The sequence below is a fragment of the Capra hircus genome, chromosome 21 (genome assembly GCF_001704415.2).
Source record: "Capra hircus breed San Clemente chromosome 21, ASM170441v1, whole genome shotgun sequence".
Lineage (NCBI taxonomy): Eukaryota > Metazoa > Chordata > Mammalia > Artiodactyla > Bovidae > Capra > Capra hircus.
Window position 1 is genome coordinate 19,222,234 of NC_030828.1, and position 70,441 is coordinate 19,292,674.

Genomic DNA, 70,441 nt, shown 5'->3' on the forward strand with positions numbered 1-70,441 from the left:
AAACTCAGGCAAACCTGCTGCTTCCCAGTTGGGCAACTGAGGCCCAGATTGGGCACATGCCTTACCTAGGGTCGCACAGCAAGAACACCCATGCCTCTCCTTCCCCAAGCCCTCCTTCTGTCCCATTGTGCACAGCTGCTCAGTCGTGCCCAGCACTTTGCAACCCCATGGACTATAGTCCGCCAGACTCCTCTGTCCATGGGGATTCTCCAGGCAAGAACACTGGAGTGGGTTGCCATGCCCTCCTCCAGGAGATCTTCCCAACCCAGGGATCAAACCCAGGTCTCCCACATTGTAGGTGGATTCTTAAAACGTCAGAGCCACCAGGGTAGCCCAAGAATACTGGAAAGGGTAGCCTATGCCTTCTCTAGGGGATCTTTCTGATCCAGGGATGAACCAGGGTCTTCTGCATTCCAGGTAGATTCTTCACTAGGTGAGCTACAAGGGAACCACCTCTGTCCCTGGATGCAAAGCTGTCATTTCTCCTGGGAAGGAAATTCCAGATGAGTTCTGGGAGGTTGGTGGGAATAGACTGGCAAACAGCAAGCAGGACACCCCAGCCTCCCTCACCCCAGTGCCCTCCCCACCCTGGCAGTGCCCAATGGGAGGCCCGCAGGCTCCAGGGCTCCACTGGCAATCGGGGCTCAAGGAGCTTTGCGAGTCCAGGGAGGTTCTCAGGTTTGCTCTGTGTTTCTCTTTCCAGCCTCAGCTTGTCCCAGGGTTTATTATCAGCAAAGGTGATATAATAATCCCCTGATGGCAGGAAGCTGGATGGGGCTCAGGCTGCTGGCCCTTCCGCCCTGGGGGCCTCTCAGCAAATAGTCCCTTGGAAACAGGGCAGCTGTCCCTGAGGAGGGGGCAGGCGGAGAGGGGCCTCACTCCCCCACACACTGGACCCTGGAGGAGCCACTGTCCCTGTGAGCAGTCCCTATGAGCAGGACTGCAGCCCTGGCTGGCGGGACTGTCTTGGGCAGGTGACCTGGGCAATTCCATGGTCTCCAGGGTCCCTGCCACTCTGGCCACGTGTCCCTGTCACAGCCCTGAAGCCCCTTCAGGCCCCTGTTCTCTTGCCTCAGTTTCAGTCCAGGCCCCTCCTCCATGGGAAGGTTGTCTCCATGCCTGCATCCCTTCTGGGTTAGAGGACCCCTATTGGGCTGCCTCAGGGCCCCTGGGACCCTGGAATCCCCCCCACCCAGTCATCTCCACTCTGCCACTCCTACCCTCGTCCCAGTCCCGGGTGCCTTCTCAGGCTGTCTCCTCCCAGGAGTCCTGCAGGGGCCTCCTGTTTCAGCTCTTGCCGTTAAAAGGGGGCCGATCATCTGTCCATCCCCACCCCCTCCCTGGATGCCCTGAAAGGCTCCCCATCAGCATCAGACACAGCATCCTTGTTCATTTCCAATCCCTTCTTCCCAGCTTGGAAGCTGCTAAGCAGTCCCCCAGGCCAGGAGAATCCTCACAGGTAGGACTAGCCCTAAATCTTTCCAGACTCCCACCTGGATGGCAGTTTTGGAACTTAAGGGCTCAACATTATGTTAATTTATTCTGTGATTCTTCCATGATGTTCCTTGATGCTTGGAGTCATGCTGAGTTGGGGTCTCCCTTCCCCAATGCAGAAGAGTCACATGTGAAGGCAAAATCGGGGGAGGGGATTCACAACAGCCCCTACTTCCCATGTCATCTTGTCCCCACGGCCTTGCTCTCACCCCATGGGCTCCTCCCTGTTCAGACCTGAAGCTGCCCTCCTCCAGGTGGGGCTGTGTCCTCTCAGATGGCAGCTCCTTCTAGTGATGGCTGCAGGGAGGACAGGCCGGGACACGTGTCTCCAGGTTACTGTGGAAGGAGGCCGTGGGCCTGAAGGTGGGTCCTGGGTCCCAGAACTCCCACACTCAAGGGACCTGCTGACATGTGGGCTGTAGAGCAAAGTGCTCAAACCCACAGCTTTGCTATTTTTATCTGGGGTTTACGCTTTCTAGCCTTTTCACCGTGGTCCCCCAGCCTTAGTTTTCTCATCCATGAATGGATTATCAGACTTTCCTTGTGGTCCAGTAGCTGTTTCACTGAAGGGGGCACAGGTTCAAACACAGGTTGGGGAATTTCCATACACCATGCAGCGCAGCTGAAAATAATTGCATTAACAATGCAATCCACTACTTCTTTCCTGAACTCATGGGCTCAGATGTGCTCGTTATTCAGAATTTTTAAGTCAGACGGGTACATGGTGAATCTTCTCTATATATGCCAGAACACCCAGCCTTGTGTCTGAAAGCACCTTGAAATAAACACATAAGTGTTTTGGCAACTGAATTATAATCAAACATGTTAGTGTTTCAGCAACATGAATTGTCTCAACTTTGTTCAAGTCAAGTTTGTTACTAAACAATTAAACTTTTTCTTTCAATTTGGAGAGAGTTGAAATTTGGGATTGTAGAAAACTATCGCTGTAACCAGAGCTTCCCAGATAGCAGTAGTGGTAAAGAATCCACCTGCCAGTGTCGGAGACACAAGAGACAGGGGTTTGATCTCTGGGTTGGAGAAGATATCCTGGAATAGGAGACAGCTATCCTCTCCATTATTCTTGCCTGGGAAATCCCAAGGACAGAGAAAGCTGGTGGGCCACAGCCTATGGAGTCAGAAAGAATCAGACACGACTGCGTCCTTGCACCCTGTGTGGCTGTGGATAGTGGCGCAGAGCAAGGAGCTCAAGAACGTGCATGGCTTTGTGGCTGGACTCGGCTCACCTTTGAGATAAGACAAGTTCCCTGACAAAGCCAAGGGTGACGGGTGGGCAGAACAACTGTAGAGCAGCTGTGCTGTTACCAGGTGTCTGGTTCTAACTCCGTAGATTCTGAGCCTCAGCCATCACAAGGCCCTGTGCCATTTCCAGACGTCTGACTTAATCCACCTCCAGAGCTGGGTCTTTCTCTGGTGGGTCCTCAGTGAAGACCACTGCCGTCCTGGTGTCGGTGACATGCCTGACCATCACAGCACCATGTCCACCAACAGGACATTCACTTTGTCCATTTCAGCCTCTTTGGACACCATATGGTTCTACCTGCGCCTGCCACAGCTCTTCTCCACTTGTGTGGCCTTCTCGCTGGTGGCCAGCATGGGCACTGGAAGAGAGGATGTAGGCAACTCATCCATGGCCATCTGGTGCTTCTGTTTCGCTGTGACCCTCATCATCTTCATTGCTGAGTTATGTAAGCTCCAGTCCCCCTTCGTTTCTTCTGGTACCACCTCGACACCTACACCTGCTATGCCGCCCTCCTCTGCCTCTCGGCCTCTGTCATCTACTCCATCACCTTTGTCCAGTTGCTGTTCAGTCACCAAGTCATGTCCGACTCTTTGTGACCCTGTGGACTGCAGCACGCCAGGCCTCTATGTCCCTCACTGTCTCCAGAGTCTGCCCAAGTTCACGTCCAGCTGTGCAACATGGAATACAAGCTGCCCGTCAAGGTTGTGCACACCCTGCTCATCGTGCTCCTCTACACCAGTGCTCTGGTCCTCTGGCCACTCTACCAGTTCTATGAGAGGTTGGGTGGAAAGCCCCAGCGGTCCAGTGATGAGGACTGCATTGATGGGTTCACTGCCTACTTGTGCACCTGGGACCAGCGCCTGGTTGTGGCCGTCCTGACAGCCTCCAACCTGCTGGTTTATGTGGCCGGCCTGGTGTACTGGGCCCGCCAGCTCTCTGTAGGAACTAAGGGCCTGCACAGCACTCCTGATTCCCTCCGCTCATGGGAGGTATCCTCACCAAGCTCTGACATCCTCTGACATCCTTAGTGGACGTGAACTTGGGCAAACTCTGAAGACAGTGAGGGACGTAGAGGCCTGGCGTGCTGCAGTCCACAGGGTCACAAAGAGTCGGACATGACTTGATGACTGAACATCAACAACAGCTGATCTTCTCTTCCTGGCTCCCTGTTGCCTTAATGGTCCAGGAGCGAGTGACGAGAATGAAGACAGAACACGAAATCTGGTGCAATGGGTCAGGGGACCTGCAGCCTCTGTTGGACTGAGGTGCAGAGTCCACTCTGAGTCCAGTTTTTATTCCTAATTGCAGACTACAAGACTTTCTTTGATCTTATCTTTCTCAAGACAGTGCTGGTTTAAACACTTACTCCTAAATGTCATGGACTTCATTGACAGAGTCCAGATCTCCTTGTTTTTACTCCAGGCCATTGCCTTCCAGGCTAGCCTCAGGAACAATCAGCAAGTACTAGGCAGTATTCATGCCTGGTGCTTACGCGTGTTTCAAAGTCTGTGCTTTCGTGATCCTGGTCATACTCCCTTCTGGGTCTGGCCTTGGGGTTTGTAACAAGGCTATTATTCTAAGAAAAACATGACAGATAATCATTAACTTAGTTTCTTAATATATGCTGTTTTTCCAGCTTCTATTTCTGTGGAATCTCTCAAGGCTGGGTAAGTACATTATTAGGAAGTCCCAGCAAATCTCCCCATTTTTATTTTTGCAGGCATAGATACACCAATCGAACAACTTCTTTCTTCATCAGTTCTTGGATGGTTTCTTTTGGTTTCTCTCATTCATCTGAGGATTAGACAAAAAACAGTCAAAAACATATATCCTGATATTATAGTACTAAGCAATCCTCCTTCTAGAGGGGTTTAGTTTATGTAAACCTTCCTCAATTTCTCCAAATAAGTTTCTGGGAGTAGTTGTAAATGACCATTCTGCATATTAGAAATAGTAGCCTGTAACAGAGAAATATCTAAGGATAGATTATTACAAACATGTCCTCTCAGATGTTTAGATAATTGATCCCAAGTATATCCCAAGCACTTCGATTACATTTATGAAGTGTGACACAAAATGAAGAGATATTCCAATCACACTTCAGATGATTTTGTAATTGTAAAATTTTGTACTCTGTCCCCTCGTAGGAGAACTGCGTTTTCTAAATCAACCAATTGTTCATTAATTTCTTGGTCTATGTGAGTTTGACTTCCCCAGGCAGGACCTGCATTTTGGTGCCACTGCTGTGCAGATGTTGTCCTGTGGATAGTCTGATGCAGTGCCACCCCGGCTACTGCCATGGCTGTGGCTATAGCAATGATTCTCATAATAGCTACGGAGTCCAGTAAACCTTGTGGAATGTTGCAGTACTTCTTAATAACCTTTAAAAGAGCTTGTGCTTCAAGGGAACCTTCCCAAGGTCTGATTTGATTTACTGGAAGCCATATCCCCAATCTCCTTCTTAATATAACAAATGAGTGATTAGAATTATAAAGTGAAGAATTTAAGCAGGTGTATAATTTTCAATCCTGGCAAGAAAATTCCTGTACATTTTCATTGATAAAAATTGTTCCTTTCAAGAGCACATAAGGATCTCTCATGCAAGCCTGAATATAAAATGTCCAATTTGTACTGGTATTAAATGTCAATGAATAATTAGTTTTATCGGAATAATACCCATCCCAAATTTGGAATCTTTTAAGACTTAAAGCTAGTGTCCAAATCCCTCCTTGCCCTCTCCCTTGATCTAACTGTGGGAAGGGGGTGACAATGCCACTTCCACACCATATAATTGGATGATCTGAAGAGTGGTGATAGTAGCATGGTTAAAGACTTTATGCACCTGCCAACGCAGCCTTTTGTGAGGATAGCAGAACTGCTTTTGATGAGAGCAATTAGACACTGCATACCCCTTAGGGGACCAGTTCCATCCAATTCCATAGGAACCAGTAATCAAAATTATTCCCTCAGTCCCGCTGCAATTATCCCACTAAATACGATCTTGCTTTTCAGTCCATAGCTTGTGATGCTCGCATAAAGGTCTGTCCAATTTGGTGTCGTTATGGGGTTCCCTGGTGGCTCAGATGGTAAAGCGTCTGCCTGCAATGCGGAAGACCCGGGTTCGATCCCTGGGTCAGGGAAGATCCCTGGAGAAGGAAATGGCAACCCACTCCAATATCCTTGCCTGGAGAATCCCATGGACGAGGAGCCTGGTAGGCTACAGTCCACAGGGGTCACAAAAATTCGGACACGACTGAGCGATTTCACATTGGGTTCTGAGTTGTTATAAGCAAAACTCAGACCAGAGAGAAGATGTAGCTGAACCTTAGTATAGTTACTATCTAAAGAATTAGTGGACAGCCAGGCTTGCATAGACAATGTAAAACATCTTGTAGCTGGTCCTATACAAGTTGGCCAGAATTCATACCCATAAGTAACATTGAAGGGAGTCCCTTCCTCTTGTTTAAAAAGAGAAAGGTGTGTATCTTTAGGTCCTGGTATCCAGGAAGAATAACAAACATAAATGGGGATCATAGAATCCCCCCAGTCAACAGGTTTTAGTAATGGGAGGCTAGGTATATATGCCCAATAAGTTTACATTTTAGATTCAGCTGTTGCTAAGGGTATACTCACTGTGGTGGTGATAAGAGCAAACATGGCAACAGGCAGATTGTTAGGAGTGACAGCACTCCCTTTATTTTCTAAGAGCTCTTCTGATTTCTGTGTTAATCTTTTAATTTTTTATCCCCAAGTGGGGATCTTATTCCGATAAGTCAACGGGAGAGGAATCATTATCTTTGTCTGTTTCAGACTCAGGCCTTTGAAACTCATTACTGGAGGTGCCAAGTTCCACGCAAAGCGTCTTTTCTGTGGGAGTTCACTCATGATATGGTTTCACATGACGTGAAGGGGTGTTTCTGAATCACCTGGTGAAACACAAGTGAAACCCCTTCCCCAGGTTGTCAGAGTCCCCCTCTGCCGTGAACGTGTTACTGGATCACACCACCAAACTGGTGGTTTGGGGTGAATTTCTTTTTGTTCCTTTTTAAAATGTCATTCTACTGCAGTGAAATCATTATCTTGATGCAAAAATTTAAAATAAATAATGCTTTATATAATTTTTGCTGTGGAGGAAGTGACATTCCATTTCCCACCTTTTTGTTTTTGTGGCATTTCTTTATGAGATCTGTTAGCTCCTTTTACAATATCTTGTCCTTGGGGATTACAGGGAGTTCATGTATGATGTTTTATAGACCAAGCCTTTTTTAAAAATCCCTAAAAGTAGAACTACTGTAAGCCAGGCCATTGTCTGCTTTTATATTTTGTGGGAGGCCCATTGTAGTAAAGCAACTACGCAAATGTGAAATAACATGTTTTGTAGATTCCCCAGAGCAAGCAGTTGCCCAGATAAACTTAGAGTTAGTATCAACCATGTACATAAGCAAGCTTTCCAAAGGATGGAATGTGAGTTACGTCCATCTGCCAGATCTGATTTGGCTTCAGGCCACGAGGATTAACTCCCAAGGCTTCTGTTGGAGATGTGATTATCACAACCATCTGGCACGTAGGATAAGTCCATACAATCTGTTTAGCTTGAGCCCAAGGGATATGAAACTTGGTTTTTAAATATTTGAATTACCGTGTGTCAGATCATGAAGGGCTGATGCCTCTGTAAATACTGGAAATAAAAGGGCATTGGCTTGATCATTTCTGAGATGGTTGGATGGCATCTCTGACTCAATGGACGTGAGTTTGAGTAAACTCCAGAAGTTGGTGATGGATAGGGAGGCCTTGGACAGGAAGGCCTGGCATGCTGCAGTCCACGGGGTCGCAAAGAGTCAGAGACACCTGAGCGACTGAACTGAACTGTTAAAGGCCCTGGTAAGTCAGTATGAGCTGGAGTATGAGTAATGTAGGAGGGAAACTGTTGATGTCTAATCACTTTTTGTAAATTTATAAAAAGTGTATATAATGTGGATAGGATAGTATCCTTAATAGTTGCTGTTTCTATATGTTTAGTTACATGTACAGAATATTGAGAATCAGATAAGATGTTAATTGTTTGGGCAATATTTTGTAATGTGTGTTTAATAGCCAGAATTTCTGCTTGTCGTGTAGAATATCCAGGTGTTTAAATAACTAGCATAAATATGCCTGTATATCCTGTTTTACCTCAGCTAGTGCCGTCTGTCGGAGAAGGCAATGCACCCCACTCCAGTACTCTTGCCTGGAAAATCCCATGGATGGAGGAGCCTGGAAGGCTGCAGTCCATGGGGTCGCTAAGAGTCAGACACGACTGAGCGACTTCACTTTCACTTTTTACTTTCATGCTTTAGAGAAAGAAATAGCAACCCACTCCAGTGTTCTTGCTTGGAGAATCCCAGGGATGGGGGAACCTGGTGGGCTGCCATCCATGGGGTCGCACAGAGTTGGACACAACTGAAGCGACTCAGCAGCAGCAGCAGCAGCAGCAGCTCTATCCACACAGGCTGATCAGTTTTCCAATTAAGAGGTATGGGTATGGGTGGAGGAAGATTAATATGAGCAGTGGACACTAATGAAAAGGGGGCGGTTTGAAATCTTGAGTAGTCAAAGGATAAATCTTCCTTGTTGATTTGTGCCCAGTCCCAATCCTGGTATATAACCCTGACTGAACATAATTCAGCGACTGGCCTCGCTATATTGATTTGGAGGAATATGTATGTCAGCATGTCATTGTTCCAAGAGATCGCGACCCCGTAGATTGACAGGTATATCAGCAACATAAAGTTGGATAGTGGCTAGTTGTTTATCAGGCCCTGAACAAGACGATACCACAGCGCTCTGCTTTAGTCCTTGTGCCTGTCCTGGACCTACAATAGATATTGGAGCAGGCCTGGTCAGCAACACTTTAGGCCGATGTTGAGAACTGATGATAGAAACATCGGCTCCAGTATCTATTAAACCTTGAAAGTTTTTGCCACTTACATTGACTTGTTAGGTGGGTCTGGATTCTAAAATTTTTTCAGTGAGAAAAATACCAGCCTTTCCTGTGCTTCCAAATCCCCCAGAGCTCTGCTTTTTGTCCGAATGTCCTATACCCACATAAGGTAGAATTAAACGCTGAGCAATTCTATCCCCTTTGGAAACCTTCCAGGGAAGAGCAGTAGAGGCCATAACCTCCAATTCTCCTTCATAATCACTGGCTATTACTCCGGTATGAATTTGAACTCCCCAGGAAGTCAGCCCTGATCTTCCTAACAATAAATCAACTGTCCCCTGTGGAAGGGGTCCCAATATTCCTGTTGAAATAACAGTTGGTGTCTCTCCAGGAGTAACAATAGTATCCTGACTACTACTTATATTGAGGGTTGTGTTTCCTTGGGTTGCTGGGGATAATTCCATGACACGGCATGGTAATTCTTGTCGTGGTCTATGTGCGGGTGGGAAAAGAATTTCCAGACATAAGACAGAATGAGAGGGAAATAAAGTTTATTAGAGTGGGAGACACTGTTAGAACAGCGGGCCAGCTCAAGGGAGAACCAGCGTTGAACAGGGGTCCTTAGTCCACTTCTATACCCAGGGTACAGGAGCAGGACAGGGGTCTTGTGGGCCGTTTGCTGATTGGATGAGGCACGTATACTGGGTGGGGGAAGAGTAAGGCAAATACCTTCTCCCTATAGGGTAAGAGGGGAGACAGATCATACTGCTCAGGAGGACCCGAAATCTGTTAATAGTTACAAGAAGCGGGAGGGAAAGACGACAAGGGTCTGGTTTTTCCATGCCTGCATTGCAAGACCCTCCTTGGTTTTATCTGCTCGTTTGTCCTTGGGTCACCATATCCCTCCCTCTCTTTATTTTTAGGGCTAATTCTTTGGCCGCTTTTGATACCCTGCTCATGTCTAACTGTCTACCTATTTCCCTTCTCAGGCATTTGGGAACCCAGTCTCAGGGGAAAATGGGCGATGACCACTCTGGCTTCTTCAGGCTGTACAGGGGCGTCGCGGGGCTCTGGGTTCCCTTTGCCTGCTCTCTGTCAGGGTGCATTTACAGAGGGAGATGAGAGTCCATGGAACGACAAGGTGACTTGTTTCAGCATTGTCTAGGTGTTGGTCAGGGAATATTCTTGTCATCCTACCACTTGGAGATTTGTTGTATTCTGGAAGAAACAAACTTAACAAGAAAGTTAAAGGTATGTGGCCCAAAGATTAATAGAAGTAGAAAAGCAGCTCAGGGGCTACCAGGGGAACCAGGACCAGACATTGGTTTATGATGTTAGTGTTTCTCTAGGTATGAGAAGATGCAAGAATTTGGGCCCATAAAATCTTTACCTGAAAACATCTGACTATCTGAAGGCCAGTTCTTCTGGGTTTTTCCCAGAGCACAGAGTGCCTTATTTCTGATCTCCACCCTGAACTCCTTTCAAGGGGTGTCGAAGGTCAGCAGCTTGCAGTGGTCATGATGTAATCTTTGTAGAAGCAGCTGGCAAGTACCAACTTCCAGTCAGCTGGGCCCCTTCATAGCCACATATGTGACCATGTTTGGGGGGCATTTCATGGCCATTGTGTCCCACGGTGCTGGGAAGGCTCATTCCCAGGTCTAGGGAAGATTCCACTGATAGGCCACTCCAGGTGCTGTTACTGGACTAGGCCTTGCAAGTAGCAAAAGTCTCTGGACCACTGTCTTACTAGCCTCTTGGTCCAGGAAAATATTCCCTCTTGTTGCTTCTTCCCATATCTAGAGTTACATTATTACAATCACTGATCTCATATGGAACTGCATATCAGCATTATATCACAGGCTCAGTCACACATTTGTTAGCATAAGAAATAATCTTCTGAAACAAGTGACATAGAAAATAATATAGCTATAGCTTGCAGTTATTAGTAAAGTCATAAGCAAGAATTATAAGTCAAATGCTTTCATTAGGTAGAGCCTGGCATACCCCAGGTCATCTGACTTCAGTTGTTAAATGACTATAGCCTGGTGTTAATCTCCTGATTGTACATTGTGGAGCATCTGATCTTTATCTGAAGATTGGTTACTGAGATAAGCCTTAGAAACAAACTTAGAGTGTCCTTTTTAATAACTTAATTAACTCTTTTAGCAATATAACATAACAAGGAACTATCTCAGAAGTGAGTCTTAGTAAACACTAGACCTTAATTAACAAAACTAGAAACTTAGTTTAACAATTTACAAAACTTAATATTCAGTGATTTTTTTCATGATGGAGGCATTAACCCTGTAACCAGGGAAGGCTTTAACCCATCAAATAAAAATAAGGTTTGTCAGGAACCTGGGAAAAGCCAAGCAGCCGTCTTGGATTTCCATAGCCCTGACTCTTTGATTTTCAGCTATTATTCACCCATTTTTAACTCCCCAATTTAGGAGTAGACTGTTGCCATGTTTTAAGGACATTAGGATGGCACAAGTCTAACAGTGAGGGGTTATTTTTTATAGAAGCAGAATGAGCTTTTACATGTACCATAATCTTAAATAACACTTATTTACTTTACCAAAGTAACAAAAGATTTTAAAAACAAATATAAATCACTTAAGGGCAAAGAAATTCATAATCTGTTATTGAAAGATTCATTCTAAGAAAACTTTGTTCTCTTAACATAGAGAGTAGACTAAATTCCAGTCTGTTACCAATTTATCAGATAGCAAGCAAACAAAACTTATCAGTTAATCTTAGAAAAGTCTTTTCCGTACACCTTGAAGAACTAGCAGTATTTTTCTAAAGGCGTGAGAGTGAAACCATACAAGGCGTGTTTAAAGTCTAATTAAGCTGTAAATGACAAAGTAGCCTGGTCATTGCTGTGACTTGTAACACTTTACCATGATAACTAGAATTATAACCGACAACATTTTACCAGGACATATCAGATTTTCATGAATTTCACATAATTTCTAGGATATCTATATAAGTAACATCAACCATACAATTTAACCTGAGAAGATTCAACACTTCTCCAACAATATTTTCCCATGCAATTTGACATGTCAAATGAACTCAGGTAGTTTAATAGCTCTTTGGGATGTCTCAGGGGCCCTCTGAAGCATCCCAAAGTCAGCTAGAAGTCAAGCTATTTAGGCAGTTTTGTCAATAAATAGCAGAAGGGTTTATAACAGTCAGATAGAATCGTAAATATCATTGTGAAATAATATATTCACTTAGCCAAAGTAACAAAGATTTCAAAGGTAAACATAGAGCAGATCACTTCAGAGGTAAAGAAACTTAAAATCCATTATCAAAGGCAGTTCAACATCTCAAGAAAACTTTTATTTATACACAAAACTCTTCCCTTGGGGTCCACTTTCCATAAAGCCTTCTTATCGCTCTCATTGGTTCTCTCACCCTGGAACAGCCAACTGTAAGTCAGACCTACCTCCTTCCCCTTCATAAAATGTAACTTCATTCCTCATACCTTCTCTACTGAACACACACATCCTACTTTCCTTAAGCAACCAAGAATTGACCTTTATATTAGCATTCTATAGATTGGTGAACATAAATACCAGTGATAATTTCTCAAAAAAATTCTAGCAAACATCTCAGGATGGCATCAAACATTATTTATTAATAGTCCAAAATCTTTAGTTTCTCTGTAAGTTAGTATTCAGTAACGAATGTTTCAGAATCTTATTTTGTTTGGAAATGACCTAGCTATTCAATAAACTTCTGTTACTTAGTTTAGCACAACCCTAGAAATTCAGGTTACCAAAATCTAAAGAAATTGTTTTAGACAGACATTTTATCTTAATAGAGTTTATCTTAAAGCTCATATCTCATTTACATTTTTTTGAAGTTTTTTCACTCAAGGTACCTTCCTTGCCAGCAAACCTGTGACAGATATAACATAACAATATTTAACCTATAATAAACCTAGGTACAATGAAAATATACTTAATCTTAATGACTCTTAGACATGTCTATATTAGATTAGCAAACAAACATTAATATTGGATATTTAATATTGAATATTTCCCAGTTCACGTGAATCTGAAATTCAGTTAGGTTAATTTCTCTTGTATTTAGAATTGTCTCATTTGTAAGCACTTACTTTTCTTTAGGCCAATTAAATTAGAACTCACAACTTCAGCAATATTATTTTAAAAAAACCAAAAGACACACATTGAGACATACATGAACCCAGACAGACAGACAGAGATCTCATAGTTTTCTGCCTGAGATTTAAAATGTCTCTTTGAACCACCCTCCCCCCACTTTTTTTTTTTTGCTTGAAATTTTAATTTGCCCAAGACTGATGTCTCAGGCAAAGTGGGCTGTGTATTTCAGGGACATAGAAAGAGTTAACTTCAAGCTTTTCCCTAGGCAGACTTTTATTTATTTATTTATTTTAGGGATGAATAAATTTTATTTTTTATTTATTTTTTAATTTAAATTTATTTTAATTGGAGGCTAATTACTTTACAATATTGTATTGTTTTTGCCATACATCATCATGAATCCACTACGGGTGTACACGTGTTCCCCATCCTGGACCCCCATCCTACCTCCCTCCCCACACCATCCCTCTGGGTCATCCCAGTGCACCAGCCCCGAGCATCCTGTACCATGCATCAAACCTGGACTGGTGATTCGTTTCACATATGATATTATACATGTTTCAATGCCATTTTCCCAAATCATCCCACACTTGCCCTCTCCCACAGAGTCCAAAAGACTATTCTATACATCTGTGTCTCTTTTGCTGTCTCGCATACCGGGTTATCGTTACCATCTTTCTAAAGTCCATATATGTGCGTTAGTATACGCTAGTAAAGTAATGCTCAAAATTCTCCAAGCCAGGTTTCAGCAATACGTGAACCGTGAACTTCCAGATATTCAAGCTGGTTTTATAAAAGGCAGAGGAACCAGAGATCAAATTGCCAACATCTGCTGGATCATGGAAAAAGCAAGAGAGTTCCAGAAAAACATCTCTTTCTGCTTTATTGACTATGCCAAAGCCTTTGACTGTGTGGATCACAATAAACTGGGGAAAATTCTGAAACAGATGGGAATACCAGACCACCTGATCTGCCTCTTGAGAAACCTATATGCAGGTCAGGAAGCAACAGTTAGAACTGGACATGGAACCACAGACTGGTTCCAAATAGGAAAAGGAGTAGGTCAAGTCTGTATATTGTCACCCTGCTTATTTAACTTCTATGCAGAGTACATCATGAGAAACACTGAGCTGGAAGAAGGACAAGCTGGAATCAAGATTGCCCGGGAGAAATATCAATAACCTCAGATATGCAGATGACACCACCCTGATGGCAGAAAGTGAAAAGGAACTAAAAAGCCTCTTGATGTAAGAGGGCAGCAAAAAAGTTGGCTTAAAGCTCAACATTCAGAAAACGAAGATCATGGCATCCAGTCCCATCACTTCATGGCATATAGATGGGGAAACAGTGGAAACAGTGTCAGACTTTATTTTGGGGGGCTCCAAAATCACTGCAGATGGTGACTGCAGCCATGAAATTAAAAGACGCTTACTCCTTGGAAGAAAAGTTATGACCAACCTAGATAGCATGTTGAAAAGCAGAGACATTACTTTGCCAACTAAGGTCCATCTAGTCAAGGTTATGGTTTTTCCAGTGGTCATGTATGGATGCGAGAGTTGGACTGTGAAGAAAGCTGAGCGCCGAAGAATTGATGCTTTTGAACTATGGTGTTGGAGAAGACTCTTGAGAGTCCCTTGGACTGCAAGGAGATCCAAACAGTCCATTCTGAAGGAGATCAACCCTGGGATTTCTTTGGAAGGAACGATGCTAAAGCTGAAACTCCAGTACTTGGGCCACCTCATGCGAAGAGTTGACTCATTGGAAAAGACTCTGATGCTGGGAGGGATTGAGGGCTGGAGGAGAAGGGGATGACAGAGGATGAGATGGCTGGATGGCATCACTGACTCAATGGATGTGAGTCTGAGTGAACTCTGGGAGTTGGTGATGGACAGGGAGGCCTGGCATGCTGCGATTCATGGGGTCACAAAGAGTCGGACACGAGTGAGCAACTGAACTGAACTGAACTGTATTGGTGTTTTTCTTTCTGGCTTACTTCACTCTGTATAATCGGCTCCAGTTTCATCCACCTCATTAGAACTGATTCAAATGTATTCTTTTTAATGGCTGAGTAATACGCCATTGTGTATATGTACCACAGCTGTCTTATCCATTCATCTGCTGATGGACATCTAGGTTGCTTCCATGTCCTGGCTATTATAAATAGTGCTGTGATGAACATTGGGGTACACGTGTCTCTTTCAATTCTGGTTTCCTTGGTTTGTATGCCCAGCAGTGGGATTGCTGGGTCGTATGGCAGTTCTATTTCCAGTTTTTTAAGGAATCTCCACACTGTTCTCCATAGTGGCTGTATTAGTTTGCATTCCCACCAACAGTGTAAGAGGGTTCCCTAACAAGCTAGTTGTTTCCAATTGCACATGCAAAAAGAACCAGTTTTGCAGTTTCCAAGAAAAAAAAATTTCATTTTAACCAGTTTTCTCTGGAGTCTAAAGAATATCATGGCCATCCTGTGTCAAAAAGTCATCTTTCCTTTCTGTAGTCATAGTTTTACACCTAAATTATAGACCAAATATGCTCAAATTGACTCTGATATCAGGGACAGATCAATTGATAAAATTCTTGGATTGTCCCTCTGGTGGGAAGTGAGGTCTTTGTCCATCAGAAGAATCTGAAGGGTTAAGGAAATTTGCAGAAGTGGGGGAAGCTTGATCCTTCCCCACCCTGAGAAACAGGAGTAGTTAGAAGAGAACTCTTTAGGATATTTAGGAGTGGGGGAAACTTGGTTCTCTCCCCACCTGAGAGATAAGCATAGAGGAGAGTTTTGATCCTTCAGGCTTTTGAATACAGGAGAAAGACCTGGACCAAAGGGAACCCCAGAATTCTTTCCTAGAGATCATGTGGATATGAAAGGTCGAGTAGGGGTTGTCTAGGAAATCTGATGGAGAGAGACAGAGGGGGACAAGAGATAGGGAGGCAACAGAAAGACACACGCGGCATGAGTCCCTCAAATCCATATTCTAACTGAGGGCCATGGAGGACTGAACGTAAGGAAATTCTGGGTCCTTTCCCTGCATTTGGCAAAAGCTAGTGTGCCATTCAGAGGCCATTTTCGGGGGGTCCCCCAGTTTGTATTGGGGCCAGGCCTTTTGCAGGGTCAAAATTTTCCAGTTTCTGAGAACATAGCCAAGGGGTGAGTCTGAGAGAGACTCCCAAGACATACCAGAACCCATCCTTAGCCTCCATGCCATAGAACGGGGGTACTGAGAGTCACCAATGGCAAAAAGTCGTCCCTTTTTGTCTCAGTGATTTCTCCATGCAACTATTGGCACAAAAATAGCCGACCATCCCAACAGTCCCATACAACAGTGAGAGGTGACCTCTGAGAACTGTGCAGCTAAGGCACCACTTGACCTGGGCAGAGAAAGACAGAGATCCCTGGGAGCAGCTGGGTGACTCACCATTGGGCGATTCCCTGAAACATGGAAGGCACTCTTGGGATGGCTCAGAGGCAACACCGAGGCTCCTGTAAATCAATCCGGACCGAAGGGGAAAGAAGTGAAAGTGACAGGAGAGAAGGCTGAGGAATCTGCCTTACAATGCTATGGGGGAGGCGGTGGCCAGGGCAATGGTCTGTCTCTGTTTTGCTTCAACCACTATGTGCCTGACACGGTGCATGGAAGTTGTCTTGCTGGGAGTGGATGCCCTTGTGGCCTGATCCGTTCCGCATCCCCCTTAGTGGGCCAGCTCACGGGAGTCTTCATGTCGCAGGGACCCTAATGGCTTTTAAGTGCCTGAGCCATGCCCACACAACATTAGTTGGCCTAGTCCTCAGTTGGAAAGAAGACAAAGGAGAGACCCTCACCCATTCGGGTGGCAGCTACTGGGGCTCAGTGAGCTGTGGGCCTTTGGAACACACCAGAGGGTAACCCTAGCCAGAGTTCCTCAGTTGCTTCCACAGCACCTGCCTGTTCACAGAGGGTCCCTATGAGAAAGGAGAAGTGAGGATGTGGGGAAGAGACCCCAAGTCCCCATATAGGCCACAAAAATGTCATGGTCTAGGTGTGAGTTGGAAAAGAATTTCCAGACATAAGACAGAATGAGAGGGAAATAAAGTTTATTAGAATGGGAGACACTGTTAGAACAGTGGACCAGCTCAAGGGAGAACCAACATTGAACAGGGTCTTTAGTCCGCTTTTTACCCAGGGTACAGGGATGGAATAGGGGTCTTGTGGGTCATTTGCTGATTGGATGAGGCATATATATTGGGTGGAGGGAAGAGTAAGGCAAATACCTTCTTCCTATGGGGTAAGAGGGGAGACAGGTTATACTGCTCAGGAGGACTTGAAATCCATTAATAGTTACAAGAAGGGGGAGGGAAGGACGACAAGGGTCTGGTTTTTCCATTCCTGCATTGCAAGACCCTCCTTGGTTTCATCTGCTCTTTTGTCCTTGGGTCACCACAATTCTGACTGTTCTTGTTGCTGGCAGGAGTAGTTGGGGAAGACATCTGTGGAGGCTGAACTGGACAGGCTCCCTTGTTCGATGGGGCTGGGAGCTTGCCCTGGGAGCCATTTCCCCAAAGGGGGGTGCCATCCTTATGAAATTTAGAACGACATTGATTTGCCCAGTGATTTCCTTTTTTACATTTTGGGCAGAGGCTGGGGACATTCCCCTTTTGTGAATTTCCTTTTTGAAAGTTCCCTTTTTTGAACTTACATTCAACCCTAGTATGTCCGGGTTTTCCACAATTAAAACAAGTGCTGGGGAATTTAGGAAATTGTAATCTAGCCATAGCTTGAGCTAATAAATCCGCTTTAAAGGATTCGGTTCCCACTCCCTGGCATAGCTTAACATAATCATTTAAACTAGCTTTTCCTTTGAAAGGGTTCATTACTTTTTTGCAATCAGTGTTAGCATTATCGTAAGCCAACAATTGTAATAAGACGTCTGCTGCCTCGGCATCTGTGACTTGCTGGTAGATTGCCTCTTGTAATCGGGCAATAAATTCCGTATAGGGCTCCTTAGGCCCCTGGACAAGTTTTCGAAAGGAAACAGAGGTCTGGCTTTTTGGCTCTATTTTCTCCCAGGCCCTCAAGCAACACCTTCGCAATTGTTTTATGGCTTGGTCACTCATACGTATTTGATCTTGCACTCTCCCCCATGGACCTATCCCCATAAGTTGTTCCAAAGAAATAGGGATATTATGAGTCTGATTGTGTGCAGCCAGAGTCTCAGCATGATCCTGCCACCAAGTTCTGAACTGACGAAACTCGCCTGGGGTCAAGACTGTTTTTGCTAATGCCAACCAATCTGCTGGAATGAGGCAATTGCCCTCTGCTACACTCTGAACTATTTCTACCGTGAATGGGGAATTTACACCGTAATTTTGTATTGCTTGTTTTAATTCCTTTAGGATTTTAAAAGGAAAAGGCTCACGAACAGCCTCATAGACTCCATTAGGGTTCTTAGGATCGACACCAAGAGCTACACTCTCATGAATAGTCTTAGGAAAGGTAGTACAAAAAGCCTCTAAATCTCCTTCCCGTTGTGCTTTTAAAATTCCTTTCTGTATGGATGAAAGGTGAGGAGTGGGCATAGACTCTTGACTGAAAATGTTTCCTGCAAAAGTAGGTGGTAGGGATGGCGAACAATGGGAAGGAGATGGAGAAAAAAATCCATCACCCTCCTTGGGAGCCGAGGGAGTGGGTTTTGCAGATGGCTTGCCCTTTTCCTCTGGCTTCACATACTCTGGACTTTGAGGCTTTTCAGAAGAGTCATCATCACTTTCATCAAAAGAATCAGAAGTCGGTAAAAGTTCCAGTACTGACTTAATTAATGCCCACGTACTCCAAATAGAAACAGGGAGCGGAGTTCCTTTTGCATATTCTTTCTTCAACTCAGTGCCAACCTTTTCCCAGGCTTTTAAAACTAAGGTCCCTATTGATGGGAACCAGCAGCAGTATTTATCCACTGCTTGTAACAATTCTAATAATTGCCCTTCACTAATAGAAACTCCTCCCGCTTTCAAGAGCTGTCTTAATAAACAAATATATGGGCAATAGTGTTCTGCACTCTCAACATTTCCCATTTTAACCCTGATTAAATGCCTGAAAGACTTACCAGTGGAGACTTTCAGAGGCCTCTCACTCGTCCCAGGTTCTGCATCCCTGTAGTTTCACTTGCACTCGTAGAGGTCTTTTGCTCCAGCCCCACGTTGGGTGCCAGTTGTTACCTTAACAGTCCGGGAGCGAGCCACGAGAATGAAGACAGAACACGAAATCTGGTGCAATGGGTCAGGGGACCTGCAGCCTCTGTTGGACTGAGGTGCAGAGTCCACTCTGAGTCCAGCTTTTATTCCAAATTGCACACTACAAGACTTTCTTTGATCTTGTCTTTCTCAAGACACATGCTGTTTTAAGCACGTACTCCTAAATGTCATGACTACACTGACATAGTCCAGGTCTCCTTGTTTTCACCCCAGGCCTTTCCCTTCCGGGCCAGTCTCGGGAACAGTCAGCAAGTGCGTAGGCAGCGTTCATGCCTGGCGCTGACCCAGTGTTCCAAGGTCCATGCTTTCATGATCCCAGTCATACTCCCTTCTGCGTCTGGCCTTGGGGTTGGTAACAAGGCTATTATTCTAAGAAAAACATGAAAGATAATCATTAACATAGCTTCTTAACATATGCTGTTTTTCCAGCTTCTATTTCTGTGGAATTTCTCAAGGCTGGGTAAGTACATTATTTGGAATCCCAGTACGGCTCCCTGTCACCCTCCTTTCACCCTTCCTCACTCTTCTTTCTGTTTCCTTCCCTCCTTCTGCTCTGTCTCCTTCTGGTTTTTGTGGCTTACCACACCCTGTTTTGCCTCTTTCTCTTGCTTCTCTCATCTTTCCTTCATTTTCTGCTTTTTGCCCCTTTTCTGGTCATCCTTGGTTTTCTCGTCTCCTGTGTCCTGACCACCTCTCCCCATTTTCCTTCTTCTGGTCCATCAGGACCTGAGACTCCTTCCTTCTCTGCCCACCGCCCCCTCCCGCCTCCTAAGGTGCTGACTCCACAGCACACAGCCCTCTGTGCAGCTGTTCACACCCTGGGCCTCTGGTGAGGCCTCCTCCTTGCCAAAGCGTGTCTGTCCCCCTGGCAGTGCCTTAGTTGGTGTGTGTTTCTGGCTTTGAGGGTGGGGTGGATATATGGGGATTGGGGCCTGTCTCAGAGGAGAGGGATGTACCGTGTATCTCCTCTTTAAGTTAAAACGAAATCTCTGGAGGTCAATAACTTCCAGTGGGTGAGAGTCTTGAAGCAGAGACCCTGAGTCTCTGGGCCCCACCTGGTGCTCAGCCCCACCTGAGATTGGCTCCAGAATTTTGGCAGGCTCATTAAACACTGGCTGCCTAGAGGGCATCTTAGAGGAAGCTGGAGGTGAATGCCTTCCATCCCAATACTCTCTGGGGAATCAAAAAAAGGAGCCAGTAGAGAACCCCAAGGTCTTGAAGACACCCGTCAGCAGTGTTGGTGAGGGGCAGTGATGTAGCCCTCCTGTCTCAGTGATGGAAACATCATGTCCTGCCTCTGCAGGGAGAAGAGCATGGCCACTACAGCCTTAAAGGTGATGCTAGCCTGGAGATTTTGTCTTTTCTCCTGTTCAAGGGGTCAAAAATTGCTGGGTGACCATTTTTAAAGGGGAAGTCTCTTCAAATTTTCCTGGGCAGGTGGTTTAGGGGGTGAAGTTTGCTGCTTCCGTTGTCGTAGGAATTGCAGTGCCTGGCTGTGAGGCGACACACGTGTGTTTCTGTGTGCCAGGTGCTTTCTTCTTCTGCTTTCTGTTTCTCTGAGCCTCAAGCATAATATGATCTATATCAGTGTATATATATATTTTTTAATTTCTGAAGCTTCCGGGTCCCATCAGCCCCTTTGGTTAATCACAGAGAAAAACCTTGTCCCTTCTCCCCTAGTGATAATGTCCTTTGTAATCTCAATAGAAAGATGGAACGAAGAAAAACTCTGCAAGACAAATTCACATATACTGATGCCCCAAATTTGCTCACAGTGGAGACAGAGGAGGTCAGAAGGGTCCTACCCAATTTGCTCCCTCACCCAAACCTAGGTTTCTGGGAACCACTGCCACTGATTCCCCACCCACACCTGGACCACAGCCAGGGGTTGTGGCCCAGCCTGTGACTAAAGAGGTTGGATCCCACCACGTGCCAATATCCTGTCCCCCTAACTCTTAAAGGGGCCATGGCAGCACCCGGATGCCTCTCTTTAAAGGTGTAGGCCTGTGTGCACACTCAGTGGGTGTTTCTGTGTGTGTTTGTATGTGTGTCTGAGTATATGTGCCCACTGCTCCCCTGCACTGAGATGGGCAGCCCTTTACAGTAACTGATGGCTATGAAGGCCCCACAAGTCTCTCATGGACAGAGCAGTCTGGTGGGCTTACAGTTCTTGCGGTTGCAAAGAGTTGGCCATGACTTAGTGACTAAACAACAGCAACAACTATGGATATGTGAAAAAGCAACAGGAGGGAACCATTTCCTCAGGACCTGGGCCCAGACCACTTCTTCTCTGGGAGCCCTTTCAGCCTCATAAACAGTCAGATGACTTTAAGACTCCACTTGGTCAACAAATACTATTGTGCACCGAGTGAGTGTGTGCCAGGCGCTGATCTAGGCACTGGACAGAGACCAGAGAACAGAACCAAGAGTTCCGTCCTCATGGAGCTTGCACTCTAGTACAGGAGACGTGCACACCAATATATAACATCAAATCAGTGAGTGATAAATGCCGCATAAAAGAAAGACAGGTGAGAGAAGTTATTGGAGTGCCTATGCAGGGGGGTGGGGGGCAAGGCTGCTAGTTTAGGTAGGTGGGCCGGGTAGATATTTAAGAAGATACTAAATGAAGTGAATAGGCTGTATAATGACAACTCCCCAATTCCTGCCTCCAGAGTTGATCTCTCTTGGGATCCACAGTCACAGCCAACCACCTCCTGATCTCTGCTTCTGGATGTCTCAGGACACATCATACTCAACATGTCCAGTCCCATCTCTTCAATTCCCCAGCCCCAACATACACTGATCCTTCCTCATCTTTCCCATCTCAGTCAAGGCACCACCTTCACAGATGCTCTTCATAAAATACTTGTGAATCCACACACTCATCTTCATCTCCAGAGCCACCTGAGGGGATCCATCCAGCCCCTCACCTGCACTCCTGCCATAAGCTTCTGGTTGCTTTCTCTATTTCCATCCTTTCCCTCAAAGTCTGATTTGGAGTAAAGTCATAGTAAGATACTTTGAAGGCTTCTGTTTGCTCCCTTAGGATGGAACACAGATTCCAAAACATCACCTCCAAAGCCATGCAAGTTCAGACCCCTTTCTACCTCTCCAGCCTCTTCACCTCCCTCCCTCCAACCACTGACAACTGCTTCCAATTCCTCTTTGTCATCTCAGGGCCTTTCACCTTACATGTCTACACACCACCCAAACCTGAACTGAGGTGAGAACTCAGCCTGGCACACAGTAGTCAGTCGGGTGCCCAGTCAATGCCACTCTAAGCCTCAGTTTGCTCATCCAGAAAATGGAGATAATAGCGCCTGCTTTTAGTCATAAAGGCTGTTAACTGCACCTTGAAGAGAACATCTCTGGCCACTTAAGCAGAGAATAACTGTACTAGAACGATGCAGGATAGCTTGGAGAATCATTAGGGAGGGACCAGCCTGACTACAGGCTGAGACCAGGAGGAGGGGTGCTGGGCAGCCAGGTCACAGCCAAGGGCAGCAGGTCCAGACACCGTGGTCACTGGGAGCACACACTAGATGCTGCTGCAGGCCCCGCAGAAGGAATTCTGATCTCCTTGTTTCTGTGTATCACCTGTTCTTGTGTGTCCAGGTCCCACTTATGGGGCAAGTCAAATATTTATCTGGCCTTTTAAGATTCTTATCGAGGGTGAGGCCCAGTCTCTCGCCAGGATGCACACAATGACTTTGTTCTCAAATATGGCAGGAAGTTCACATTCTCAGTGGTTCCCCTCCATGGCAACATCCATCAAACAAGGCCAAGTGTTGTTAGGAGTATTAAATGAGACAAAATATGACTCAGCAATTCTCAAAAATTTCCCCAAATGGCAGAAGGATGGAATGTCTCCCAGTCAGGAGGTTCATCCTGGAGCCTGAGCTGTAAGCTTATGTTATATTCATTTAACAAACCCTTGCCATGTGCCAATGGGGTAGTTATGGACATAAAAGTTATAAGAGGTATAGCATTTACTGCATATCAGGTACTGCTTTAAATTCATTTGTTCTTTCCAGCAGCCCATGAACTTTGTACTCACTGTCTCCATTTTCACAGGTACAGAGAGCTTGACTGGCCAAGATCATACACTGAGTAAGTGGCCAAGCTGGAATTTGAACCCAGGCACTTGAGTTCAGGATATTAATTTCTGATTGGCATTGACTTTGTACCTTATATACAAGAAAGATAGAGTAGTCAACATTTTCTCAGCAGTAACAGACTGACCGGGTGACTTACGAACTCTATATCATTTCATCATAAGGGATATTATTAGTATTATCCCCATTTAAAAGATGATGAAACTGAAGCTCTGAGTGTATATTATATCATTTGCTCAAGGTCACAGAGCAACTTCCTGACAGTGTCAGGATTTGAATAAAAGTCTGTCTGCCTGCAAAGCTCAGCAGGTAATAGAACCTCAGGAAATGCTGAGTCCCTTCCCTCTACTATCGGGTCCAAGAATCATCTTCTGGCTTCTGTCTGTCCTGCTCTGATCGCAGTGCCCCACTCAGAGGTCCTGCAGCACTGCCATCTCAGCCAGACTAGTTCCTGTTGACTAGCCAGCCAGAACATGCCAGAGAGTGTGGAGACCTTACATAGGCATTGATGAGAGCCTCACTGCCTTCTCCTCAGCTCACATGACTCCCTACAGGCACCTTCAGGCAGGAACCAGCCACACAGACAAGGGCCGCATGGATTGGCAGCCAGCACTGCCACCCCCAACCAGGGTGGACAGCCAGGTGCCTGAGGCTGCAGGAGAGAAGGGTCCCTCTTCTCTCCATTCAAAGCTGGACTGAGGAAGTCATCTTCATGATTTTCCACGAAAAGCCAGAGAATGGGAACAGCTGTGCCCCAGTCTATGTTCTGGATGCAGCTCAGGACAGAGTCTGGCGGGGCATCAGCTGGAGTCACCTTGTGCAGAGGAGGCTCTGGCCGGCTGAGGAGGGAGCCTCTGGCTGCTGCCCCAGGAGACAGGGAGCCCAGACCAGGAAGGAAGCAAGGGAAGGGCCTGAGGCCTGGGCACTGGGCAAATGGGGGATGTTCTCCATCAGCTGTTTGTGCTTAAAGGCTGGGGGAGGCCTTGGTCATGCAGCAGGTGGGCTTGGGGGCCACAGCTCCCCATCCCCAGATTCCTGGACCCAAGGCGCCTCCCTTCCTTCTGCCTTTGGAGACAGGCCTGTGCGAGCATCTCTCAGCTCCCCCAGCCAGTCTGCTTTGGAGTCAGAACCACATGTGACTGTCACCCAGCTGTGGCCCCTGATCTACCTCACTCTCACTCTAGGCTTCCTAGGAGCCAAATCATCTGGACCATCTGTCTTACTAGTCCCTCAGGCTCTGGAAAGTGGCTCCCTCCTGTTGCTTCTTCCCCAGTCGAGTCATACTGTTACAGTCATGGTTGTTCTAGAACTGTATATGAGGTCAAGTGTTTCAGTTAACTGGTTAGTATCATTTTTGTCAGAGGCTCAGGGACACACTTGTTAATATAAGAAATGATGCTCTTGTAGAATGGGAGAATACAAGTAATATAGCTAATGACATTAATAAAGTCATAGGTAGGCAGTATCATATAAAGATACAAGGCTGAAGTTAGGGGAATAAAAATTGATCTTTATGGGGGTTCAGGTATTTCTGCCCTTAGGAGGGCTGGTTAACACATCCCGCAGATGCACACTGCACACTAGAGGGGAGGCGGGAGGTCAAAACAGGCAGAGAAAGCTTTTAAAACATTTCTGGTCTTGCCTGAAAATATTAATTTTATTTCATTGCTTCTTAAGATTTATCTGCCATGAGGACTACCTCCTGGAGCCCTCCCCATCCACCCCACCCGCCCCTGGGTGAAGATCACATGCTTCATTCCAGAATAGGAGTGAGGGGCAGCCATGGGGGTCCTTCCCCTCCCTTCCCCCGCAGCTCTGCTTGCCTGGCCCTCTGGCCCTGGTGACACCAGGATGCTGGGCTCTGGGGCTTCATGGCCAAGAACAGGAGAGGAAGAAAGACTGTGGTGTTTTCCCGGCCACCAGCTCCTGTAAAGTCTGCTGGTCCCAATGCATGTGTGAGCACAGACATACAGGCACACACACAGGCAAACTCACACGCTGGGCGTGCACGCAGGGACACGCCGTTACATCCAGTCATCTAGGGCGGGGCCCTTTAAGAGCCAAGGGGACAGAAAGTCTAGTGTTGGGGGCACAACTGCTAGTCATCCGGGGCCGGGCCATGTCCCTAGGTTCTGGGGAAAGGCGGGAGTAGGGAGACATTGGGAAGGGCTCCCAGAGATGGGGGTTTGGGTGAGAATAAAAATCTGCTCAGTTTTTCTGAGTTCTAAGAAAATTTGGGGCAATTAGGCTACGGCTGGTTTGTATTTTTTTTCTTTTATATCTGTATTGAGATTTTAAAAAGAACATTATAGATATGGGAGAGAGGACAGGTTTCTATGAACAGCAAGATTTGATGGTATCCAGAAATTCCAGAGAATTAAAAAATATATGTATATTTACACTTATTTAGATCAAAAGATGTGTGGGTCCCAGTGAAGCAGGAAGCAGCATCAGAAAACAACTGACGCACAGAAACACACGTGTATGCAGTACACACTCAAGCAACGCAGATTCTTCAACTATGGCATCAGCAATACCCACCCACCCAGCACCACCCCCCAGTAAAAGTTTGAAAAGAAACTTTCTGTATAAACATACAGTCACCCAGTAACTTTTACCCTTGAGACAATAAAATACAAAAGAAAACAATCTCAGGCTAACATCAGCTTTAAGGCTGCAGTGGCCATACTCTTCTCTCTGCAGAGGCGGGACCTGCTGTTTTGATCACTGAGGTGGGAGGGCCACATCTCTGCCTCTCACCAACACTACAGAGAGCTGTCTTCAAGACCCTGGGGTTCTTCACCAGCTCTTTTTTTTTATTTCCCAGAAAGTAGTTAGGATGGAAAGAATTCATCCTTGGATTCCTCTAAGAAGCCCTCTAGGTAGCAGGTGTTCAGTGAGCCTCCAAAGATTCTGGAGCCAGTTTTAGGTGGAGCTGAGTACCAGGTGGGGTCTAGGGACCCAGGGTCTCTGCTTCAAGACTCCTGCCAGTGAAAATTATAGACCTCCAGAGATTTTAAGTTAAAAGGCAAGTGCACTGAACACTCTTCTCCCATGGAAGATGGGGGCCTGAATCTCTAGCTGCTGCTGCTGCTGCTGCTGCTGCTGCTGCTGCTGCTAAGTCGCGCCAGTCGTGTCTGACTCTGTGTGATCCCATAGACGGCAGCCCACCAGGCTCCGCCACCCCTGGGATTCTCCAGGCAAGAACATTGGAGTGGGTTGCCATTTCTTTCTCCAATGCATGAAAGTGAAAAGTGGAAGTGAAGTTGCTCAGTCATGTCCAACTCTTCACGACCCCATGGACTGTTGCCCACTAGGCTCCTCCATCCATGGAATTTTCCAGGCAAGAGTACTGGAGTGGGGTGCCATTGCCTTCTCCAGAATCTCTAGCTACCCATCCTCATCCCCAGCCCTTCCCCCCACATCTCCAAATAAGACACTGTCAGGGGGACAAACACACTTTGGCAATGAGGCATCTCCAGAGGCCCAGGGTGTGAACAGCTGCAGAGAGGGCTGTGTGCTGTACAGTCAGAACCTTAGGAGGCGGGAGGGAGCAGTGGGCAGAGAAGGAAGGAGTCTCAGGCCTGATGGATCAGAAGAAGGAAGATGGGGGGAGGTGGTCAGGACACAGGAGATGAGAAAACCAAGGGAAAGGGGGCAAAAAACAGAATATGTAGAAAAGATGAGAATGGAAAAAGAATGAAGCAAAACAGGGCTTGGGCCAACAAAGAAAACAAGACAGAGCAGAAGGAGGGAAGGAAATGGAATGGGAAGATGAACGGGGAAGGATGTGAGAAGGGAGAGAAGGAACCAGGAAGAGAACATCCCGAGCTCAGTGAAGAAACTGCAGGTGAGGAGAGAAATCGGGAGCCCCAGGGCCCATCCTTAGTCCCTACAAAAGCCTCCAAGGCCAAGTACGGCAGGTCAGCCAAGTAAATCAGCAGGTTATTGGATGTCAAGATGCCCACAGTCCAATGTTGATCCCAGATGCACACAGAGCAAGTGAGTTTTTTAATCACAGCAGCTCACACCACTGGACCTCAGGGGCTGCCCCCCCAGCTTTTCTTCAAAGGGGCAGAATGGCCAGAGGAGCAGAGAGCTGGTGTAGAGGAGGATGGAGAGCACGGTCTCCGTCTATAGGAAAGGATGGTCCACAAATATGTGTGTTTCATTGTCATCCCTGAGCAAGAGTGGTCATGGTCCCCAGGGAGAAGCAGATGGAGCACAGCATCATCTGTCTTACCATGGCAGAAGTATACTGGAAACAGGTGTCACGGTTGACAAGGATGTTATAAGTGAAAGCAAGACTGACAGACCAGGAAGATCAACAGGCTCCCAAGCACATCTAGACCAGCAGGCACAAGGCAGGATGCAGCACCAGTCAGGGCACAGGTCCAGGCCGCTCTGGTGGCATAAAGCACAGAACTGATGCAGGAGAAGGCAGTGGCAGTGATGGCCTGGTTCCAGGTGGGACCCTGGAGCAAGAAATGAACATAGTTGATGGTGAAAATAACGAGGCAGCAAAAGGCAAAATAGAAGGCATAGTGGTAGAGAACGTCATAGCAGGACAAGGGAAAGTGGGATTGGCGCCCACACAGCTCCACTATGAAGACGGTGAGGGTCCCACCGAAGCAGAAGCACCACAGGATCACAGACCAGTTAACTGTGCACTCACTCCAAGCGTCCATGCTGGCCACCAGCAAGGAGGGCACGCAGGTGAAGAGCAGCTGCCCCAGGTGCAGGAAGAAGCCCACAGTGGTCCTGGAGCCCAGGCCTGAGGAGGTTCTCATGGTGATGGTGATGGTCAGGCAGGTCACCAGCACTGGTGTTGTAATCTTGCTTATTTTACAATTAAATCTGTGAACTACACAGCTCTGGGTTTTGATGGGCTGGTTCAGTTTCATTTTGCCTGTTTTTTTCTGTTTCTTTGTTTTCATTTTTCCAGGAATATATGGCCACTCACCCCCAGAGCAAACATGCTGATTTGGACAATGTAATGACCACAAACTCAGGTTCTCAGTCCACCAAGGCACCTTACGCTTAATGCAAAGTCTCCAAAACTAGAGGCACGACACACCCCAGCACGCAACCTGCAACCATTTCCTGTTTCTCTTGCGAAAATCCCAGCTGAGCCTTGTGGTGTTGGGCGTTGGTTACCACCTTCTCCCCTGGTTGCCGGCTTCCTGAAGATAAAGTTACTTTTCTTTCATCCAACACTTGCCCCTCTGTATTGGCTTTTCAGCAGACTAATCAGAGCCTAGTGACAGTCAGAGCGTTTGTGCAACCAGGCAGGGGTCAGGTCCCCTAACCTCTGCCCCTCTAGCTACACTTGGGTTGATGAGGGGGCTGCTGCTGGGAAGGTGGGGAGGCTCTACAGGTAAGTTTTACAGCTGCTAAACTCATTGTGCTAAGTCACTTCAGTCGTGTCCAACTCTGTGTGACCCCATAGACGGCAGCCCACCAGGCTCCCCCGTCCCTGGGATTCTCCAGGCAAGAACACTGGAGTGGGTTGCCATTTCCTTCTCCAATCAATGCATGAAAGTGAAAAGTGAAAGTGAAGTTGCTCAGTCGTGTCCGACCCTCAGCGACCCCATGGACTGCAGCCCTCCAGGCTCCTCCATCCATGGGATTTTCCAGGCAAGAGTACTGGAGTGGGGTGCCATTGCCTTCTCCACTAAACTCATTAGTTTCTGGAATTTCCCTATCCCTCCCCACTCATTGTGGACAGCCTGTTTTCAGCTTCTGTTGAGAGAAGGAAACAGGCTTCTGAAGGAGCAGCTGAGCTCCTGACTGAGTGAGTAGAGGGTTGTGCACCCCGGAAGCCCCCCATTCCCACCCATTTGGATATGATCTTTGCCCTTTGGAACTCAGACATAAAGAATCTGCCAGCAATGCAGGAAATGAGAGTTTGATCCCCGGACTGGGAAGATCCCCTGGAGAAAAGAATGGCAACCCACCCCAGCATTCTTGCTGGAGAATCCCATGGACAGGGGAGCCTGGCAGGCTACGGACCATGGAGTCACGAAGAGTCGGACGTGATTAAGCGACTAACGCCTTCACTTTGGACACCGCGGGAGTGGGAAGTGATTCGCTTGCCACTCTGCACTAGTCTCTCCCAGAGAATTAGTTTGTTCGTTTGTAATCTGCTCTAGGGGAGCAAGTGACGTGAAGTGCATTGGGGGGCGGGGAAGGGGTATCTTTATCCATCCCTTCTGGAAGTTCACTGGGATGCGTCTTTGACAGATTGGCAAAACCAGAGCTGTAACCCTGTAACCAAGAAAAAGAGGTTTTTAAATTATAATACAGCCTGGCTCACATATGTTTCTGATTCTGAAAAGCAGTAGTTCCAGGTGGGTCTCTAAATTACTCCCCTATTTTGCAGTTAGAACTGATTTGTCAGAGATCTGGTTAAGTGGAAGGACATTCCAGATTTGAGCCTTGCTGTTACTCATAATATGGATTTTTCCAACAAGGGCACTAAATTAATCATACAAAAGGGAAACTAAAGTGTGAAAAGCCTGCACTCTTTACAGAGGAGTCTTTGCAGGCAAAGGAGGGAGAAGAGGGGCCAGCTTCTTAGGGAACTGAATCCACCCCAACCTCTGGGCTTGCTACCCCAATGCCCCAGGTAGAGATTGCCTGAGGTCTGTGCCCAGCTCCCTGAGTCTCTGGAAGAAGGAGGGGTCCTGGTGTCAGGGTAAGGCACAGCCTTAGCGTCACCACAGCGTGAGGAAGAAAGGGGATCTGAAGTAGTCTCTCCCTTTAAGACCTACAGGTCACTCAGCTTGGCCTCAATGTATCCTCAAGGGTGGGTTAGGGTTGGATTTCCACTAAGACAGTTCTCTGCAGGAGGACAGGCCAGTGGCTATTATTGGACTTGCACTGTTTTCAACCTCAGACCTACTAAACTGGACAATTGCCAGTCCTCTTTACAGAGATTATCCACAAAAAATGGTGGAAACGTTTATTATATTTTTCAACCCGCTGCCCATCGTGGGCTGATGCACAGATGCGGGTGATGAGTGCGTTCACAGCAGAGACACAGCACTTTGTCCCAGGCAAAGCCCAGCATTCATCTCTCAGTGTTTGGCCTCTTGAGGAATGAGCAAACAAGCCTGAGTTGGGTAACACGCCTAAGCGGTCTCCAGAAGCTGAAAGAGACAAAGAGGGACCTCCCCGGGGGCATGAGAGACAATGCAGTCCTGCTGACACCTTGTTTCAAAACGCTGACATCTGGAAATGTGAGAGAACACATCTGCTGTTTTAAGCCACCAGGATTGTGATAATTCACTGGAGTAACCCTAGGAAATCAAGATGAGTTTCCAAAAATAAAAAGTATATTTTTTGTCATTTTTTTTTTAAGTTTTCAGAAAAGCTTGCTGACCTCCTGCCCTAGAGCATGGTGGTCACATAGATCCCAGGACCCCTTGTTATTTCCTGTGTCCCCCAGTGTCTGAGGCTCACAGGGAAGGGTCCACTGATCTAGAGAAAGGTGGTCAGTCCAAACGTCCACAGGAACGAGGAGGGAAGGAAAAAAGTAAAGGGGCTGGAGAGGACTACGGCCCCTGGATAAGACCGGCTGCACCTGTCGGGTGTGGTGGAAAAGCAAGATGCCATGTGCATATTGTTTCATGTTTATAAGATGGAAAAAAAGATATAGATACTGCCTAAAACCATATTTGCATTATGTACATACATTTCTACATATGATTGTAGAGCCTGTGAAATGTGTTGAAGGCTGTACATGAGGTTGAGGACATGGATGGAAGGGTGGATGCTCGTGTGAGCAGGAGGAAGCCTGGCCATGCCTAAGAGGGGAAACCAGGATGTGGGAGACGATCGTACTCCTACTTTATATCAGTTATACACGAGAAGGGACTTCCCAGGTGGTACTAGTGATAAAGAACCCATCTACCAATGCAGGAGACGTAAGAGATATAGGTTCAATCCTTGGTCAAGAAGATCCCCTGGAGGAGGGCAACACACTCCAGTATTTTTTTTTAATTTATTTATTACTCCAGTATTCTTGCCTAGAGAATCCCATGGATAGAGGATCCTGGTGGGCTACAGTCCATAGGGTTGCAAAGACTCAGACACAGCTGAAGTAATTTAGCATGCGTGCATACATGAGAAGAAGTAAACCACACAAAGATATGAATGGAAAACAATATAGAAGTCATCACAGTACAAGCCACAATCCTTTTTTTCAAACCCTTTTTTCTAAGGGTCTGAAAGCACCTTATAAACAAACATATTAGTGTTTTTGCACTGAACCTTTGAACGTTCACACTAAGTGAAATAAATAGACTCTAAATTTTCTCCTACCATCTTGTTGGGGCTTCTCCTTTGCCCTTGCACGTGGGATATCTTTTTTGGTTGGAGCCAGCATTCTCCTGCTGATGGTTGTTCAGCAATGCGTTGCCAGTTCTGGAGTTCTCACAGGAGAAAACGAGCACACATCCTTCGACTCCACCATCTTGTTGTCGACCCCTGGAATGGGCAAATTTAATTCAGATGAACATTAAATTTACTACCGTGGGCAAGAGTCCCTTAGAAGAAATAAAGTAGCCATCATAGTCAACAAAAGAGTCCAAAATGCCATACTTGGGTGCAATCTCTCTCTGTTCATTTACAAGGCAAACCATTCAATATCACTGGGATCCAAGTCTATGCCCCAACCACTAATGCCAAAGAAGCTGAAGTTGAACAGTTCTATGATGACCTACAAGAACTTTTAGAGCTAATACCAAAAAAAAAAAAAAAAGATGTCATTTTCATCATAGGAGACTGGAATACAAACGTAGGAAGTCAAGAGATACCTGGAGTAACAGGCAAGTTTGGCCTTGAAGTACAAAATGAAGCAGGGCAAAGGCTAACAGACTTTTGCCAAGAGAACACACTGGTCATAGCAAACACTCTGCTCTTCCAACAACACAAGAGATGACTCTACGCATGGACATCACCAGAGGGTCAATACAGAAATCAGATGGATTATATTGTTTGCAGCCAAAGATAGAGAAGGCCTATACACAGTCAGCAAAAATAAGACTGGGAGCTAATTGTGGTTCAGATCACGAACTCCTTATTGCCAAATTCAGACTTAAATTGATGAAAGTAGGGAAAACCGCTAGACCATTCAGATATGACCTAAATCAAATCCTTTATGATGATATAGTGGAAGTGACAAATAGATTCAAGGGGTTGGGTCTGATAGAGTGCCTGATGAACTATGGACGGAAGTTCATGACATTGTACAGGAGGTAGTGATCAAGACCATCCCCAAGAAAAAGAAATGCAAAAAGGCAAAATGATTGTCTGAAGAGGCCTTAGAAATAGCTGAGAAAAGAAAAGCTAAAGGCAAAGGAGAAAATGAAAGCTATACCCATCTGAATGCAGAATTCCAAAGAATAGCAAGGAGAGATAAGAAAGCCTTCCTCAGTGATTAGTGCAAAGAAATAGAGGAAAACAATAGAATGGGAAGGACTAGAGATCTCTTCAAGAATATTAGAGATACCAAGATGGGCACAATAAAAGACAGAAACTGTATGGACCTAACGAAAACAAGGTATTAAGAAGAGGTGACAAGAATACACAGAAGAACTATACAATAAAAGAACTTAATGACCCAGATAATCATGACGGTGTGATCTGCTGGCGACGGAACGAAATACCAACACTGCAGAGTGGTTTGAATCTTTATATTTTAACACTTGCTTCTTACAGCTGCTTTATTTTATATCCCTTGCACAACAACCTACAGGGCAAGTTGCCAAGCACTATGATTCAGAGACTATACAGTGCGCAGGTGCAGGGCGAGATAACCTTTACCTTGACTTATTTACTGCAGCTAAGACTTTGTTTTGGGCAACTTCCTTATCAACTTAGAATCCGTTTTGTCCCTGGGTCCGTTCCTTTTGAGGAATCAGAGAAACATCCTTGTGTGCAAGAAATGTTCTTTTCCCACGGGAACAAACAGGATTCTTAGCTGAACATCTCATTTGCAAGAATGTTCAGCCCTGGTTGACAGTCTCGTTTGCAAGCACTTCTCAACCTTCCTTATACCTAGTTCCCTACACTGGGCAGAACATCTCGTTTGCAAGAATGTCCAACCCTGATTGAGAGTCTCGTTTACAAGCACTTCTCAACCTTCTTTATACCTTGTTCCCTACAGTGATCACTCACCTAGGGCCAGACATCCTGGAGTCATAGTCAAGTGGGCCTTAGGAAGCATCACTACAAACAAAGCAAGTGAAAGTGATAGAATTCCAACTGAGCTATTTCAAGTCCTAAAAGGTGATTCTGTTAAAGTATTGCACTCAATATGCCAGCAAATTTGGAAAACTCAGCAGTGGCCACAGGACTGGAAAAGGTCAGTTTTCATTCCAATCCCAAAGAAAGGAAATTCCAAAGGATGTTTAAACTACCATACAATTGCATGCATCTCACACACTAGCAAAGTAATGCAAAAAATTCTCCAAGCCAGGCTTCAACAGTATGTAAACTAAGAACTCCCAGATGTTCAAGTTAGATTTAGAAAAGGCAGAGAAACCACTCTTGTGGTTTCAAATTGCCAACATCCATTGGATCATCAAAAAAGCAGGAGAGTTCCAGAAAAACATCTGCTTTTTTGACTATGCCAAAGCCTTTGACTGTGTGGATCACAACAAACTGTGGAAAATTCTGAAAGAGATGGGAATACCAGACCACCTTACCTGCCTCCTGAGAAATCTGCATGCAGGTCAAGAAAGAACAGTTAGAACTGGACGTGGAACAATGAACTGGTTCCAAATTGAGAGGGAGTACGTCAAGGCTGTATATTATTTAACTTATATGCTGAGCACATCATGTGAAATGCTGGGCTGGATGAAGCACGGGCTGGATGAAGCACATGCTGGAATCAAGATTGCTCGGAGAAATATCAATAACCTCAGATATGCAGATGACACCACCTTTATGGCAGAAAGTGAAGAGGAGCTAAAAAGCCTCTTGATGAATGTAAAAGGGGAGAGTGAAAAAGTTGGCTTAAAACTCAACTTTCAGAAAACTAAGATCATGTTATCTGGTCTCATCACTTCATGGAAAATAGATGGGGAAACAAAGGAAACAGTGACAGACTTTATTTTCTTGGGCTCCAAAATCACTGCAGATGTTGACTGCAGCCATGAAATTAAAAGCCACTTGTTCCTTGGAAGAAAAGCTATGACAAACCTAGACAGAGCATTAAAAAGCAGAGACATTACTTTGCTGACAAAGGTCCATATGGTCAAAGCTATGGTTTTTCCAGTAGTCATGTACGAATGTGAGAGTTGGACTATATACAAAGCTGAGCGCCAAAGAATTGATGCATTTGAACTGTGGTGTTGGAGAAGACTCTTGGGAGTCCCTTGGACTGCAAAGATTTCAAACCAGTCAGTCTTAAAGGAAGTCAGTCCTGAATATTCATTGGAAGGACTGATGCTGAAGCTGAAACTCCAATACTTTGGCCACCTGATGCGAAGAACTGACTCATTTGAAAAGACCCTGATACTGGGAAAGATTGAAGGTGGGAGAGAAGGGGATGACAGAGGATGAGATGGCTGGATGGCATCACAGACTCTATGACCATAAGTTTAAGCAAGCTCCAGGAGTTGGTGATGGACAGGGAGGCCTGGCGTGCTGCAGTCCATGCAGTCACAAAGAGTCGGACACGACTGAGCGACTGAATTGAACTGAACTGATAAATGTTTTCATGTCTGTTCAGGTAGATTCTCTAGCCAAAGGAATTTATAAAAGTTCTTCTTTTCTTTTTGGAGCCTTAAAATGTTGGGATTGTGGACAAGAGCCACATTCCACTGTATCTCCAAAAATAACGGCACACAGCCAAAGAGATAAAATGTCTTTATGGCTTGAGGCAAAACCGACTGGGCTGTGAGGTTTGGAATGGGATAGTCTTGTTACAAGGTCAAGGGCGATGGGTGGGGAATATAATTCTGGAGCGGCGGTGCTGTTGCCCAAGTGATTGAGTTACTGGTTCTAACTCCACAGATCCTGAGCATCAGTAGTCACAGGCCCCTGAGACTTTTCCAGGCATCTGATTTAATCCACCTCCAGAGTGTACGTTGGCTGGTGGGTCCTCAGTGAAGACCACTGCCATATTGGTGACGGTGACTTGCCTGACCATCCCAATACCACGTCCACCGGTAGGACATCCCCAGACAAGTGCGGCTTGTACATGGTGTTCAGCTGCCTCTGCATGCCACAGCTGGTCTGCATCATCTTGGCCTTCTTCCTAGTGCTTGACATGGGGATTCGGTGGGGGGACACATGTAACCAGATCATGTTCAGCTGGTGCTTCTGCATCGTCGGTACCTTCAGCATTGTCATACTGGAATTATATAGGTTCCCGACCGACTTTCCTTTCTGCTGGTACAACTTCTCCATCACCTATGCCTGCTATGCTGCCCTCATCTGCCTCTCGGCCTCCATCTTCTACCCCATCACCGACATCAAGTTCTTGCCTTATGATGCTAGCTGATACCGGGCCATTGCCACCACGTTGTTCTCCTGCACCGCACGTGTGGTTTATGTCATGGAAGTGGCCTGCATATGGGAATGCTACAAGTGCAAGGAGATCCCCTGCCATGTGCGCACCATGCCAGGCCTGCTGAAGGTGCTGGAGACCTTCGTGGCCTGTGTTATCTTTGTCTTCATCAGCAACACTTCCCTGTACATGGACCAGCCGGCCCTGGAGCGGTGCATGGCCGTGTACTCCATCCGCTTCATCCTGGCAGTTGCGGCCATGCTGATGGACCGGGAAGAGTGGGCGAACAGGCTGCCCATCTCCTTCCCTGTTTGTCATCTGGGACTGACCTTGCTGTCTATCCTCCTCCACTTCACTGCTCTGGTCCTCTGGCTGCTCTACCAGTTTGATGAGAAGTATGGCGGGCAGCCCCAGCAGCCCAGCGATGTGAACTGCATTGACAGAACTACCAACGGCATGTGGGCCTGGGAGCAGCGCCTGGCTGTGGCTGTCCTGACAGCCGCCAACCTGCTGACTTACACGGCCGACCTGGGGTACTAGGCCCACCAGGTTTCTGTAGGGACTGGGGGTCAACCCACAGACTCCTGATCCTCTCTGCTCACAGGACATTTCTACTGAGCTCTGACGTCCTCTGATGCCCTCTTCCTGGCTCTCTCTCCCTTCTCACATCCTTCCCGGTTCATCTCACTCTCTTTTCTGTTTCCTTCCCTCCTTCTGCTCTGTCTCCTTCCTGTCTGATGTGATAGGCCCATTCTCTTTTGCCTCTTTCTCTTGCTTTGCTCATCTTTTCTACATTTTCTGCCTTTGCCTCCATTCTGACTGTCTTTGTTTTCTCACCTTCTGTGTCCTGACCACCTCTTCCCATCTTCCTTCTTCTGATCTGTCAGGACCTGAGACTCCTTCCTCCTCTGCCCACCACCCCCTCCCACCTCCTACGGTGCTGACTCCGCATCACACAGCCCCCTGTGCAGCGGTCTCACCCTGGGCCTCCAGAGGGGCCTCCTTGCCAAAAGATGTCTGTCCACCTGGGGGTGCCTTAGTTGCTAATTGTCTGTGTTTTTTTGGAGAGTGAAGGTGAGTGGTAAGTCACTGGACACTCTCTCCCAGTGGAGCACTGGAGGGTGGTGTGCAATGTGCCTCCCATTTAAATTAAAAACAAAGTCTCTGAAGATCAGTAATTCCCACTTGGCAGGATATTTAAAGCATAGACCCTGGGCCCCTGGGCCCCACCTGGTGCTCAGCCTCCACCTGAGAGTGGCTCCAGAATTTTTGCAGGCTCACTAAACACCCACTCCCTAGAGGGCATCTTGGAGGAAGCCAGGGGTCAATAACTTCCATCCCAGCTATGCTCAAAAGGAGCTGATGAAGAACCCTAGGGTTGTATTGGTGAGGGGCAGTGATGTGGCCCTCCTGCCTCAGTGATCGAAACTGAAGTCTTGCCTCTGCAGGGAGAAGAGCATGGACCCACCAGCCTTAAAGTGATGTTAGCCTGCTTTTTTTTTTTTTTTTTTCTGTTCTCATCTTTTTTCTGATTGGGAGGGCAAAAATTACTGGGTGACCCTGTTCTTAAAGGAGAAGCTTCTTCTCAAGTTTTCTTGGGCAGGTTGCTTGGAGAGGGGAAGGAGTTGCTGTTCCCATCGTCAAAAGAACTGCATTGCTTGAGTATGCAGTGACACACAGTTCTTTTTTTTTTTAATAAAGAATTTTTTTAAATTATTTATTGATTGCGTTTTCGCTATGCTGAGACTTCGCTGTTGTGAGTGGGCTTTCTCCAGTTGCAGAGCACTGACTATAGTGCACACGGGTGTCACTAGTTGCGGCACACGGGTTTAGTCACTCTGCTGCGTGTGGGAGACTCCCAGACCAGGGATGTACCCTGCATTGGCAGATGTACTCTACCCACTGCGCCACCAGGGGAGGCCACATGTGTGCTTCTGTGTGCTGGTTGCTTTCTGCTGCTGCTTCCTGATTCTCTGGGACTCAGGCATAATGCAATCTATAAAATGCATACAATATTTTTTTTTAATCCCAGAGCTTTTGGTTCCCATCAGCCCCTGCTGTCAATCATTGAGAATAACATTGTTCCTTCTTCCACATTCATAATGTAGCTTTTTAACCTCATTATAAAAGTGAAAGAAAAAGGCAAAGACAAAACACTCCAGAACCAAATCCACATACTCTAATTGCGCCCAATTTGTCTAGAGCTCAGGAGGTCCTAGCCAATTTCCACCCTCACCAAAGCTAGGTCCCTGGGAGCCCCTCCCACTGACTCCCAGCCGCAACTGGACCAGAGCCTGGGAGTGTGGCCCAGCCTGTGACACAAGAGGCTGGGCTCCACCCCAGTGCCAGCATCTTTTCCTCTAACTCTTAAAGGGGCTGTGACAGCACTTGGATGCCTCTCCAGAACAGTGTGGGCCTGTGTGTATGCTCAGGGCAGGTATGTGTGTGTGCATGTGTGTGTGACCATGTGCTTCCCTGCATCGAGACCACAGCCCTTTACAGGAACTGGTGGCTGTGAAGGCCCCTCAATCTCCTGTCCTCAACCACAAAGCCTCCAGCTCAGCATCCTGGTGTCACCAGGGCCAGGGGAGCCAGGCAAGCAGAGCTGTGGGGGAGGGGAGGGGAAGGACCCCCTCTGCTGCCCCTCACTCGTGTACCGGGATGAAGCGTGTGATCTTCACCCAGAGGCAGGTGGGGTGGAGGGGGAAGGCTCCTAGGAGGCCGTCCACATCACGGGGAAATTCTAAGAAGGACTGAAATAAAATTATTTTAAAGCAAGAAAAGAAAATTTTAAAAATAAAAATTTTCTGTCTTTTTCGGCCTCTTCCCTCCATTCTAGTATGCTTTGTGCATCTGTATTATGTGTTAACCAGCCCTTTATCAAGGACAGAAATACCCACTCAAACATAAAGTTGAGTTTCTCTGGTGCACGCGTGTAACTCCTTAGAAGGTACTACTACTTACTTATTTAGGACCTTATTAATGTCACTAGCCATGGTACTTATTCTGCTTATTTTACAAGACTCTTGTTTCTTGCATTAACAAATGAGTGATTGAGCCTATAATAAACACTCATGATGACCAAGCGACTTGAAATGATTGATCTGATGTAAAGTTCTAATAGTGTGACTCTGGATACAGAAAGGAAAGACGCAACACGACGGAGCCATTTCCTGGAGCTGACAGACTAGTAAGGCAGGTGGTCCAGAGGATTTGGCTGCTGTTACCAGGAGTGGGTGAGTAACAGCTCATTCGTGACCTAACAACAAAATCCTGGATTGGTTTTGGAATGAGCATTTCTAGAACCCTGGGACAAATTAGCCAAAAAAGCCTCCCAAACCTTGTTTGAAATTAAGATCAAAAGGAAGGGAATTGTGCAGTAAAGAATGTCACATACCACCCAGCTGTACAAGAATCAAGTCATTAGCCACTGTGGTCACTGACCTACAGTCGATCCTGGAAGGAATTCAGAGGGGAAACTCAGGATGAGGCATTTTGTGCTCTGGGAAAACCAGGAGAACCTGCACTCAGATAGTGATAGTTTTTTAGGAAAAATTTTTATGAACTCTGTTCTTGCTTCTTCTCATACTTAGAAAAGCATGAAAGCCATTAGCTAAAGTATTTTTCCTCAGGAAGAGCAGTAAGCCTCTACCAAGCCATGTGCTTATTTCCATGTTCCCCTTCCCTCAAATCACATACATACTAGTCTCCTGCCTTATGTCTTCAGAATAATTCTCATTGTTTCCTGAAAAACTGGGACCTGGGTTATAGTTGTCAGGTTGGCTTGAATAAAGTTTTCGGCTTCTTTCTTACATTGACTAGTGATTAATTTTTTTTTCATTGAGAAAAGCAAGTGTGCATTTATCCCTGTAAGTCTAGGTACAGGATTTTCACATTCTTATATTTTCCTAAATCAAACTGAAAACAACCCTGGGACCTCACTTCCCAGGAAGATGAAGGTGCTTCTGTGCTTTAGCAAAAGAATTGCCCAGGGTGGGCTCACCTGAGGGCCTCACTGTCCAAGCCTCATGGTTCATGAGGGCAGCTGCTCCATCCCCCCTGCTGAGGGGTTAAGTGTCATTTGTCACAATTCCAAGGCTGATCCAGTCCCCTCACTGTGGAGCTCAAAAGAGAGTGTAAAAGTCCTCTGCTTAGTCCAACCCTCTCATCATAGAGGAGGAGCAGCTGGACCCCAGAGAGGGGCAGGAATTGTCCAGAGTCACTCTGTGTGTGGCAGAGTCAGAGTCAGGACCCAGGTGTCCTGTCCCCAGGCTGGCTGTCTGTCCACGGCCCCACGCTGCTTGTGACAAGTGTGGCGGCAGCATCCTCCGGGCTGGGATTCTGCCCCGTCCACCCTTGTTCTGTACAAACCTGCCCCGTCCCCAGAGGAGGGCACTCACTGCTGCTGAGTCAGTTTCCTCATCTGCTAGAGGGGGGAGGGGTGCCAGAGACCCCTGGTCCTTCCCAGCCCCCCTCTTCCCAGGGCCCCTGGACTTGCCAATCTTGGAGACTCAGACGTGGAGATGGAAGCCCCTGTACCTTCCCCATGACCATGCTTCCTCCACTGAGAGCTGGCTGTGCAGGAGGCGTGGAGCTCAAGATGGGGCTGGTGCCATAGCACATGCTACCCTCTGCGTCCTAATGCTCGCTCACCTCAGCACCTACCTGGGAGGTAAGGAGGCTTCCCTAGCTTTTACCTCCCCTGGGGACATCCAAACCCCAGAGCCAAAGCCGGAGGTCGAGTTAGAGATTTCCTTCGGGAAAGGTTTTCCTTTGGGAATCCCGGTTCCTGTCCTTTTGAGGAAGCTTGAAGTCCTGGAAGGAACTAGGGGCTAGGAGTCAGGGAGCCTGGGGTCACGCTCCAGCCCAGGCCGCAGCAAATACATCCCCAAATGCATCCTATGGGTGAGGGGCCTGGTGCCATTCGCTGAGTTTTAAGACATCCCTTTCTTTCATTAACAGACTGCTAGTGACTGTATAACACCCAGCTAGAAATTAGCAGAGGGGCACTCTTTCTGCCCCTTCTGATACATATGTCAGAAGCTTTCTCTATCTCTTTTGTACTTTAATAAAGCTTTGTTACACAAGAGCTCTGAGCGATCAAGCCTCACCTCTGGCCCCGGATTGAATTCTCCTCCAGAGGCCAAGAATCCCAATGTCTTTTCCTGGTTCAACAAGGGCTCTCCCTGGTGGCCACTCACAGCCAAGTGGGCAGCCCCACCCAACCCAACAGCTTCCAAAGTTCATTAAAATAATAATAATAACAACAACATGACCCCAAACCCTAGAGCCATAGCAGGAGAGAACCCTGAGAGGTCAGGCTATAATATACATCCCCACTCTCCCAGACCTGGTTCCCAGGTGGTACCACCTACATCACCTAGTTCAGTGGTACAAATAGCAAGCATTGCTATTGTAAAGCAGCACCCCCTCCCCCCCTACCCGAGTGAAAAGCACAGTAGTTTGGTGTCATGAAAGTGAAAATGAAACTGTTAGTCATTCGGCTGTGTCTGACTCATTGCGACCCCATAGACTGTAGTCTGCCAGGCTCCTGTGTCCATGGAATTCTCTCGGCAAGAATCCTGAAGTGAGTTCCCATTTCCTTCTCCAAAGTTTGAACTTGGATTTCAATCCCTTGGGTTCTTAAACTCACCTGGAGCCCCTCATACCTGCAGTGGGCTATTTAGGACATGTCCTGCAGGGCTATGTCCTCTCTCTGCATGAACAGGCCACCCAGGGAGATGGTAGGGGTGAGGCTGGACCAGTGGCCAGAGTCCCCTTGGAGGTGCTCAGCCCTTAGGTCAGTGGCTCATCCGTGGCTGCACAGCACAGTAGCCTGATGTAGGCAGCACTCCTCAGACATGAGCTCTGTGCCTCCTGCACAGCCAGCTCTCAATGCGGGAAGTGCTGACACGTGGGAAGCACAGGCTGATGCTCTAGAGAGACCCCAGTCAGCCCGCCTGACTCCAGGTCTACCTCTGTGAGCTCAGGGTCCTGTCCATCAAAGGGTTGAGGAGGGGGCTGAGGTCTCCCATAGGCAGGGTGCCCAGCACCAAGCTGGGGGTGGTGGGGACCCATGAACAGCACCATCAACCCTGTTCCTAATAAAAGCAGAGCCACCCCTGCTGCCCCTCTGGACCCCTGACCTAGCTGGGTCCCCACACACCTGGGGCTGATGCTGCAAATGCTGGGTTTTTTCGCCGAGGTCGTGATAGGAGGCATGGGAGGTGATGTTTGTTGAGGGGCTGATTTGCGACTGGTTCTGGGCTCCGTGCTTCACACACGTCATCTTTCACAGTCCTCCAGTGACCCCAGCCTGGCTCTTGAGGCCCTGCTCTATCCTCCCCGCAGACCACTGGGAGCAACTCCTCAGAGAGCAGACCTGGGACAACCCAGGAGCCCTACTGTCACCTATGGCTCTACTCATATCTGGGCAACTCCTGCCTCAGTCGTCTCCTCTGTGAAATGGGGAGAATAGTCCCAACTCTGTAGCCACCATGGGAACAAGTGGGCTCATGCTGAACTCTGCTCCAGCCTGTTCAGGCATCCGCATGGAGGACACTGCCTCCTGCCCTTCTGCCCTCAGTTCTGAAAAGAGCAGGTCAGGGTCCATCCCAGGCAACAGGGAGAAGGGAGAGGTGTGCTTCTCAATACCCTTCGCCTTTTGGTCTCTTCTTCCCAAGCCCTTTAGCTGCCCCACTCTGCTTCTCCAGGTTAGCTCCCCAGCCCCTCTTCTCGCCATCCGCCCCCCATCTTCTTTCTGCTCCGTTGCTTCTGCCATCCTGTCCTGGGCCAGGGGAAGGATGCGCGTTCCCACGTTGTCCTTCATCTCGGCTCACAGAACACCTGCCCTTGTGCCCTTCTCAAGCCCTCGACATCCACGGTCTGCTGCAGGGCAGGAGGCTCCATGAGTGACTCTGCTGTCCTGGGTGGTAGGAACCAGTCCCTGGAGACCAGGATAGACGCAGCAGGATGGCAGCTGGAGGAGAGGAAGGAGGAACAGCCTGCGGGGAGTTTCCAGTGTGTGTGTGGGGGAGAGGAGGGCAGCTGGCATGGCAGTCCTGGCTGGGATGTGCTGTCACCTGAGCCTGTGGGAAGACATTTGTGCATCCCCTCCTGCCCCAAGAGGGCTGCGTGTGAACCTAGAAATGGGGAGAATGATGAGCGTGCTCAGGACCTCTGCTCCAAGGCTCACCACCCCCAATGCCTAAGCGGCTGATCCAGGAACAAGGGAGTGACCCCAGCTTGGTGCTTGTCAGGACTGAGAATGCAGGCTGCATTGGGCAGGTGCCTCTCAGCCCAGCTGATGGTGCCTGTGAAGAAATGCTAGCCCATGGGAATACGTTCAGGGCTGTGTCTGGACCACAGGACACCAGGTTGAGCCCTGAGCCCTAGCCCACCTCCCCCCTGCCACCTGACTCCTTTCACCTGGGCCATGGACCCTGGCCTGGATGTGCCCAAGGACAGAGGAGTCTTTGTCTGGAAAGCACTGCTTGGATGGTTGAGTCCCTGGTTTATACACACATGGCTTTCCCCACTGAAGTTTCCAGCCGGGATAAATCCAGCATCACTTCCACATGGTGACCTGTCCCCCCTCTTCACCTCATCCTCATGTCTCCATCTCAACCCTGAGTTCTTGACTGTTCAGGTTACAAGGCCCCAGTTTCTTCAATACTTTCCCCTTATGTGGAACTTGATCCCATTTCCTTCTGCCCCACCACCCACCCCAGTATTGGCCTCCTCCTTCCTTCTCTGCTCACTTTAATTTAGTCACATCTGCAAAGATCTTTTTTTTTTCTTTCCCAAATAAATACATTCACAGAATATGGGAGTTCACAAGGTTATCTCTCCAAGAAATATTTTTCCAGCCTACCAGAGGGACTGATTGTTTTTAAGGAAATAGGTATTTTTAGACTATTTCCCAAGGGGAAATTCAATAAGAAATTAACAAGAGCAGAAAAGAAATTGCTAGATAAAAATGAAACTGACCTGAATCAACCTGTAGAATTTTTAGTGGACTGTTTCAGGAAAGTTGGTAGGCCAACTTTGTGTCAAAACCTTATTTTCTGTTATTCCCTTATCACCTCGATTAGCAAAAACACTGAAATATCTGTGTAGATTGTGTAAAGTTCAAGTGTGGCAAGGAAACAATGTGGGAAAATATACTTTAGGTAAATGTAAATTAACTAAAGCCCAGATTGCAAACTTAGATTCTGAGAAACGGAATTTGGGGTAATAAACATCACAAGGGACAAGGAGATAGTTTATGAATTGAGAAAGTGAACAAGGAGACATAACAAGCCCAAACATATATGCATATAACTATATGGCCTTGGAATATAGGAAGCAGGGCAGTCAAGCAGAACTTTTAAAAATATTTATTTATTCACTTCTTTGGCCTCATTGGGTCTTCGCAGCATCATGTGGGATCTTTGGCTGTGGTGCATGGAGTCTCTAGTTGATGCGTGTGGGCTCAATAGTTATGGCATTCAGGCTTAGTTGCTTTGAGACGTGTGGAATCTTACTTCCCCAACCAGGGATTGAACCCACATTCCCTGCATTGCAAGGTAGATTCTTAATCACTGGACCATCAGGGAAGGCCCCAGTAGAACTTTCTGGAATGATAGAAATATTCTATACCTGCCTTGTTCAATACAGTAGCCTCTAACAACATGTAGGTAAATGGTGCTAGAAATGTGGCTGGTAGGACTGAGGACTTACATGTTTCAATCTATTTAATTTTATTTAGTTTAAAATTAGGGGACTTCCTCGTGGCTAAGACTCTGCTGTTCCACTGCAGGCTGCACAGGTTCAGTCCCTGTTTGGGAACTAAGATCCCACATGCTGCACAGCGTGGCTAAAATAAATGAATAAATAAAAGGATATGATTAAAAAAATTAAATAGCCACATGCATCTACTGTCCAATATACTGTGCAGAAGAATTGGGTTCATGAAGTAAGTAACTCTGAAGTGATAATCACAAGTTTCTTCACATTAATAATCTTTACCCTCTTTCTCTTTATTTCCTGTTCTGACTCCAAAAAAGTTGGACCATTCAGACTGTTTGATAACAAGCTAACATATTTACTATTTATCTAAATGATTTCATACACTGTCACCATGATTCACATTTTATCATGTTGTGGGCATTAAAAAATATTTTCCCCCTTTGGACCTTGAGTCAGTATTTGGATGTTCCTTTGGGTTGAAGTCAAGCAATAGTAAACGGCCTTTTGCAAACTTATCATCTAGGTTCCCTTGACCCTTGGCTCCTCTCCAACTGTGACCCTCTCTTTCCCCTCACAGACACTAGCTGCCCCAGGAGAAACCTATATTTACTGTCTTTCCTTCTCTTTCTCTGTCTCCAATGCACTGGCTTCTGTCCTGAGAACTTCATGAAAAAGCTCTAAGCAAGGCTGTCGATGACTTTCAAATGGTCACATCCAGTGGACACTTTTCAGGGCTTATTTCATGTGATCTCTGCAGTATTTAACCGTTTTAAGTTTATGTTTAAATTTCTCTTGTCTTTCGCCAGGGTCCAGCCCCCGCAGGATCCAGGGAAACCCAAAGGAGAAACGGTGTAGGTGATTGATTTAGGGAGAGATAAGGAAAGAATGTTGAAGATAAGAAAACAGAGGAGAGAAAGAGGCTGATATTCCTTGGTTTACATAGAAAGCCAATAAAACTCCGAGACAAGAAGTTTGCCCTGTTCACAGAGGCCACAGGTGCCCTCCCGGTCTCCCGAGGGAGTGAAGACCCAGAACGGCTTCCCGTTCAGGTCTTAGAAACCCGGGCAGATAAGTGAACGCAGGGAGCCCCTATGCTCCAAGGGATCAGCCTGAAAAAGAGAGAGAGGGAGAGAGAGCAAAAAAGAAGAAAAAACACTGGGTGACCAAGCTGTTTCGATGAGCGAGGCCCAAAAGCTTTATTTTTCAAAAGGTGCTTTTATACCTTGCCTTATACATAGAGGGAAATGAAAGATGCAAGGTCATACAGAGTCAGCCCAAACATTCCAGCAGTTTTGCCCTTATCGTAACCAGGATTTTTCTGCATACCTTTCCCACAAATGATGTTGTGTACAGTATCTTCTGGCCTTGGAGGCCTGTGAACATTTTATGACCCTCTTTTGATAAAGGCTGCTCAACCAGAAAACTTATTTTCCCTCAAAGTATTTTTTCTTTATATTTCTAATCTATGTCAGCCTCAGAAAATGCCAAACAGAGTTACATTTCACAGAGCAAAGGTGCAGTGAGTTACAAGAAAGAACCAATTAGCTCAAAGATCTAATATGGTTAAATTCAAGGCTACACGTGTTTTTCTTGGATTCTCACTATGTTAACTAATGCATTCCCAGGTGCGCAGTGGATAAGAGATATGGGACTTAGCAACAAGCATTGGCCCAATAATGAAATCCTACATCAGCACTAGCGCTACTCTAACAACTTTTACTCTTTCAAAGGCTCTATGTTTTAGGCTTTCTGTGCCTCTCACAGTTGGGAGGCTGTAAATAATCACAAGCGTAGCTGTAAGAGTCTGGATATACCTGCCGAGCAAGCTAGAATGCTAACAGAGGGGGTTTGATTTGAAATATTCCTCTCATGTCCAGGAGGCTTAGCCTAAGTTGATTTTCTCCAAAGAAAGGTGGTCAGGGTGAGCCCCCTATTAATGTCAGAGGAGTTGGTGAAAGTCATGAAATAGTAAAACAGACAGATTCTGGTTTTGGGGTAGATGCTCGAGAAAGCCTAGGGAGCCCCTTGAGTTCTGAAGCCTTGCTTAACAGTTCTCTTCCACATGAACTTTGTCATGGGTGGGATCTCTCGTGACGGCTCCCAGCAGTCTTTCCTTAAAATGTTAATTTTATTTCAATGCTTCTTAAGATTTGCTTGCCATGGAGACTACCTCCTGGGAATGCCCCTGCCCTACCCCACCTGCCCCTGGGTGAAGATCACATGCTTGTGGGGCCTTCACAGCCACCAGTTACTGCAAAGGGCTGCTGGTCTCAATACAGGGGACCACATGGGCCCACACCATGCACACACATGTGCACTGAGCATACACACAAGGACACACCTTTCTGGAGAGGCCCCTTTAAGAGTTAGGGGGACAGGTTGTTGGCATTGAGGTGGGACCCCCTCATCTTGTGTCACAGGCTGAGCCGTACCCCAAGGCTTTGATCCAGGTGTGGATGGGGAGTCAGTGGGAGGGGCTTCCAGAAACAGATTTGGGTGAGGGTGGAAATTGGCTGGACTCTTCAGTGCTCTAGACAAATTGGAGCAATTAGAATATATGAATATCTTTCTCACTTTTTTTTATTTTGCTTCTCGCATCATTATATTGAGATTTAAAAGGGACATTGTGGATATAGGCAAAGGGACAAGCCTTTTCTCTATGACTAACATCAGGAACTGATGGGAACCAGAAGCTCCAGGGAATTTTTAAAAATTATATACACTGATCTAGATCATATTATGCCTGAGTCTCATAGAACCAAGAAACAGCAGCAGAAACCAACTGGCACACAGAAACACACAAGTGTGTGTCCCCTTACACTCAATCACTACAGTTGCTTTGACAATGGAACCAGCAACCCCCACCCTCACAAAGCCCCTGCCTAAGAAAATTTGAAAAGAAACTTTCCCCTTTAAGTACAGGGTTACTCAGTAATTTTTGCCCTCCTAATCAGAAGATAGAAAAAAAAAAAAAAAAAAAAAAAAATATATATATATATATATATATATATATATATATATATCTCAGGCTAGCATCACCTTTAAGGCTGCAGTGGCCCTGCTCTTCTCCCTGCAGAGGCAGCACAAGCTGTTTTGAACACTGGGGCAGGAAGGCCACATCGCTGTCCCTCACCAACACTGCATACAGGTGTCTTCAAGATCCAGGGGTTCTTCACCAGCTCCTTTTTTTGATTCCCTGTAGAGTAGTTGGGATGGAAGGCATTCACCCCTGGCTTCCTCTAATATGCCCTCTAGGCAGCAGGTGTTTAGTGAGCCTGCAAAAATTCTGGAGCCAATCTCAAAGGGGCTGAACACCAGGTGGGGCCCTGGAACCCAGGGTCTCTGTTTTAAGACTTCTGTCCACTGGAAATAATTGACCTCTTGAGTTTTTTTTTTTTTAATTGAAGGGAGGGCACACTGTACACCCCCCCTCCACTCAGATAATTGAGGCCCAATGCCTAGTTACACATGCCATCCCTGAACTCATCCAGACACACCAAGTAAGGCACTGCCAGGGGTACAGACTTGCTTTAGTAACGAGGCCCTTCCGGATGTCCAGGGTGTGAACAGCCACAGAGAGAGGTATGTGCTGTGAAGTCAGCACCTTAGGAGGTGGGAGGGGGTGGTGGGCAGAGAAGGAGGAAATCTGATCTTGATGGATCAACAGGAAAATGGGGAGAGGAGGTCAGGACATAGGAGATGAGAAAACCAAGGATGATCAGAAAAGGGGCAAAAGCAGAAAATGTAGAAAAGATGAGAGAAGCAAAAGAAAGACAAAACAGGGTGTGAGCAAACACATAAAACAGGACAAAGAGCATATGGAGGGAAGGAAACAGAAGAGAGATGAACAGGGAAGGATGTGAGAAGGGGAGCCAGGAAGACGACATCAGAGTTCAGCACAGAAACCTCCATTGACAAGAGGGTTGATCCTCAGTCCTTGACAAAAACCTAGTGGGCTGAGATCACCAGGTCGGCCACGTAAATCAGCAGGTTGATGGCTGTCAGGATGGCCAAAGCCGGTCGATAGTCCCTGTGGCTCGAGCAGTGGGTGAGCCCCAACATATACACGCCCCAGAATCCCTCAGGCTTATCCTTAATCTTCTTATCTACTGGGTAGAGCCAGCAGAGAACCAAAGCAGTGGAGTAGAGGAGGACGGAGAGCAGGGTCAGCTGGATGGGCAGCCTGTACTCCCAGTTGCCCAGGTTCAGCAGCGTGGCCACAGTTGCCTGGGTGAAGCAGATGCAATAGATGGCCAGACACCACTCATGAGCTGGCTCCTTCAGATGCTGGGAAGTGTTGCTGATGAAGGCGAAGATGACACAGGCCACAAACATCTCCAGCACCTTCAGCACGCCCTGCACGGTGTACACAGCGCAGGTGAGGTCTTCGAGCTTGTAGCAGTTCCACGTGCAGGACAATTCGAGACCAAAAAGGAAACACGTAATGGAGGTGAATGTTAGGGCAGTGTTGACCCGGCTTATGAAAGGGTCCCAAGGCAAAAACTGGACTCTCTGGATAGACTGGACGAGGAACAGTGAGAGACAGACGTGGGCGGCGAAGCAGGCATCTGTGAGGGGCATGTGGTACGAGAAAGTGGGACTGGATATTACGTAATTCAACTATGACTACGATGAGGCTTATGGGCAAAGAGGAACCAGATGAGCATGGTGCAGGTATTTTTGGCCTCGTAACCTACACCCACTTCTGAAAGCCAGGAGTCACCAGCCAGAAGGCCACACAGCTGGAGAACAACTGCAGCAGGCGGAAGCAGAGCCACACCGAGGCCAAGCAGTCCTGGCCTGCGGACGTGGACCTGGAGGCCATGGTGCTGTGGCGGTCAGGCAGGTCCCGGGCACCAGCTGTGGCAGTGGCCCTCACTGAAGATCCACCAGAGAAAGATCCAGATCTGGAGACGGATTGAGTCAGATGCCTGAAAACGACCCAGGGCCCTGTGACGGCCGAGGCTCAGGACCTGTAGAGTTAGAACCAATGACTCAGACACTTGGGTAACAGCACAGCCACTCCAGGATGGTTCTCCCCACCCGTCACTGGTGGCTTTTTCAGGAGACTTGTTTTATCTGAAACCTCACAGCTGGATTGAGGGCAGCATCAAAACTGTGTATATATTTCTATCTCTTTGTGCTGCTGCTGCTGCTGCTAGGTCGCTTCAGTCATGTCCGACTCTGTGTGACCCCATAGACAGCAGCCCACCAGGCTCCCTGGTCCCTGGGATTCTCCAGGCAAGAACACTGGAGTGGGTTGCCATTTCCTTCTCCAATGCATGAAAGTGAAAAGTGAAAGGGAAGTCGCTCAGTCATGTCTGACTCTCAGCGACCCCATGAATTGCAGCCTACCAGGCTCCTCCATCCATAGGATTTTCCAGGCAAGAGTACAGGAGTGGGGTGCCATTGCCTTCTTTGTGCTAGGTGCCATTATCTAAAGGAATACAGAGTATGCTGCTCCTTTTCTACAATCACAAACCTTCATGATTCTCAAAATTGAAAAAGAATTTAAAAAAAAATAGTTTGGTAGCAAATTTTGACCTGAACAGACCTGAGACAATTAATGATTTTTGTTTATTTCAATGAAAGTGAATGTTCAAAAGTACAGTTGCCAAAATGAATGTGTTTGATCACAAATTGTTTTTAGACACCAGTGGGGTGTGATATTGAAGGAGGAATTCATAGGGCCTGGACTCCCTCTTAGACCTGTTCATGCTGATCATGCTCGGCCACCTTTCCAATGGACTCTGAGCTCTGTGTTTAGTGCCTGTGAAAACAACAGAAGGATAAGACCCCCTCCAGACAGGGCAACCTTGAAGATCGTATCTAGGCTACTCATCACCTAAGAGAAAACATACACTAATCACCCCTTCCTCCAGACTGGCCATAAATTTTTCTATATCTGTCGGAGTTTAACCTTGGGTTTATTGATTATTGGCTAATTGTTTGACTGTTTGAGCACATGAGCACATAGCATGTGAATGATGGGGTTATTGAAATTGTATTTTCCTTGGTTTATGTAAGTCTCAAGGAATTTGGAGTGGTGGGTTCAGAAACGTACACATGGGGTATAAAATATTTCACAAATGCTGGTTGGGGTCCTTGGCTAAGAGGAGACTCTGCCTTGGGCCCTCCGGTGTAATAAACTGCACTCCACTATCTGCATTGTCCTTCTGAGTGAGTTTGTTTCCTGGAACGTGTGGCTACAACAGTGTCATATAGAGTAGACGCACTGTGTTACTAGTCAGAAGCAGAAAGTTTCTGAATTCAGAAGCATATCTGTCCCAAAGGGATTACAGAAAAAAGACTATGGATTGTAGTCTTTTGGAGGACGTGTCCTGGCCTGTCCGCCCTGCAGCATCACTGGAAGGAGCTGCCATGAGGGGACACAGCCCCAACTACAGGAGGGCAACTTCAGCAGTGAACAGGGAGGAGCCATGGGGTGAGAGCAAGGCCGTGGGAACAGAATGACATGGGAAGTAGGGACTGTTGTGAATCCCCTCCACCCATTTTTGCCTCAACCTGTGACTCTTCCCCATTGGGGAGGGGAGATCTCAACCCAGTGTGACTCCAAGGACGAGTGTCTTGGAGAAAACACAGAACAAATTAACATAATGTTTGGCTCATAAGCTCCAAAGCAGCCATCCATGTGCCAGTCTGGAAAGATTTAGGAGTAGTCCTACCTGTGTGGATTTTCCTGGCCTAGGAGACTGGTTAGCAGCTTCAAAGCTGGCAAGAAGGGATTGGAAATGAACAAGGATGGTGTGTCTGATGCTGATGGGGAGTCTTCTAGGGCATCCCAGGGAGGAGGTGGGGATGGATGGATGATCACCCCCTTTTAAAGGCAGGAGCTGAAAGAGGAGGTCCCTCCAGGACCCCTGGGAGGGGTCAGCCCTGAGGATGCTCCTGGGAATGGGGTGGGGGGCAGAGTGGAGATGACTGGGGGGACCCCAGTGTCCCAGGGGCCCTGAGGCAGCCCAGTAGGGGTCTTCTGACCCAGAAGGGATTCAGGCATGGAGCCATCCTTCCCCATGGAGGAGGGGCCTGGACTGGAACTGAGACAGGAGAACAGGGGCCTGAAGGGGTTTCAGGGCTGTGACAGGGACATGTGGCCAGAGTGGCAGGGACCCTGGAGACCATGGAATTGCCCAGGTCACCTGCCCAAGACAGTCCCGCCAGTCAGGGTTGCAGTCCTGCTCACACAGGGGCTCCTCCAGGGTCCAGTGTGGGGGGGAGTGAGGCCCCTCCCAGCCCACCCCCTCCTCAGGGAAGGCTGTTTCCAAGGGACTATTTGCTGAGAGGCCCCCAGGGCGGAATGGCCAGCACCCTGAGCCCCAGCCAGCCCCCTGCCATCAGTTCAGTCGCTCAGTCATGTCTGATCAGGGGATTATTATATCACCTTTGCTGATAATAAACCCTGGGACAAGCTGAGGCTGAAAGAGAAACACAGAGCAAACCTGAGAACCTCCCTGGACTCACAAAGCTCCTTGAGCCCCAATTGCCAGTGGAGCCCTGAAGCTTGCAGGCCTCCCAGTGGTCACTGCCAGGGTGGGGAGGGGCCCTGGGGTGAGGGAGGGATGGCGTGTCATACTCTCTGTACCCCAGTTTGATCCCATCTTAATTACCTGAACTCACCCTGAGATTCGACCTAAGACTAAAAGACAACTTTGGATCCTTCTCATGTCACAGAGGGAAGGCTTGGGGAAGGAGAGGATGAGGTTCCTTCTGTGTGACCCTGGGTAAGGCATGTGCCCTCTCTGGGCCTCAGTTCCCCCACCTGGAAATCAGCAGCTTTGCCTGAGTCTCCCCAGCAGCCCCTCTGTCAGGAGGCATTTAACAGGAGGCTTCCTCTGTGCTGTTTTGGATCTGTCAGGAATTCTCTGCTCCTTATTAATTCCTGAATACTCAGGAATTAAGAGGAGAGGCAAGCCTCTCGCGGGGGCTGAAGAATCCAGGCATTTCCTTCGTTAGTTTTTCTATACAGTGTTAAGTACCCTCTTCCTTCTTGTGAACCATACGGTAAAAGTGATTGTTTACAACTCTCTCTCTTTAATATGGATCGCCTATGTTTTGTAAGTGTGGAATTTTAATCTTTATCTTTGCTGAGAATAACTACCTTGTAAGACAGTATATATGTCCACACCGTGTTGATTAAAACACCTTTGCTCCATCAGAGCTCTGGTCCCCGTGTCTTTCTTTCTCTTTCTTTCTCTCTCTCAGGCTATTTCTTTGGAGCACAGAGGCCCTCTGAGTTCACTTTCCTGCCTGGGCTTTTAAGACCCTCTCGAGAAGTCACTCTGTGCCTTCACCCCATCAAGAGGGCGCCTGAGGCCTCCGTGAACAGAGCAAGCCCCGTGTCAGGGGCTTTATTGGCTTTCTGTGTAAACCAAGGAATATCAGCCTCTCTCTCTCCTTTACCTTCTTATCGTCGACTCTGGACCACCAGGTTCCAGTCCATTAAAGGACCGCAACACCCCTTCTTCACTCTAATCTGTGATCCTGGACATGGTGCCCCTGTCAGAGTACAGCCTAGATGTGGCTGAGCCCTACCTGCCCAGCAGCCAGACTTGTGGACTGGAAGACGGGGAACCGGGAAGGTCATGGTCAGGACAGAGGAAGGAGGAGGAGGTGCCAGAAGGGCAAAGAAGGTGGAGGGTAGAGATTGTGGGAGATCCCTCAGAGCTGGATGAACCTGGGCAAGTTACTCACCAGAGCCTTAGTTTCCCCATCTGTGCAGGGGGCTTTAGTATCTACTTTACATTAATTAAGTGTATGGAAGCATGTGAAGGGCTTATCAGAGCCCTGGTGCATGGCACACTCAATCCATGCCATTTACCTGTCTCCCTCCCTGTAACAAAGGACCCAGAAGGCCCTGGCCCCACTCTGGGCATCAGCACATGCAGCTTGATTTGCTGCAGACCAGGGGCTGCAAACCAGCTTGTACTGGAGGTGGTCCAGGGGTGTGTTTGGTTTCCCTTCAGAAAGTGATGGTAGAGAATCAACATTCTTTTTTTCCTTAAGTGTTTGGTAGCTGCACAGTGCTCCAATTTCACATGAAAATCCAGACTTCCAACTCCTTTTCAAGCCTCAGGAGATCTGGCTTCACTGGGCTGCATTCCCTAAAAAGGGGGTCACTGGAGCTGAGCAGCTGCTCTCTCCTTCATATTGTTTTTCATTCTCCATTTAATTTTCTATATTTTATTTTTCTCATGTATAACTGAACTGACATAAATTAGGACTATGATCATCTCCCATGTGCCTGTTTTCCCCTTTTGGGTATGGCCAGGCTCACAGAAGCATCTACCCCTCCATCCAAGGAGCATCCATGTCCTCAGCCTCATGTACAGCCTTCAGCACATTTCACATGCTCTGACATCACATTGGGACATGTGTGTACATATATGCACACAAGTTTATAAGGCATATCTGTATATCTTTTCCAGCTTTATACACGTGAGACCATGTCATGCACACAGCATCTTGCTTTCTCACCACCCTTTTGAGGTGTAGCTGGTCCTTTCCAGGGGCCCTAGTCCTCTCCATCCCCTTTACTTATTTCCTTCCCTCCTGGCTCCTGCAGGTGTTTGGACTGACCAGCCTTCTCTAGATCAGCTGACCCTTCCCTGTGAGTCTCAGATGCTGGGGGACACAGGATATGACCAGGGGTCCCGGGATCCACATGACCACCATGCTCTAGAGCAGGAGGTCAGCAAACTTTTCTGAAAACTTAAAAAAAAAATGACAAAGAATTTATTTTTCATTTCTGGAAATTCATCTTGAATTTTTACGGCTACTGCAGCAAATCATCACAAGCCTGATGGCTTAAAACGACGGCAGTGTATTCTCTCACAGTTCTGGAGGTCAGAGTTTTGAAACAAGGTGTGAGCAGGGCTGCTCTGTCTCTGATGCCCCAGGGAAGGGTCCCTCTTCGCCTCTTTTAGCTTCTGGAAGCCCCTTAGCCATGTTACCCAACTCGGGCTTGTCTGCTTATCCCTCAAGAAGCCAAACATTGAGAGACCGGTGTCAGGAACTAGGTGCTGCTCCCCCACTGTGAACACAATCATCATCCATGTCTGTGCATCAGCCTACGTTGGGCGGTGGGTTGAAAAAAATACTAATGAACGTTTCTACCGTGTTTTCTGGATCACCTGTGTACGGAGGACTGGTGTTTTTATGGTTTAGTAGGTTTGAGGTGGAAAACAAAAGTCCAATGATGGCCAACTGGCTGTCCCCTCGCACTCAGACCTCCTGCAGAGAATCGTCTTGTTGGAAATCTACCTTCTCCCTCCCCCTCCCCCTTGTAGTGGACACACCCTGACAAAAACTGAGTGTCCTGTCAGGTCTTAAAGGAAGAAACTATTTCAGATCCTCTTTTTCTCATGCTGGGCAGGGCTTGGGGGGTGCCCCGGGTTAGAATTCCCCTGGTGTTATAATAATAGAACTCTTCTTCTGTCCAGAGACTGGGGGAAGGGGGTGCAGACCTAGGCAGCCCCTGCCTGGGCCATTAGAATAGGAACCACAGAGGTGGGGGAAATTCAGTTCCATAAAAAGCTGATCCCCTCTTCTCCCTCCCTTTCCTGCAAAGACTCGTCTGTAAAGGGGGCAGGCTTTTCACAGTTTAGTTTCCCTTTTGCCTTTAATTTAGTGCCCTTGTTGGAAGAATTTTGCCTTTCAGTGCCCTGTTACTGTTACTATGGAGTAACAGGAAGGCCTGCACATGGAGTTCCCTCCCACTTACCAGATCTTTGACAAATTAGTTCTAACTCCAAATAATGGAGGAATTTAGAGACCCATTCAGAGGCCACCCTTCTTCAGAATCAAAAGCAAACTGGGCCAGTCTGTATAGCAATTTAAAAAAAGACTTTTTTAAACCAAGGTCATAGCTCTAGTTTTGCCAACCTGCCAGGATGTGTCCAGTGGACTTCTACAAAGTCTAGAAGTCCACTGGATGGATGTAGCCCCACCCCCCACTTCACTTCACCCACTCCCCTGGAACAGATTACAAACAAACATACAAACTCCCCCTTGGGTAGAGACTGGTACAGAGTCACAGAAAAGCCAGGTCCCACTCCTGTTCTGTCCAAACTGACCCCAAAGTTCCAAAGGGCAAAGAATATTCCCAAACAGGTGGGAAGGGGGCTTCCAAGGCACATACCCCTCTACTCACTCAGTCAACAGCTACGCAGCTCCTTCGGAGGCCGGTTTCCTTCTCTCAACAGAAATCGAAAGCAGGCTGTGAGGAGGTGTTAGGGGAAGCACGCTGATTGAAGCCGCCCACCCTGGCCAGGCACGAGCCCACCCTGGCCAGGCACCATAGTAACCATTTGCACAAGTTGTTTTATGACAGGAAGTCATGGTAAAGAACAGGGAACTAATAAGCCTCCATCAACCAGAAGAGTTTGGGAAAGGTCAAAAGGAGACACCACCTGTCCGACCACCTCCCAGAATCCTTCTCTCTGGCATCCATCTTGGCTGAACAAGGCACCACCAGGAAGGACTCTGAGTCAGAATGATTGGCTAAAGACAACCCAGAAACTAATCCCATCACCATAAAACCCGAGACTGCGAGCCATGCGGCAGAACAGTCCTGGGTTCCCTTACCCTACTGCTCTCCACGGGGTGTTCTTTCCCAATAAAATCTCTTGCTTTGTCAGCACATATGTCTCCTCAGACAATTCACTTCCAAGTGTTAGACAAGAGCCCGGTTTCGGGCCCTGGAAGAGGTCCCCCTTCCTGCAACAGAAGGACTCGGGAGGGACAGGGCAAGTTCGGAAACTAACATATTTGGTAGCTACTGGCCCATCCCTGTAGATCCTCGCTGGGAGCAACCGACACCTCAACCTTCTCAGACGCACCACCCTTGTCGCCCCTGGAGGAGGGGGACGGGCCGGAGCCCCAGGGACGTGACTGCTGCCTGGATGGCCAACATTGTCACCCAGCTCGGAAGAACTCAGTATTGAGAAACAAGTGTTGAGTAAAAGAAAAGTAGCTTTATTTTAAGGAAATTACAACTGGGGGAGAAGGCAGACCACTGTGCAAAAGAACCAGCTTGCAGCACTCTAAGGTTGAGCCGGGATTTGTACAAGAGGGAAACAGGAAAGGGATGCAGGCTGTAGGCTGCATTGCTGGGCGTGCTCTGTGCTTCTATTTTTAGAGACTTTTCATTAACCACGAGACACCTTTCTGGCTTTTAAACTTGAGTGTGGTATTTACATTGTCCAGATCAGTGGGTCATTATGCTACAGGTCACTGGTCATATATTTCTAGAGAAAGAAGAACTAAGATAGAAACAGACAAAAACAGGCAGATCAACACAGCCCATGTTTTGGACTGATCAAACAGATCAAAACAGATCCACAGAGTCCATCAAACTCCGGAGCTGTGTTTAACTATTCATAAGACTTTGGCTGTAAAACAAGCAAGGTTTTAACACTATTGATAGTGTCTGACCATCACCATCATTATGGCAGGAAGCTGGCTGGGGCTCAGGATGCTGGCCCTTCCGCCCAGGGGGCCTCTCAGCAAATAGTCCTTTGGAAACAGGGCAGCTGTCCCTGAGGAGGGGGCGGGCTGGGAGGGGCCTCACTCCCCACACACTGGACCCTGGAGGAGCCCCTGTGTGAGCAGGATTGCAGCCCTGGCTGGCGGGACTGCCTTGGGCAGGTGACCTGGGCAATTCCATGGTCTCCAGGGTCCCTGCCACGCTGGCCATGTGTCCCTGTCACAGCCCTGAAACCCCTTCAGGCCCCTGTTCTCCTGTCTCAGTTCCAGTCCAGGCCCCTCCTCCATGGGGAAGGATGGCTCCATGTCTGCATCTCTTCTGGGTCAGAAGACCCCTCCTGGGAACTCCGGGAGATGGTGATGAACAGGGAGGCCTGGCGTGCTGCAATTCATGGGGTCGCAAAGAGTTGGACACGACTGAGCAACTGAACTGAACTGAACTGAACTGGGCTGCCTCAGGGCCTCTGGGACCCTGGGATCCCCCCAGTCATCTCCACTTTGCCCCCCACCCTCACCCCAGTCCCAGGTGCAACCCTCAGGGCTGTCACCTCTCAGGGATCCTACAGGGGCCTCCTCTTTCAGCTCCTGCCCTTAAAAGGGGGTGATCATCCATCCATCCCCACCCCCTCCCTGGGATGCCCTGAAAGGGCCCCCATCAGCATCAGACACAGCATCCCTGTTCATTTCCAATCCCTTCTTGCCAGCTTGGAAGCTGCTAAGCAGTCTCCCAGGCCAGGAGAATCCTCCCTCAGGTAGGACTACTTCTAGATCTTTCCAGACTCTCACCTGGATGGCAGCTTTGGAGCTTAAGAGTCAGACATTATGTTAATTTATTCTGTGGTTCTTCAAAGATGTTCCACTTTGGAGTCATGCTGGGTTGGGGGGCTCCCCTCCCCAATGGGGAAGAGTCACATGTGAAGGCGAAATTGGGGAAGGGGATTCACAACAGTCCCTACTTCCCATGTCATCGCATCCCCATGGCCTTGCTCTCACCCCATGGCTCCTCCCTGTTCACCCGTGAAGCTGCCCTCCTCTGGGTGGGTATGTGTCCCTCAGATGGCACCTCCTTCTAGTGATGCCTGCAGGGAGGACAGGCCAGGTCACGTGTGTCTTCAGGTTGCTGCAGAAGGAGGTCATTGCCCTGAAAAGGTGTCCTGGGTCCCAGAGCCCCGAGCTTTGGTTCTGGGCTCCCACCCATGGCCCCTGCTGACATGTGGGCTGTAGAGCAAAGTGCTCAATCCACGGTTTTGGCATTGCTATCTGGGTTCTCACTCCTCAACTTTTAACCTTAGGGAAGCCACTTGAGTCCTCCAGCCTTAGTTTTCTCATCTGTAAAATGGGGTTAGCAGTATAATCCAGTCTCTTTTCTGAAAGCTTTGGAGTCAGAATTGAGATATGCTCTAGAATTGAGAAATTTTCAGCCCCAAACAGATAACCTGGTGCATCCATGTTATACGACATAATACTGAAAATTCTTTGTAATTAAATACATTAGTATTTATCCAACTGCCTAAATTAAATTTTCACACTAAGTGAAATAAATGCATGCATGCATGCTAAATCGCTTCAGTCGTGTCCGCCTCTTTGCGACCCTATGGACTGTAGCACACCGGGCTCCTCTGCCCATAGGATTCTCCAGGCAAGAATACTGGAGTGGGTTGCCATGCTCTACTCCAGGGGATCTTCCCAACCCCAGGATCGAATCAGCGTCTTCTGAGGCTCCTGCATTGCACGTGGATTCTTTACCCTTGAGCTAACGGGGAAGCCCCAAGTAAAATAAATAAAGATCATTAATTATCTAGTGTATGTTAAGGTCAAATTCTGTTACCAAATGAATTATTTAATACTTCTTAATTTTCAGAGCCTGAAAGGCTTGGGATGTCAGATAAAGGCCATCCTACTCTGTGTTTCTGTAGATAATGACACAGCTCAAAGGGCAAAAATATGTTCACAGTTTGAAGCCAGACCCAACCCAGCTAGGAGTTTTGGGATAAGACAAGTCTCCTGACAAGGCCAAGGCTGATGGGTGGGGAGAACCATTCTGGAGCAGCTGTGCTATTACCCGAGTGTCTGAGCCATTGGTTCCAACTCCACAGATCCTGAGCCTCAGCCGTCACAGGGCCCTGAGCCTTTCCCTGGCAACTGACTTAATCCCTCTCCGAAGCTGGATCTTTCTCCGGTGGGCCCTCAGCCACGACCACTGTCATACTGGTGAAGGTGACCTGCATGACCACTGTGACCTCCACGTAATCGTCCTGAGGCCTGGACTTCTGGGCCATCATGGGCTACTTCCTCCGGACGCTGCAGCTGCTCTCCACCTGCGTGGCCATCTCACTAGTGGGCAGCCTGGACAGCTGGACGGTGCCCACAAGTAACTGGTCCTTTGTTATCTTGTGCTTCTGCTTTGTGGTGACCTTCATCATTCTCATAATCGAATCACTGGCACTTCAGTACTGCTTCTCCTTCTCTTGGGGGGATTTTCTCCTCTGCCATGCCTGCTACCTCGCCCTCTTCTGCCTCTTGGTCTCCGTCATTTACCCCACTACCTATGTTCGGTTTTTGTTTTACACCCCCTCCTGGGACCACGCCATCGCTGCTACTGCATTCTGCTTCATTTCTGCTATGTCTTATGCCACCGAAGCAATCTGGATCTTGCGCTGGCCTCAGACAGGTGATTTCACTGGCTATATAGGCAGCTTGCCATTCCTCCTCAAGATGCTAGAGACACTGGTGGCCTGTGTCATCTTACCCTTCATCAGCAATCCCTACCTGTACATGGACCATCCGTTGCTGGTGTCGTGCGTGGCTGTGTACTCCATCTGCTTCATCCTGGGGATCGTGACCATCCTGTTGAACCTGGCTAACTATGAGAACCGGCTGCCCATCTCCTCCTCCATGTTCCATCTGATGCTGAGCCAGCTGTCTGTCCTTCTCTACATTGGTGCTCTGGTCCTCTGGGCGCTCTACCAATTTGATGAAAAGTTTGGAGGGCAGCCCGAGAGGTCCAGGGATGTGAGCTGTCAACAAAGACTTACCAACTATGTTTGCACCTGGGACCAGCGACTGGCTGTGGCCATCCTGACAGCCATCAACCTGCTGATTTACGTGGCCGACCTGGTGTACTGGGCTCGCCAGGCTTCTGTAGGGACTGAGGACCAGCCCGGGGACTCCTGACCACCTCTGCTCTCAGGAGGTATCTTCACCGAGCTCTGACATCTTCCTGGCTCCCTCACTCCCTCCTCACACCCTCCCCCATTCATCTCACTCTCCTTTCTGTTCCCTTCCCCTCTTCTGCTCTGTCTCCCTCCTGTTTCCCTTGGTTTTCCACATTCTGTTTTGCCTCTTTCTCTTGCTGCTCTCATCTTTTCTACATTTTTTACTTTTTGCCCATTTTCTGGTCACCCTTGGTTTTCTTGTCTCCTGTGTCCTGACCACCTCTCCCCATCTTCCTTCTTCTGATCCATCAGGACCTGAGACTCCTTCCTTCTCTGCCCACCACCTCCTCCCGCCTCCTAAGGTGCTGACTCCACAGCACACATCCCTCTGTGCAGCTGTTCACACCCTGGGCTTCTGGAGGGGCCTCATTGTCAAAGTGTCTCTGTCCCCCCTGAGGGTGCCTTAGTTAGCATGTGGGGTGGATTTGGGGTGTGATTGGTAGCTAAGGATCAGGCCTCACTTCGTCCTCGTGGAGAGGGTGGTACACGGCACCTTTCCTTTAAGTTAAAAAAAAAAAAAGCTCTGGAAATCAATAATTTCCCTTAGGTAGGAGTGCTAATGCAGAGTGTTGGATCCCTAGGCCGCCCCTTGAGGCTCCGTCCCACCTGAGACTGGCTCTGGGATTTTTACTGACTTACTAAAATCCACTGTCTGTAGGCCTTGTGGACAAAAAAATATTGTGAATCATTTCTGTAAACGATCAACACTGCTGGCCATCAAGCCTTCGGCCACTGCAGCAGCCCCCAGTGGGGGCAGCCCAAGGGGAATTCACGATGAAGAAAGGGCATTGGCTTTAGATCATTACGATGCATAAGAAAGGAATGCTTCTAATGCGCTCAGACTCCTGCACCTTCTGGTCCCGAGAAAAACACTAAACCTTGAGATGTCTGTTTTTGTGATTAGTGATAATCCTTTGATGTTTGACTACATGTTTCCTTTTTTTTTTTTTTTCTTTCCAGCAAAAATTCCCATGTATCCTGGCCCCCTCTCACCTCTTTGGAACAGTTCTGCAGAGTGATCTGTGAAGTGTCTCCCAAGCTATAGTCTCTAGTGAGGTCTCCAAATAGAACATAACTCACAACTTAGATTGTGAGGTTTCTTGTTTTTTCTTTTCCGTTCAGTCAGCAGTTTTGGTGACTGATGAAGGAGGAGCCCAGAGCAGACTTCTCCTAACTCTACAAGGCACTAGAGACTGGGTACCTTTTGTGCCCATCTGCCTCCTCAGAGAGTCCAGATGAATATGAGGGAGGTAACTGGATCTCCTGTTATTGGGTGATGATGCAAAGTTTGATTTGCCGATATTAAACTCTTCCCTGGAGGGGAAGGTTTCCTTGGCACTTAGTTCAAGAAGCAGTACCTGGGTTATTCTCAGGAGAAAGACACTAGGAAGATTTTGCTCGGTGGAAACACACTGAGTGATATGAAATGAAATCCATATTTTAATGGCAAGAGGAGAAAAGATTAAATATAAAATTTTCCTTTCCCTGTTTGGGCCTCCTCCCTTCCCATATTGGGTATTGTGCATCTGCGTTAACCACGCCTCCTAAGTAGATAACATTCCTTCTTTGTCATGTCAAGGATCACAGCTTCTTAGGAGATAAACTTCTTTCTTCTCCTAAGGGGCCACAATGACCTGTACGCACCACACACTTTGTTGAGCTGATCTGGATCATGCCAAGTGTCAGTTAAACCTCACCTGATGGATAACCCTTTGTCTCAAAAGTATAACTGCGCTTTGACCTCCTGGGTAGAACATTCACAGAGTGTTCTGAATGACTCTTTCCTAGGTTATAATTCCCAGACTGGCCCAAATAAAAGTTTCCACTTGTTTCTTAGACTGTCTGTCAATTAATTTTTTTCATCACAATGGGTTATTTTCAGATGAAAGACACGGAGAAGTGCCTACAGAATTATATCTACAAGGTCTTGCTTAATTGGAAATTAAAGGAAACATTACCCCAAAATGGCCAAATTGGTGTTCACTGGACTTTACAAAATTAATTAGTTTTGCATGTGCAGATAGAAGAACCAGCTTGATAAAATATCTTTTTAGAATTCTGACCTTAAAGGATCAAAAGCCCTTTAGAGGGATCTTACATTTCTCTTCCTGCATCTTTGATATGTAAACATAACTGATCTTCTGAGGCTTTTTTTCCCCTGTATTTTAAGAGTTTTCTATATTTTAAGAGTCTCTACCATCCAGAAGGAGCACATGGCAGCCAGTCAAATAGATTAGAATTTTAAGGAGATTTTTTTGGTCTGGCTGTGTCAACACTCATAGCCCATAAGTGCCCTTTGTCACCTTCACCTGCGAGGTATAGGTATCTGCCTACACAGTGAAGGCCCTTTACTTTTTTAGACTATTTTTGAAAGAAAGCTTTCTAGGTCTTGTGAAGGCTATATCCTCTTCTAGGGGCACCTCTTGTACCTTCTTGGTTTGAGTCACTATTAAAATTATTACTCATCAATGGCCAAACGACAACAGAATTTATTTTCTTGGGCTCCAAAATCCCTGCAGATGGTGACTGCAGCCATGAAATTAAAAGCCGCTTACTCCTTGGAAGGAAAGCTATGACAAACCTAGACAGCATATTAAAAAGCAGAGACATCACTTTGCTGACAAAGGTCCATATGGTCAAAGCTATTGTTTTTTCAGTAGTCATGTATGGATGTGAGAGTCGGACTATAAAGAAAGCTGAGCACTGAAGAATTGATGCTTTTGAACTGTGGTGTTGGAGAAGGCTCTTGAGAGTTCCTTGGGTGGCAAGGAGATCCAACCAGTCCATCCTAAAGGAAATCAGTCCTGAATATTCATTGAAAGGACTGATGCTGAAGCTGAAACTCCAATACTTTAGCCACCTGATGAGAAGTGACTCATTTGAAAAGACTCTAATGCTGGGAAAGATTAAAGGCAGGAGGAGAAGCGGGACAACAGAGGATGAGATGGTTGGATGGCATCACTGACTCAATGGACATGAGTTTGAGTAAATTCCGGAAATTGGTGATTGACAGGGAAGCTTGGCATGCTGCAGTCCATGGGTCGCAAAGAGTCAGACACGACTGAGTGACTGAACTGAACTGAGCTGATGTACCATGAGTTAGAGCTGAGACACTTCCCTAAAGCCAGGCCACGTGGCCTACAGGGTCGGAGTAAGGGTAGACAAGGGAAACCATGGCCTTCAGCTAGAGGAAATGATAAGGCTGACATCCACCTTCACAGGAGTTTGGATTTTTATTTTTTAAGTCACTACTAGAGAAATAGAAATCTCAAGTCTTCTCTTCTTGTGGGTTTTGGCCAAAATATTCTTGATCCCTGAGCTCTAAAAACTTCAACCTGGGAAATTAACTCAATTTGTGCCCAACAGGTGATTGGCCAGGAGGATTCTGAGCAAGTGCAGTTCTTCTGGGTGAAGCTCCCAACCCAGGCAACAGGATCCTCCCAGGAAAAAGGGGGTCCTGTAAAAGGGGGCTCACAGTTTAATGACAAAGTACATGAGGGCTCAACCCACTGTGAGTCCCAAGAACTCCAGTGAACAGACACCAATCTGAAAGAGACAGCAAATAAATACAATTAATATAATTAATCACATTAGAAAAAGTCACCATGAACAAAGGACAGGAAGATGGGAGTGAGGAGCATATGAATTGAAGAGTGTCCTCCAAAAAAGTCATGTCTACTCAGAACCTCAGAATGTGGCCTTATTTGGAAGTAGGGTCTCTGCTGACATATTTAGTTAAGGATTCCGGTGTGGAAGTTGTCCTGGACAAAGGGTAGGACCACAGTCCAGTAACTGGTGTCTATGAGAGAAAGGACAGAGAGATTCACATACATGTAGTTGAGAGAAGATGAGCACGTGAAGGTGGAGACAGAGAGGGAGTTAATTAGGCACAAGCTAAGGGGTCTCCAGAAGCTAGAGGGGGAAAGGACAGACCGCCCCCTGGGGCATCAGAGACAGCACAGCCCTGCTGACCCCTTGCTTCACACTTCTGACATCTAGAACTGTGAGAGAACAAGTTACTGTTGTTTTAAGGTACCAAGCTTACAGAAATCTGTTGTACTACTGATTTGTCACAAAACCAAGATAAATTTCCAGAAAAATTTCCAGAAATGCTTGCCTACCTCCTGCCCTAGAGCATGGTGGCCACTTGGATCCCAGGACCCCTTGTCATATCCTGTGTCCCCCAGTGTCTGAGACTTACAGGGGAGGGTCCACTGATCTAGAGAAGGGTCCAAATGCCCGCAGGAGCCAGGAGAGAAGGAAATAAGTAAAGGGGATGGAGAGGACTAGGGCTGCTGGAGAGGACAGAGGCAGCTGCCTCTGTCGGGGGTGGTGGAAAAGCAAGATACCATGTGCATGATAAAGTCTTGTGTTTATAAAACAGGAAAAAAAGGTTACAGATACGTCCTACAAACATGTGTGCATGTCTGTGCACACCTGTCTACATATGATTTCAGAGCATGTGAAATGTGTTGAAGGTTGTACATAAGGTAGAGGACATGGATGCTCCCTGGATGGAGGAGTGGATGCTTCTGTGAGCAGGCTGGAAGCCTGGCCATGCCCAAGAGGATAAACCAGGACATGGGAGATGATCATAGTCCTGCTTTATATCAATCAGACATGAGAATGAGAAAAATACAGAAAATACTAAGCACAGATGAGCATGAGGAACAATATAAAGTAAAGGGCTGAGTAAGTGCTCAGCTCCAGACACACCCGCCCCCCGCTCCCCCGCCACTGCTTCCTAAGGGCACACAGCCCAGTGACACCAGATCTCCTGAGGAGTCAAAGAAAGCTGGAAATGCAGATTTTCACTGAAATTAAAATATTGAGTAGACAACAAACACTTAAGAAAAAAATAACACCAATTCTAAATGATCTCTTCTAGAAAACACTGTATAGGGAAACCAAACGCACCTCTGGGCCACCTGCAGTGCAAACTGGTTTGCAGCCCCTGATCTGCAATAAATCAGGCTTGCAGGTGCTGATGTCCAGAGTGGGGCCAGGGCCTTCTGGGTCCTCTGTGAGGGGCAGGGGGACAGGTAGCGGGCATGGATTGAATGTGCTATGTTCCAGGCCCTCTGATGAGCCCTTCACATGCTTTCATACATTTAATTCATATGAAGTCAATATTAAGACCATTGCACAGATGGGGAAACTGAGGCTCTGATGAATAAGCTTGCCCAAGGTCATCCATCTATGAAGCATCCTCTCCAGGCCCCACAGCCTCCTTGTCACTTTGAGTGTTCATCTCCCCTCCACCTTCTCTGCCCTTCTGACACTTCCTCCTCCTTCCTCTGTCCTGGTCTTGACCTTCCCAGCTCACTGTCTTCCACCCCGCATGCCTGGCTGCTGGGCAGGCAGGGCTCAGCCACATCCAGACTATGCTCTGATGGGGGCACCATGTCCAGGCTCACAGATTAGAGTGGAGGAGGGGCTGCTGGGAGACTCAGAGAAACCTGCTACTTTCCAGGTAGGGGAACTGAGGCCCAGAGAGGGCACAGGCCTTACCCCGGGTCACACAGCAGGAACCCTCATGCCTCTCCTTTCCCCGTCCAGCTCTCCCTCTGTGCCATTAAATGAATCCAAAGTTGTCATTTAGTCTTAGCTGAAATTTAAGGATGAGTTCCTGGAGGTTAGTGAGAAAAAAACTGGGGTACAGTAAACATAACCTCCCGAGCCTCCCTTACCCCAGTACCCCTTCCCCACCCCGGCAGTGCCCATTGGGAGGCCCGCAGGCTCCAGGGCTCCACTGCCAGTTAGGGCTCAAGGAGCTTTGTGAGTCCAGGGAGATTCTCAGGTTTGCTCTGTGTTTCTTTCAGCCTCAGCTTGTCCCAAGGTTTATTATCAGCAAAGGTGACAAGGCCCCTGATGGCAGGAAGTTGGCTGGGGCTCAGGATGCTGGCACTCCCACCCTATGGGCCTCTCAGCAAATAGTCCTTTGGAAACAGGGCAGCTGTCCCTGAGGAGGGAGTGGGCTGGGAGGGGCCTCACTCCCCACACACTGGACCCTGGAGGAGCCCCTGTGTGAGCTGGACTGCAGCCCTGGCTGGCAGGACTGTCTTGGGCAGGTGACCTGGGCAATTCCATGGTCTCCAGAGTCCCTGCCACTCTGGCCACGTGTCCCTGTCACAGCCCTGAAACCCCTCCAGGCCCCTGTTCTCCTATCTCAGTTCCAGTCCAGGCCCCTCCTCCATGGGGAATGAACAGCATCCTTGTTCATTTCCAATCCCTTCTTCCCAGCTTGGAAGCTGCTAACCAGTCTCCCAGGCCAGGAAAATCCTCACTCAGGTAAGACTACTCCTAGATCTTTCCTGACCCACACCTAGATGGCAGATTTGGAGCTTAAGAGCCAAACATTATGCTAATTATTCTGAGGTTCCCCTGTGACATCCCACCGTGAGTCATGCTGGGTTGGGGTCTCCCTTCCCCAACGGGGAAGAGTCACATGTTAAGGAAAAGTTGGGCAAAGGATTCAAAGCAGTCCCTACTTCCCATGTCATCCTGTCCCCACGGCCTTGCTCTCACCCCATGGCTCCTGCCTGTTCACCCCTGAGGCTGCCCTCCTCCGGGTGGGGCTGTGTCCCCTCAGATGGCAGCTCTTTCTAGAGATGCCACAGGGAGGAGAGGCTAGGACACGTGTGTCTTCAGATGCTATGGAAGGAGGCCGTGGCCTGAAGGCGGGTCCTGGGTCCCAAAACTCCCACCCACAGGGCCCCTGTGGCTGACAAGTGGGCTGTAGAGCAAACTGCTGAAACCCACAGTTGATACTTAATCTGGGATTCCCAGTTCCTAGCCATGCCACCTTAAGGAAAGCACTGGATTCCCCAAGAGTCAGTCTTCTCATACGGACAATGGAGTGAGCAGTACTATACATAATCCCTTTTCTGAAATCCCCAGGTCAGATCTACTCCAGGACTCAATATTTTTTAGCTTTAATCACATAACCTGGTGCATCTCCCTACATGCCATAATACCCAGTGGGGCCTGGAAGCACCTTTTAATCAAACATCTTAGTATTTCTACAACTGAACTCTTGAAACATTTACACTAATTGAAATAAATGTAGACCACAAATGGTCTCATGTCTGTTCAGGTCAAACTGTTTACAAAACAAGGTTTTTCTTTTAATTTCTTTTCCAGTTTCAAAGACTTAAAGGTTTGGGGGTGTAGATAGAGACCACACTATCATGTGTCTCTGTAGATAACAGCACATAGCACAGGACGATCCAAAATGTTCATAATTTGAGGCCAGACTCAACCCAGCTGGGAGCTTCGGGATAAGACAAGTCTGATAAGGCCGAGGGTGATGGGTGCGGAGAAAAAACTGCAGAGCAGCTGTGCTGTTATCAGGGGTCTGAGTCACATATCCTGAGCCTCAGTCATCACAGGCCCCCTGAGCCTTTTCCAGGCGTCTGACTTAATCCGCCTCCAGAGCTGGACCTTTCTCCCTCAGTGAGGACCACAGCCATATCGGTGACATAGACTTGCACCACCACCACAGCACCATGAGCTTGTTCTCAGCCCTGGACTCTGTGACCATCGTGGGCTATTTCCTCCGCCTGGGGCAGCTGCTCTCCACCTGCGTGCCCTTCTCGCTGGTGGCCGTCGAGGACGGCCTGCGGGAGGGCATAGGTAACTGGTGCTTCTTCGTCTGGTGCTTCTGCTTCTCTGCATCCCTCCTCATCCTCCTAACTGAGTTATGTGTATTCCGGTCCCGCTTGCCCCACTATTGGGATGGTTTTCTCCAAGCCTACGCCTTTTACTTTACCTTCGCCTGCCTCTCAGCCTCCATCATCTTCGGCATCACCTACATCCAGTACTTGCCTCAGGGTCCTGCCCAAAACCACGCCATCACCGCCACTGCCTTCTCAGCCATGGCTTCTGTGTTTTATGCCTTGGAAGTGGCCTGGGTGTGTGCCCAGCCTGGCAATATATACTGCTTCGTGTCCACCTTTCAAGGCATGATCAGGAGGCTGGAGAACGTCGTGGCCTGTGTCATCTTCGGCTTCATCACTAACATTGACTTGTACCGGCACCAGCCAGCCCTGATTTGGTGTGTGGTCGTGTACTCCATCTGTTTCATCCTGGGGGCCGTGAATTTCTTTATCAATGGTTGTGACTGCGATAACGACAGAAGGCTGTCCATTCCTTACCCTGGTTTCCTGGTGGGGCAGACAGTGCTCTCCATCCTCCTCTACACCACCACGGTGGTCCTCTGGCCACTCTACCAGTTTGATGAGAATTTTGGGGGCCAGCCTCTAAGGTCCAACGATATGACTTGCAGCAGTGACCTTTCCCCCACACTGTGTGTCTGGGACCAACGACTGGCTGTGGCCATCCTGACGGCCATGAACTTGCTAGCTTATGTGGCTGACAGCGCATACATGGCCTTGGTTTTTGTAGGGTAACGCTCTGCCCACGCGTCTCCATTCCTCTCCTTAACAGAAATTTCATTACTGAGCTCTGCCTTCTCTGACGTCCTCTTCCTGGCTCCCTCTCTCCCTCCTCACACCCTTCCCCTCTCATCTCGCTCTCTTTTCTGTTCCCTTCCCTCCCTCTGCTCTGACTCCTTCCTGTTTTGTATGGTTGCCCACATTCTCTTCTGCCCCTTTCTCTTGAAATTAAAAGACGCTTACTCCTTGGAAGGAAAGTTATAACCAACCTAGACAGCATATTAAAAAGCAGATACATTACTTTGCCAACAAAGGTCCATCTAGTCAAGGCTATGGTTTTTCCGGTAGTCATGTATGGATGTGAGAGCTGGACTATAAAGAAAGCTGAGCACCGAAGAATTGATGCTTTTGAACTGTGGTGTTGGAGAAGACTCTTGAGAGTCCCTTGGACTGCAAGGAGATCCAACCAGTCTATCCTAAAGGAGATCAGTTCCAAGTGTGCATTGGAAGGACTAATGTTGAAGCTGAAACTCCAATACTTTGGCCACCTGATGCGAAGAGCTGACCCATTTGAAAAGACCCTGATGTTGGGAAAGATTGAAGGCAGGAGGAGAAGGGGACGACAGAGGATGAGATAGTTGGATGGCATCACCGATTCAATGGACATGAGTTTGGGTAAACTCTGGGAGTTGATGATGGACAGGAAGGCCTGGCATGCTGCAGTCCATGAGGTCACAAAGAGTTGGACATGACTGAGCAACTGGACTGAACTACACTGAACTTACTGTTCCATCTTTCCTATATTTTCTACTCTTTGTCCCTTTTCTGATCTTTCTTAATTTTCTCATCTCCTGTGTCCTGACCACCTCTCCCCATTTTCCTTCTTCTGATCCATCAGGACCTGAGACTCCTTCCTTCTCTGCCCACCACCCGCTCCTGCCTCCTAAGGTGCTGACTCCACAGCACACAGCCCTCTGTGCAGCTGTTCACACCCTGGGCCTCTGGAGGGGCCTCATTGCAAAGCATGTCTGTCTCCTGGCAATGCCTTAGTTGATGTGGGTGAGTATGAGACAGTGAGGTTGGGGAGCAGGGTAGATAGGGATTGGACCCTCTTTCTCCCAGTGGAGGGAGGTGTCCACTCCACCTTTCCTTTAAGTTAAAAAATAAATCTCTAGAGGTCCATAATTTCCAGCAGCAAGAGGATTAAAGCAGAGACCCTGGGTCCCTGGGCCCCACATGGTGCTCCAGGTGTTCCAGCCCCACCTGAGATTGGCTCCAGAATTTTTGCAGGCTCACTGAACACCCACTGCCTCGAGGGCATCTTAGAGGAAGCCAGGGGTAGATACCCTTCCATCCCAACTACTCTCTGAGGAATCAAAGTAGGAGCTGGCAGAGAAACCCAGGGTCTTGAAGACACCTGTCTGCAGTGTTTGTGAGGAGAAGCGATGTGGCCTTCCTGCCTCAGTGATCAAAACAGCAGGCCCTGCCTCTGCCGGGAGAAGAGCATGGCCACTGCAGCCTTAAAGCTGATGTTAGTTGGATTTCTTTTCTGGTTAGAAGGGCACACGTTACTGGGTGGCCCTAATCTTAGGGAGACGGTTCTTTTCATCTTACTTTTTCTGGCATGGTTTGAACGGGGTGGCGATTGCTGCTGCCAGTCAAGGGAACTGCGTTTGTTGAATGTGTGCAGCACACACGTGTGCTTCCATGTGCCAGCTGCTTTCTGGTGCTGCGTCTTGTTTCTTTGTGACTCAAGAATAATGAGATCCATGTAAATGTGCATCATTTTTAAAAATTCTTGGAGCTCCTGGTACCCATCAGCCCCTGGAGTCAATCACTGAGAGAAGTGTGGTCCAGAGGTGGTATCCCCTGTACCACGTCTATAATGTTAGCTTTTAAACCTTTAACTCAGAGAGTAAAGAAT

The 70,441-nt window shown here is 47.6% G+C and overlaps 3 protein-coding genes and 1 pseudogene across 3 annotated transcripts; 3 read left to right on the forward strand and 1 right to left on the reverse strand.

The window, feature by feature from the left end:
• LOC102179704 lies at positions 35,376-36,212 on the forward strand (annotated as a pseudogene).
• On the reverse strand, positions 47,434-55,627 carry LOC102179985 (myeloid-associated differentiation marker). Its single transcript, XM_013972952.2, has 2 exons — positions 55,573-55,627; positions 47,434-49,375 (listed from the first exon to the last, which is right to left on the reverse strand). The coding sequence occupies exon 2, from the start codon at positions 48,981-48,983 to the stop codon at positions 48,351-48,353; it is 633 nt and encodes a 210-aa protein (XP_013828406.1). The 5' UTR covers positions 48,984-49,375; positions 55,573-55,627; the 3' UTR covers positions 47,434-48,350.
• Positions 59,187-60,080, forward strand: LOC102180261 (myeloid-associated differentiation marker-like). Its single transcript, XM_018065855.1, has one exon. The coding sequence runs from the start codon at positions 59,187-59,189 to the stop codon at positions 60,078-60,080; it is 894 nt and encodes a 297-aa protein (XP_017921344.1).
• Positions 67,630-68,532, forward strand: LOC102180540 (myeloid-associated differentiation marker-like). The gene has a single exon (XM_005695021.3). It carries the CDS (start codon positions 67,630-67,632, stop codon positions 68,530-68,532), a length of 903 nt encoding a protein of 300 aa, XP_005695078.2.

Excerpts from the sequence above, each read along its gene's own strand:
- LOC102179985 (XM_013972952.2), bottom strand. The coding sequence starts at position 48,983 with ATGCCCCTCACAGATGCCTGCTTCGCCGCCCACGTCTGTCTCTCACTG.
- LOC102180261 (XM_018065855.1), top strand. The coding sequence starts at position 59,187 with ATGGGCTACTTCCTCCGGACGCTGCAGCTGCTCTCCACCTGCGTGGCC.
- LOC102180540 (XM_005695021.3), top strand. The coding sequence starts at position 67,630 with ATGAGCTTGTTCTCAGCCCTGGACTCTGTGACCATCGTGGGCTATTTC.